The following is a 72,089-nucleotide window of genomic DNA, read 5'->3' on the forward strand; positions in this document are numbered from 1 at the left end:
TAATTTTATGTTTGATTCTTTTTTTCCATTTATCATTTTTTATTAATCAAATAATTGTGTAATATATATTACTTGCTTATATTTGCAGATTTTGAAATTAATTTAATCATAAAATGTAAAGAAAATATGGAAATAATTTAATGCTATGTTTGAATACACATAAATTTGGATTTAGATTTGGATTTGAGCCAAATTCATTATTTGGATAATTAAAAATGTATGGATTTGGATCCAAATACAAGTTCTTCCTTAATCTCTTTGTAATTAGAAATCCTTTCTAAACCCTTATTATTTTAAATCCTAACTCAAGCTCTTTTGTAATTATACCCAAATGCATGAAGGCTTGATCGACCTACCAACAGTAATTGAATTAAATCGCTAAAGGAAAACAAGCTGCCACTGATGACCAGGATGAGATGACCGACTTCTACCGGGATCAAACCGACGATGACAATTGGGACCAGACAGCCGACTTCCACCAGTACCAGATCAATGGTGATAAAAGGGACCAGATAATTAACTTTCACTGGGACTAGAACTGACGGTGATAACCAAGACTAGACATTCGACATCCACCAGCACTAGATCAATAATGACAAGGACTAGACAACCAACTTTCACCAAGACCGGATCGATAGTGATGACCAGGATTGGGCGATCAACTTCAATCATTACCAAACTGATGGTAATGACTGGCATCAAATTGCAGACTTCTACAGTTACTGGATCAACTACAATGACGGGGATCGGATGACCAACTTCCATAGGTATCAAACCAATAGTGACAACCGAGAATGCACAGTCAACTTTTACTGGCACCAAACTGACGACGACGATAATAGGGACTGGACGGCCGACTTTCATTGGGATCAGGCTGATAGTGACCATTGGGACAAGATGGCCAACTTCTATTGGGATCGAATTAATAGTGATGACTAGGACTAGACGGTCAACTTCCATCGAGATTGAACTAAGCGTGATGACTAAGACCAGATTGATGGCGATGACTGGGACTAGATCATAGACTTCTGCCACCACTAGATCTATGACAATGACAGGGATTGAACAGCTAACTTCTATGGGGACCAGATCGACAGCAACTAAGACTGGACATTCGACTTCCACAAGCACCACACGGACGATAATAGGGACCAAACGACCGACTTTCACTAAGATCAAACTGACAGTGATGGTTGAACAAGATGGCTAACTTCTACTGGGACCAAATCAACGGCGATATAAGGATCAAAAGTCCAACTTCCACCAAGCAATGACTGAACGGCCGCCATCCATCACCATCACCTTCATTTTGGTCATTGTCACTATCGCCATCAGTATAGTCCAGTGCTGGAAGAAGTTGATCATCCAATCCCCATCATTGTAGTCAATCTAGTCTAAGTGGAATTTGATCATTCGGTCCTTACTGTTGGTGTCGGTCCATTGCTTGTGGAAGTCAGCCATGTAGTTCCTATCATCGTCGACCAATCCTAGTAGAAGTTAGCTGTCCGATCCTCATTGTAGTCAACAATCCAGTCCCAATAGAAGTCGATCTTCTAGTCCCCATCATTGTTGTCGGTCTAGTCTTAATGGTAGTAAACCATCCCATCCCAATTGTAGCTGTCGATTTGGTCCCTATAGAAGTCAGTCGTCTGGTCTCCATCATCGTCATCGATCCAGTGCCATTGGAAGTTGGCCGTCCCATCCCTTTTATCGCGACGATCTAATCCTGATGGAAGTTGGAGGTCTCATCCCAGTCATCCTCGGTGCCATAGTCCCAATCGACTTTATTTGTCTGATTCCATTAGAAGTTGGCTATTCGAATCATCGAGTTTGAACAATCTTTTAGGTTTCTTTTAAATTTAAATATAAAATTTAAAATTTAAAATTTTACTTTAGATCCAAACAAAATATTTTAATATTGTAATTTAAAATTTTTTATATCATCCAAACAAAGAATTTAAAATCTATGAATTTCAAATGTGGGATTTCAAATGTGGAATTTTAAATATAAATTTTCAACTTAAATCCACCTATCCAAACACAGCCTAAGTTTATTTTATGAAAATTGCAATTCAATTTAAATTTTTTGGAAAAATATTTAAAAAGCATGGTGGCAGTTTGGCCTACCAACTTACCTATGATGGGTTGCGTTGGCATTCAGAGGTGAACCAGTTCTAGCTCATCTTGCCATAATGTGACTTATTGTGTTGTGTTGACCTATATTATCAACTTTACATTCATACAAAAACCTCATTTTTTTAAGCATGAACATGAAAAAAATAATTAAATAAGTAGACCAAGGAACCTTACCCCATGTTAGAAGGACTTAGAGTTGGGTAGTAAGATTATATATGTGTGTGGGTATGTGATTATTTTATTTTATATTACATTACAAATTAGTAAATATGAATATAATATGTAAAGTAAATAAGGTTGAAGTTGCAATTTTTTGAACGATAAATACATTACAGTACACATGACTTGAAAATTCAACAATTTAAATAAAAAAATTATATTTATCATGTAATTAAAGAATTAAAAGAAAACATAATTGCATGAAAATCAATTAATTTTAATTGTCAAAGAAATATCAAACTTCATCATCAACTTGCACCATTAATTTTAATGTTCTTTTCTTAAAAAAATAAATTAACATTTAAAAAAGATAAAGACATTAGCTAGCTTGATCTCTTATAGGTCTAGTCTATTAGACCTTAGGCTAATTTTTGACCTTATAACCTAGTTCATTTTCTCATCTCTAATTTTATTCCATGCTTTGCGCTAATGCTAATTTTTCACGCTTTATATTTATACCACTCTTTTACTTCCTTATTCCGCATGGTTGTCACATTTAACCTTTGCACGTTATTTTAAGGACAATGCTCCTGGAGGCCGTTAAGGAAGCTCTAGGAGATGAAACAGAAATTATTTATGAGCAAAGTCCATCAAAAGATATTCTAGAATGCAATGACATATCTTTTGCCATTGTAGTTATTGGTGAAAAAGCCCATACTGAGTTTTTTGATGACAATTTTGAGCTCACAATCCCATTTAACAGCCCAAATATTATAAGCTCAATTGTAAACAAGTTCCCAACATTGGTTATTCTGATATATGGAAGACTCTTAGTGTTAGAGCCATGGCTGTTAGAAAAGATTGATGCTCTTGTTATTGCCTAGTTACCTGGCACTAAAGCTCAAGGAATCACAGATGTTATCTTTCAAGATCTTGACTTTAATGGTCAGCTTCTTGTGACTTGGTTTAGAAGAGTTGAGGATCTTGATCCACCAAACTATAGGGTTAAAATGCATGACCTTTATTCCCACTTGGCTTTAGGTTGACACATTCTAAGAATTAAGGTCCCATTTGGTTGCTAAAAAAGAATAGAATGGAATGAATTTAAAAAAAATAAAGACAAAAATGAACTAGATCACCTTTCTCCTCATCGTAAGCATAATCAAACTTATTAATATATATTACAAATGTGAGAATCATCGCATCCTTTAAAACTCTCATGAATTATGATTCACAATCTCATAAACTAAATTACCTCTTTTCGTTATGAATGTCTCATCTATTTCTTTTGATTATCTTAATTTTACTTTTTTTTTTCAATCTATTCCATTCTAGTAAACAAACGAGACCTAAAGCCTCATTTTGGTCAGACTGAATGTGTATTTGATTTTTAGTTTACATATGAAAAAAGTCCATTTAGGGGATCCAACTATTTATTAGATTTGACAAAAGCACATGCCAAATATGGCTTGAATGTGCTTTTAAAAGTTACCCAACCAGGCGTTGAATCTTTTGCAACTATATAGTCATGTATTCATTAGGAAATATATAAACAAACAAGACTATCTATGGAATGTAGTTTCCTTCTTTACACTCGTTCTCACACCTTTGCATCACTTTGTGATATTTACATTAATTTATTTGTGTGATTGCAAAAGTTGCAAAATACAGTAAGGGTGTGCATAGGATGGGTCTAGGACAACTTTATCACATATCCTCTCCAGAAAATAAGTTGGGTTAGATTTTAATCTTGTGTCTTGTCTAATCCTTAAGATGGTCCTGTCTCATTTGAGATTAAAACGGGATGAGACAAGACTGAAAAATCCTAATCAAAGAAAGAGGATGGAAATTGAAAAGATGAAAATACAAGAACTAATCAACTAATCTCTTTGATGATATTCATATCTTCAAATTATAAATCATCAATCGTGCTTTTTTTATTTTTCTCCAATACAAATCCATTTGTTTTAAAGTATTATTGTTCATTAATCTCCTTAAGATATTGAATAATGAGATTTCTTATAGATTTAACTTAAAGTGTATAATTTTGTAAACTCAAATATCAATATATTACCTTTAATTACAAGTTTAAAATACATTTGATAGAGAACGAATGGCAAACAAATGACTTCAGCCATTAGTTAAACTACACAAGTTGTTAGGTTAATTCAATTGAACATAAGCTTTTAAGCCTAGAACATGCCAAACACAAGCTACTTTCTTTTCTCTTCTTACAAGATTTGAAAGGGCTACCAAAGAGCTTTCAAAATATATTTTTATTAAAAAGGCTAAAATGTATAAAAAAATTTTAACTTTAAAACAGTTGCACATAACCTCCGGCAAATTTAAACATTTAAAATTAATCTCTTTAATTTTTAATTTTATTTTTCAAAACCTCCTATATTAATTAACTATTATTTTCTTAATATAGTTATTGCGTTTTTAATGTAATGCAATATACGTAATACATGGTATAAAAAAATTATTATTTTTTAACATAGTTTAAGAAGTGATAAAATTATAAGTTTTACTTTTAATGCACATGACAATACTCTCATATTTTTAGATCAAGCCACATTGTTCTTCTTGTTAATAGGTAACATAATTTAAGAGAAAAATTATTATTTTATTATTTTTTATCAAATAAGAAAGCCTTTTATATTAAACAAAAAATTAAAAGTTGGCATTGATAAGAATTAAAAAATTAATATTTTAGTCCTCCAACTTCTAAGTCACTTGTAACTCAGTCTCTTAACTATGACTTGTTGTGACTCAGTCCTTCAACTATGACTCGCTTATAACTCAATCCCTCAACTTTTGAATCACTTACAAATTAGTCCCTTGACTTTTGTTATTTTTTTTTTCATGTTAGTTTATATCTCACATCAATGAGTAAGAGGAGGGTATTTTAAAATGATATATGAGTATTTTTTTTATCCCTCTTTTTGATAAGAAATTTTTAAAAAAAAATTAAAAAAAAGAACCGAGTTATAAGTGAACCAAAAGTTGTGGTGCTGAGTTGCAATGAGTCATAATTGAGGGATTGAGTCGCAGCGAATCATAGTTGAGGTATTGAATTATAAGTGAGTTAAAAGTTGAAGGATTAAAAGATTAATTAAAGAAGAAGAAGAAGAAGAAGAAGAAGAGAAGTCTGACACGTATTTGGGCGGAGGATTGAAGTGAGTGTCCACGCTGGAGACTTTAGGAAACTGGAAACCTGAGAATATTCACTGATAAACATTGCACCACTGAGGGTGTGCTTCGCCAGGCCCCTGCCATAGTTGTCTGATGTAATAGTTGTCTTCTTTTACTGTGTCTTTACTCTTGTTTCCCCTTTGTACAGTTTCGAAACTCTTTGATTATCCGAGTCAATGACATTCCCTTTTACTCAAAAAAAAAAAAAAAAAAGACAGAGATGTTAAGACAAAAATGCGGTCGTGTGCTGTGTCGGTCGTCATTAACGTGTCCATTGGGGCCATGCGTCATGGTTAACGTAGACAAGCAATTTCTCTTCCCGCTGTATAATAGACATTGGAGATCAGTGATCACGCTGCGCTCTTCACAATACGTTTAGCTTCTTGTTCGTACTCTGCCTTTTGAAGCCGATGAGTTGGATGAACAGATTGGAGGGCATGGATTGCTTGTACAAGAATCCCAATGAACCAATTGAAGCTCGCGTTCAGGACCTTCTTTCCCGAATGACTCTGAAAGAGAAGATTGGTCAGATGACCCAAATCGAGCGTCGCGTCGCAACTCCTTCCGCCATCAGGGACTTGTCTATTGGTACTATTTTATCTCTTACCTTTTTTCTCCTTCAGGATTTGAAGATTGACATGTTTGATATTCTGGTTCTGATATTTGAAGGGAGCATGCTTAGTTGTGGAGGGGGTGGCCCTTTTGAAAATGCCATGGTGTCGGATTGGGCTGACATGGTGGATGGATTTCAAAAGTTGGCTCTCGAGTCCAGATTAGGCATACCGCTCATGTATGGGATCGATGCAGTTCATGGTAATAATAGCATATACGGTGCTACTATATATCCTCAATGTTGGCCTCGGAGCTACTAGGCAGGTGCTTTCCCTTGAACTTGATTAGAGCACCAATTCTCCATTGGTAGTAATTTCTAAGTTCTCATGCTGTTTGATGTTCGTCAATTATACAAGTGGGGTCAAGAATCGATCCCGTAACAACTTGTTTGTCACTACAGCATTTGTACGAATATATAATTGCTGCTGTTCTTGACATTTCGTAGTTTTCATTTTTTGCTGGTGACTGCTTGTAGAGATGCAGATTTAGCAGAAAGAATTGGGGCTTCAACAGCACTTGAAGTTAGAGCAAGTGGGATTCACTATGTTTTTGCTCCTTGTGTTGCAGTAAGGCATCATAATTAACCCGTATTTTATTCTAATTGGAAATCATGCTAGATAAAACCATCCCCTTGTAATCGCGTCTCTGTATAAATGATAGATAAAATCATGTCTCACTTGAATGAACTAATGGACAGGTCTGCAGAGATCCCAGGTGGGGAAGATGCTATGAGAGTTACAGTGAAGATACTGAGATAGTCAGAAAGATGAGCTCCATAGTTTCAGGCTTGCAAGGTCATCCTCCACAAGGACATCAACATGGTCATCCGTTTGTCGGTGGAAGGTAGATGGAAACTTTCATGCAAGTCTTAGGGAAATATGTTTTCTATGGAAATAATAATCAAATAATTATGCTGACGGTTCACAACGGGATGACTCCATTTGAAAAAATTATATCTAGGTTTCACATAAAGAAATGTATTATCAAGAGGTCCTATAAATTTTATAAAATACTCTCAAATCTTAAATTATGTGCATTTACAACTTGACTAAAGGCATTGACAACCGGACAACGGTCATTTACAACTTGCTATTATAGGTTATTATTTTCTTTTATAAGTTATAAATAGCTGCTGCCTAATTGTCAATACTCTTAATCAAATTATAAATATACAGGATCTAAAATTTAAAAGTATTTTATAAATTTTATGAGATTTTTTAAGAATAAATGTCCTTATGTGAAATGTAATTTTTCCACTCCATTTTTGTGCATTTTATTTTTTAAATTTTGTAGTCTATTCATATGACTTTTCCAAAGATTGACTCACCCGAGAAAAGAAACTTTTCCATAGAAAAAATGTTCTCTACGAAAATAGGAGGGATAGACTGACTCATTAGCCGATGGGAGCAATTGCCCCCACAAGACTAGAAAATAATATACAAAATAACTCAGAAAAATTTCAATTACCCACTTTGAAAAAAAAAAAATTCACTTATCTCTCTAAAAATTTATTTAACTCATACCTAATCTATATGTTATAATCTCAAATAATGATAGTTTTAGAATGGAGAGAATAATAATTCAAAAAATAAAATTCTCTATTTTTTTAAATAAAAAAATTATTACAGAAAATTTATCTACTAAAGATAAACAAATTTTATTCAATACAAAATAAAAAATAACTCCAATAACTATAAAAAAAATTTTATATTCGGTGTACATTATAATTTCATGTAATATGTCTTATTCTTTAGCAATAAATTTTAACAAATTTTTAATTTGAATGTAATTTAATAAATATTTAAAATGATATGTTTAAAAAAATCATATTTATCTTGGGCAAAAATTTCCCCCCATCATTCAATTTTTCTTGGTACGTCAAATAGTGATACTTATAAAAATATCACAAACCATCCCAATTACAATTTATACTAACCCTTGATAGCATATGACTTCATTCTTTTCTGCTTTTTTTCTTTTTTAATTTGTAGTCTATTCATATGATTTTTTCAAGATTGACACATGCCCTGGAGAAGAAGTATTCCATTTCAGTCTTCTTTTAGTTACTTCAGTGATGAAAATTTTCATGTTTCTGAAGTTTCCATGCTAATCTTTATGTTTTAATGTTCCCCATTTAAACACTTGGCTACTTTGTCTTACAGATCCTCTCATAGCTGGAAAATTCTTCAAACTAGGGGTCATACATTGGTCTCTGTCAAAATTGTTTACTTATATGCTATCAATATTTCAGGAACAAGGTTATTGCCTGTGCAAAGCACTTTGTTGGAGATGGAGGTACTGAGAAAGGCAAAGATAGGGGAAATACAGTATTAGCATATCAAGAGTTAGAAAGGATCCACATGACCCCTTATTTGGACTGAATTTCACAGGGTGTTTCAACCATTATGGTTTCTTATTCAAGTTGGAATGGAAGCAAACTCCATTCTCACCATTTCCTTATTACTGAAATTTTGAAAGAAAAACTAGGTTTTAAGGTAAGACAACCATGATGATAGGAATTAGTGTTGAAGATATTGTTGGCTTTGTTGTTCTGTCTCTTCTCCAAAGAGGATAACACTCCTTCCTGTTTCATTATTTGAATAAAACACTACCATAACTGAAATTCTTTTCCTTTTTCATCTGTTTTACACCATTTGAATTAATGGTTTTGTTTAAGTTACACCATTATTGGCTCTGCTATAGGGTATTGTAACTTCTGATTGGATGGGAATTGATAAACTTGGTACACCAGGTGAGTTAGATTACTGAAACTGCATCTTGTCAGCTGTTAATGCTGGAATTGACATGGTAAGAATCTTCAATTCTAGAAACCTCTATCATGGTTTGCTTATCTTTTCTTTTCTTTTCGTGTTTTTTTGCCCTTGTTTTCCTTCATCTATTCAAGAAAATTTTTAAGTGATTGTGCCTTATGAATTTAAAAAGTTTGTTGAAGAGTTGACCTCCCTTATAGAATCAGAGGGAGTACCAATTGCCAGAATTGATGATGCTGTTAAACGAATATTGAGAGTGAAATTTGCTTCTAGTCTTTTTGAATCCCCTTTATCTGATAGATCTTTGCTAAATATAGTTCGTTGCAAGGTAAGGAATAATTCAGAATATTTTCAAATACTCTTTCACATGTTAAGTCTGACTTCTTGCCATATTTCGAGACTTGATCAAGTTGAATCTATTTCACATATTCTTTTATTCCCCCTAATCCTCTTTGTGGGCCACTTCCATCTTGTTTTATCAAAATCAAGTAAAACTTTAAATATTATTAACTTTATTTTAAAATTTAATAAGTTTTCACATCTATTATCTAATAAGGATAAATATAATTATTTTTATTAATTTTTCATATCATTTAACAAAGGCAAAAAGGTAAAAATGAATATAAAAAATGGGGAAGTGCCTTATAAATAAAACAAAAATCAAACTTGACTCTCTGTCATATAAATAGGATTGGAGAAATAGTATTTATTTACACTTAATTTAGAGATTTGTATGTTGTCCATCTCATTGCATTTTGAAATAATTCTCAAGTTGTGTAATGTTAAAACTGGTTTGAGGTTTTGTCACATATAAATATCTTTTGCAAGTTTCCAGCAGTTCTTTCCTTAAATTTCCTTAATCAAGGATTTCCATTTTCCTCATTTGTGAACATTTAAATGTATAATAATGATTAATAGATTTTAATCAGTGCCACTTACATCTTCCTATACATTTCTTAAAAACTTGCTTATCAACCACCATTTTTGCAGAAACATAAAGACCTTGCACGTGAAGCAGTTCAAAAGTCCTTGGTTCTATTGAAAAATGGAAAGCTTCATAGCAAACCTTTTCTTCCTTTAAACAAAAAAGCCAATAGGATTCTTGTAGCTGGAACTCATGCACATGATCTAGGGTTTCAATGTGGAGGTTGGACCAAAAATTGGCAAGGTGAAAGTGGTCTAATTACAATTGATATGCCTTTGCTTTCAGTACTTTTGTGGGTGTTTTGATTCTAATAGGGAAAATTGAAATTAAAGATCTACGATAATCAATCATTAGGACCGCGAAATATTGAAATTGAATTTAAGAATTTTGGTCTTTTTTTTGTAGTTTTAAAAAATAATATTTTGACTAAAACACCCATATGTAATTATTACTTATTTTGGCATGTATTTTTTTGCAACGTTTTAAAAGCTGGACCGGTCATTGAATCGGACGAGGCACTGGCTCACGGTTCATTGGTCGAATCAAGGTCGAACCGGTTGATATTAAATTAATATATTTTTAATTTATGTATCATAATTAAATAAAAAATACATTTAAATATGCATTTTTTTCAAAAATATATTATAGATGCTTGATAATATAATTTTTTATTGATAAATACATAATTAATATTAATTATAACTAAAGCTTTTCATTTAAATCTCAAGAAAGATGTAATTTAATTTTAATTTTAATTTATTTTTTTTATTTTTTTAATTTTTTTCGGTTTTTTCATGAGAACCGGTTCGGTTTTGTCCGGTTTAACCGATTGTTGACCGGTTCTCTACTAACCAATTTTTAGGGGTCAATCAAACCGGACCAGGAGCCGGTTCCCAGTTCAACCGGTTGAACCGGCCGGTTCAGTCTGATTTTTAAAACCCTGCTTTTTTGTGATTTTCCCATTATCTTAAATCACAGATGAATCGTTTAATATGGTTTGATCCCTCAAATAAACTGACATCCTTAATTATTCACAATCAATTGCACTTGCACACTTTTGATAATCTTTTGATTGAGCTAGTTGGTAAGAAAATAGATGATATTTTTTTTTTTTGGAAACTAAGATTCTCCTCTTAAACTCCCAGCATGTGAGACTAATCAAGAAAATCTTGGTAATTGATATAAATTTTATTCTTTAACAAAATATAATCATAATTATTTGTTAAATTAAAATGAAAATAAAATTTATTAGAATTAAATTCTAAAGAAACAATATAAAAATTATATTATTAGTGATAGTGACAAGGAAAAAAATTCTCTTAATATAAGAAATATTTATAATAAAAGTGATAGAATCAGTGTATATTAGAATCATGGTTTTTTTATTTTTTAACAAATGAAAAAAATGTAACTATTTTTTGAATGGGAGAGAAATTCTTTTTGATAAAATGTTCACCGTAACCAATCAAAGAATGTTATTTTCTATTTTATTATAAATTTTTATTTAAATAATATTTTTTTAGTATGGTCAAAAAAGTCAAAAATTAATTTTAGCTTATAAAAATGTAAAAGTTAAAGAGAGAATTACAATATTACAAGCATGTCCCAAACAAAAAATTAATTGCACCCAAGTCCTACCTACATATATACAAATTTTGACATATATGGTACTAAAAATAATTAATTTCTTTCTTTGGAATCTATTTATAATTCTCCCAAAATTAATACTTAAATAATAGCCTCTATTCAAAATTATAAGGTACTTTTAACTAATTTACATCTTTGACTAGTTTAATTAATGACATTTAAATTAAACAATTGTTTTATACTTACCCTTATTTAATAGCACATTTCAATAAAAAAAAGTATTAATTATACCCTTAATTAAATATATCTTGAAAAAAATTGTTAATAACACCTTTAAATATTCAAAACATATTTTTTTTATGATACTTAAAAAAACTTACAATATTAAACAGACGGAGTAAACCATTATTGCTTTTGGTAGAATAAGCACCATAATGTTATTTGATAAGCATAAGTGTGTGTGTGTGTATAAAGTTTGAGACATCGAAATGTCATATAGGGAAAATAAATTTTTTTTTTATTGGTACAAATGAACATTTATTCTAGAGATGGGGGACGAGAAGTAAATTTTCAATTTCATCTTTCGTTTAGATAGAGAGAAAAATAGGGAGGAGGAAAAACTCCTAAAATTAATAAAAATATTATTATTTTTGGTACTTTCTCTTCGTAGTTTTCTCTCTTTCTTATTTTCTTTCAATCCAAATATATCTAAACATCACTATTTCATCTATGAAAAAAAAAACTCTATTATGAAACTTTTTAGCTTTATATCTTTCTGATGTAAAACACTAAAACTTGAAAAACAATCAAAACAATTAGGGAGGAATACTCTTAAATCTCACACAATATTCCAAATTATTCCAGCTCCATTGATAACTTGACCATAACAAATTGACCACTCATATAGTTGTCAATATAATTTATGATATTCAAGGTACTGTATGAGACATAGAAGTAATTCTTTTAAAGAACTGCCTCCCACCCCTAACCTAAACTTATACATATTTATGAGTGCGTAGAAAGAAAGAGAAAGGGGTTGTATTTTTGTTAATTACAAAAGAGGCCTAAGCTTAAGAAAATCTGTACTTTATCTGGAAATAATAAATACATTGGCCAAGCCCTAATGGGCTAAGCCTTATGGGTAAATTTGCACAAAAGATATTAATCTTGAGAGGATGATATAGAGGTCTAAAAGGATCATTTAATTCAATCTATATCCCGAGTACTAAACTTTAAAAATTTACAAATTTGGCTTTCAATTTTGTAATTCATTATAATTAATTTACAACTTATGTTCAAGATTTCAACATGGTTAGAAAATAAATAAATTTATTTTTACTATTAAAATTTGAAACACAAGTTGTAAATTCATTACAATAAAGTTGGAAAATTGAGAACCGGACTTATAAATTCATGGAGTTTGGCACTTAGGACTTAAGTTAAATTAATTGATCCTTTTGGAATCTTTTTATCATTCTCCCATTAATCTTTTGTAAAAACACTTATTTAAAGTCCAAATTTGATCAAAAGATATAAATCTTCTTTAATCATTCCCATTATCACTCAGAAATAAAACATTTGACCCTTTAGAAATATGCCCATTTTAATTAAAAGAAAACTTAATGACATTGACTGAACAACATAGAACTTACACATTATACTCTCAGCTAGACAAGAGCCAGATATATGCATATACAAAATGATAGATATAAATTTGAAACCTATGGTGTACTTGTGTGACTTTCTCATGATGATACTACTTTTGTTACTAGATTATGGTAGTTAATATTAAATCATAATATACATTTATGTAAGTTGGATTATCAAATAAGCAGGAAAGATGGTCATTAAAAACAAATTCCTAAAGGAAAACAAAGAAATGTTACAAATTGTATTGGAGATAGCTATTTGGATTGTTCACTAAAAACTTCCATCGCAAGGTCTCCCTCTCTCTCAGTGCTTCACATTTTTTTTTTTGAAAAATATATATAGTCTTAAACAAGTAGCCTGAGCTCAATTCAACCCATTTACATTATGTTTGGTTGGAGGTGAGGGAAGAAATTTTAATAGAGAGCAATAGGGTGAAGGGACGGGGAGAAATCCTCTAATTTTTTTAAGGGGGAGGTTTTGGAGGGGAAGGAACCCTCCCTTCCAACCAAATAAGAGGTTAAAGGGGATCATTTGCCCTACCTTGCCTAACTCACAATCTACCATGTTGGCTTGCTTATAGAATTTTTTTTAATAATCTTTGTTTATAATTTTAATTTAATTAAGAAAATTATTTGTTATTATTTATTTTAAGTATAACTTTATTTGATTCATATTAGAAACATAATTTTATGCTTGATTTTGTTATTTATCATTTTTATATTGATAAAATAATTATGTATAATGTATTACTCCTCCAATTTTGAATATTTGTCACTTTCTAGAAGCATAATTTGGTCCACTTTATAATTCATTAGTTGATACGATTTGGTTTGTTTCAAATTAAAATTTCATAACAACCCTTATGAGAGAGAGAGAGAGAGAGAGAGAGAAATAATATTATATGATTGGTTTACTTTTTGCTTTTTACTTGAGGGTAATGTTTGAGATTTTACTTACTTTTATTCCTTATATTTTTATTTTATTGGTATTGATGAGATTAGTAGAAATAATTTATAAATAGGACCGGAGGGAGTACTTGCTTATATTTGCATATTGGCATATAAAGGTGAGTTGATTGTAGCTCATCTTGTAAACACGTGACTTGTTGTGGTGTGTTGATCCATATTACTACCTCTACTTTCATACTCAAATGCCTCTTTTTTTTTTTAAAGCTCAAATATGGAAAAAAAAATTAAATAAGTAGGCAGAGGAACCTTTACAAGATTGCTCTTACTACTCACAATTAACTCCAAAATACAAGGTAACTATAGGAATAACCTGAGAGAATTATCAATTTTGTAAAATTTACAAGAATGGAATCCTAAGTTTTTGAAATTCAAAACAAATGAACATACATTTATAATTCAAAAATTAGAGTAAAAGATGTTCAGAAAGCATGAGATACCTATTTGTAACAAAGCATTTGCATTTGGTTTGGGAAAAATCACATTTTAACACAACATACAATGATGTACTATAGCTTGCTTTAGATGTGATGTGGCTCATTTGCCTATGTGTATTCATTGTGGCACATTGCGCAAAATTTGACAGCAAACTTGTTGTTATAAGACAACACTTGAGGCAAACTTCAAATGTGCCCGGATTCTCCATTCATCATTTAATTGAGGTAATATAGGTGTCTATAGAAAGATTTTTTAGAGCTTTAGATAATAGCATTGGTCTCACAATCAAATTAATTTTCAATCAAAAGTTAAATATCCATTTTCAAACTTACTCCTTTTTTAACAATAACACACATAAAACAACTTAGGTGTCCCATATTTAATCCAAGTGCCAAAAGCTCATTCCAAACCTTAGAACACACTCAATTGACTATAATAGACACGTGCAACATACCGTGACAACCAAACACCACATATATCACATTTTCACTGCTCAACCCTTTAATCATAAAAATAAAAGGGGGAGCCAATTTATTATGGATAATGATAATTCTTTACAAACATCCACCACATAAATATATCATACTTGCACTAGTATTTTGATCTTATCAAAATATTAAACTTTCTTATACTATTACCTTATGGCCTAAAATACACCAATCAATCTCAAAACATTAAATAGTGCAAGTAGTAAAAAATAATGCACTCTTAGTTGGCAATATATCCAACAAAATATGCATAATAAATTTACATGAGGTTTACAATTAAGATAACAGGATCCTATGCCTTAGATCATTTCCTTTGATCCTATTCTGATAAGCTAGTCTCTATAATATCGAAGAAAGAGGAATGAATATAGCCACTCATTAACCAAGGTCAATCTACCTTATGCAAATGCATGTTAATTAATTATATATGCAAATGACAATTTCAGTTCTTTCACAAATTTATTTGTTTTTCAAAATGTTGACACAACTATCAAACTAGCAACTATGTAGACAAGCATAATCACATATTGAAACTCACATCAATTATAAACATCAAAACACATATAGAGTCATAATACTAACAACCAAGTACTTTTGTCAATTATGTCAAACCACAATACTAACAACCATTTGGCTGGAATATGAAATGCATGATCAATACTGTTTTTATACCCTCTTAATATCTTCAACATGAAACTGGTGGCTATCTAGTTGCTATATCTGTGAACTCGAACTAACTAAGCCTTCCACTTGTGATAAGCTACTTAACCAAGGCTATTACACTTACTTATGAGTCACGATTTTCCCTAATACTAACAACCATGAGGTATTGTACCCTTAATCTAACTTCGTCATGAATCAGTAGAGATTAGTTAGGTTCGAGTCTATTGAAAGACAAATGGGACAGTCCCTTAATAACCATGGGATAATGGCTACCTCTCAATTCCAATGATCGGCAATCTAACTAACTTCTACTTTCAACAATAAGCCGCTATTACCACATGAATTTATGATAACTACTCTCCTTATAGGTGAACTCCTATCATAAATGATCATGACTTGCACATAGCATTAACATGTAACATGCAATTTTATTGACATCAATATCATCATATCATACTCATCACTTTCATCACAATCATACTCACATATACCTTAATTCACAATTTTTTCTTTTTGATTAATTTTATATATGTATGCACCTTATTGTCATCAATTCAAAAATATACTTGCACATCACATAAAATCATGGTTTCCAACCAAATTCTTTCAACATAGAGTCAATTAACAAACAAATATATAAATTAACTTTTCCCTCATTTCCTTCAACTTTTGAAAGATCAAAAGTTTACCTTTCAAAATGCACACTTCCAAAGCTCTTCAAGCTTAAAGAGTGCCAATTATGGTTAGTCTACAATTTAATCACAAGGATAATAATTAATATCCTTATTAGAATAAACTTCAACACTCTAACTCAATTCTCCCAACTAACAATATCACAACTTCTTACTTTGAAATATACCCATTGGGTTTATTAGTTTCCCTTGACTCACGTTGTCATTAATGGATCATTAAATCACCATTAATGATTATCAAACACCTCCAACAACCTCATTTATGGCTATTTTTGGATAATTAATGCTCCCACCAACCAAAAACTTGTGAAACCATTGATATCATACTTAAATAGTCTAAGCAACTCTCATTAATTTTATTTTAGTCAATAAATTTGGATTCATAGCCTATATGGATCGAAAATCATTATCCAACACAAACCCTAGCTTAACTCTTTAAAAAAATAGAAGAGAAAGGGAGAAGGAAGCTTCATACACTTACTTTAGATATTTTCTAGCTCTAATTTTATAAGCCTTAGGAGATCTCAATGTTTCTCTTCATTTACGCTTTGTTTCTTCTCTTATAACTGTAGATTTTTGACTATATACCATGGTGTATGCACCACGTGCTGTGGTGCATGGCATAGAAAGGTCTTTTCTTTATTGATGGTCATATGTGTGTCACGATGAATGTGTTGCCCACCAGGGCATATAGCACATAACCATTTTCTTCTTATTTTCTCCATTTTTAATGTCCAGGTAACTTGACTTTACTTTAAACTCAAATTTAAGGTTGAAATTACAACCAAAAACACCTATTAAACCTCTCTAGTCACACATCACACTAATTCGCAACTTCACTTCATTAAATTTAACTCAATCCTGGTTAATTTTTGAAAGATATTACAACCTTGCCCCATGTTATAAGGACTTAGAGTTGAGTAGTAAGATTGTATATATGTGTAGGTGTGTGATTATTTTATTTTATATTACATTACAAAATTAGCAAATATAAATATAATATATAAAGTATATAACCTAAGGTTGAAGTTGCAATTTTTTGAATGATAATTTAAATACATTACAGTACAAATGACTTGAAAATTCAACAATTTACATAAAAAATTCTATCTATTATGTAATTAAAGAATTAAAAGAAAGCACAATTACATGAAAATGAATTAATTTTGATTTTTCAAGAAATATCAAACTTCATCATCAACTTGCACCATTAATTTTAATGTTCTTTTTTTAAAAAAATAAACATTTGAAAAAGGTAAAGACATAGGCTGGCCTGATCTCTTATTGGTCTAGTCTATTAGATCTTGGGCTAACTTTTAATCTTATAACCCAATTTATTTTCTCATCTCCAATTTTCTTCTATGCTTTGTGCTAATGCTAATTTTTCATGCTTTATATTTATACCACTCTTTTACTTCCTTATTCCATATGATTGCTACATTTAAGCCTTGCGCACTACTTTAGGAACAACGCTCTTGGATGCCATTAAGGAAGCTGTGGGAAATGAAATAGACATTATTTATGAGGAGAGTCCATCAAAAGACTCTAGAACATAATGACATATCTTTTGCCATTGTAGCTGTTGGTGAAAAACCCTATGCTGAATTTTTCGGTGACAATTCTGAGCTCGTAATTCCTTTAAATGGCCCTAACATTATAAGCTCAATTGTAGACAAATTCCCAACATTGGTTATTTTGATATCTGGAAGACCCTTAGTGTTAGAGCTGTGGTTGTTAGAAAAGATTGATGTTGTTGTTGTTGCTTGGTTACCTGGCACTGAAGCTTAGGGAATCATAGATGTTATCTTTGGAGATGTTGACTTCAAGGGTCAGCTTCCTATGACTTGGTTTAGAAGAGTCAAGGATCTTGATCAACCTAACTATGGGGTTAAAATGCATGATCCTTTATTCCCACTTGGATTTAGGTTGACATGTTCTAAGAACTAAGGTCCCGTTTGTTACTAGAAAGGAATAGGGTGAAATGAATTGAAAAAATAAAGATAAAAATGAACTAAATTTTTCTTCCCTCCATTGTAAGTATGATGAAACTCATTAATATATATTATAAATGTGAGAATCATCACACTCTCTAAAAATCTCATAAAGCATAATTCTCAGCCCTATGAACTAAATTACCTCTCCCTCTTATGAATGTGCTCACATATCATCTTTAGTCATCTTATCTTTACCTTTATTTTTACAATTGATTTCATTCCAGACATTTCTAGTAAGCAAACAGGACCTAAAACCTCATTTTGGTTTGATTGAGTGTGTATTTGATTTTCAGTTTACATTTGGCAAAATTCCATTTAGGGGATCCAACTATTTATTGGATTTAACAAAAACACATTTCAGATATAGTTTGAATGTATTTTTGAGGGGTTACCTAAATAGGCTTTGAATCTTTTGCAGCTATGTAAATATATATATTTATTAGGGGAGATATAAACAAACAAGACTCTGTATGGAATGTAGTTTCCTTCTTTACACTCTTTCTCATTCCTTTGCATCACTTTGTGATATTTACATTAATTTATTTATGTAATTGCAGAAGTTGTAAACTACATTTTTATTTAAGGGTGTACATGGTACGAGTTCAGGACAAGTTTATCCCATGTCCTCTCTCAAAAATAAGTTGGGTTGAATTTTTGTTCCGTGTCTCATCTAATCTCAAAGGTGGCCCTATCTCATTTAGGATCGAAACAAGGTGAGACAAGACTAGAAAATCTAATTAAAGAAAAACAATGGAAATAGAAAAGATAAAAATGCAAAAACTAATAAACTAATCTCTTTGATTATATTCATGCCTTCAAATTATAAGTAATCAAGCATGCTTTTTTTCTCCAGTAAAAATCCATTTGTTTCAAAGTATTATTCATTAATCTCCTTTAGATTTCAAATAATGAGAATTCTTGTAGATTTAACCTAAAATGTATTATTTTGTAAACTCAAATGTCAATATATTACCTTAAATTACAAGTTTAAAATACACTTGATGGAGAACTAATAGCATACATGTATCTTATAAAGGCAGCAATAAAACTAGCATAAACAACAAAACTTAAATTCAAGACAATATTTCTCAAATTACATAACTTTCTTAAATTCACAACAATACAAATAAACAGCTACAAATCGCAAGTAATAAAATATTAGATAATTTACTGTTTGTTTGCATTAGAAGTATAATCGATTTTTTGGGCCAATTAATTAATTTGACTGAAAATTACCCAAACAGCCAAAAGTCTCACAATCAATTGTTTTAACCCAAATCACGTTTTGACTAAAGCTTATGGGAGTAGCTTCAAAATTACAATTCTACTGTTCTATGCATTTATCACTTTTCAAATATTTCACTTTCCAAATATATCCCTTAATTAATGCATATATTTTAGTGTTCTTCTTTCACCTTCCATCCAATACTACTCCCATCTTAAAGCAAGAGACCCGTATGATTCCCCTGATTTTGGCTTGTCCCAGTGTTGGAGCGAGATGGATAACCTAATTCTTGTTTGATGGTCTCATTTTTGGTATGTACGTTAAATTATTAATATTAATATAATTTAAATTTCTATAATTAACTAGGTATATAAGTTAAATAATATATTTTACTTATTAGATAAAAGGGAAGACATAGTTTTCGGTCCATGCACTTTACTTGCATTTTACTTTTGGTTCTTGCACTTTTTTTTTTAGTGTTTTATATCCCTACGCTTTGTTTTTCATTATTTTAGATTCCTCCAAGGTCCCTACACTTTATTCATGGAGGGACCTAAAATAATGAAAAACAAAATTGTAGAGACCTAAAATACTGAAAAAAGTAGAAGAACCAAAAGCAAAACACAATATCCTAAAAAAATTTAACTCAAGGCTAATTGGGTAATTAAGGACAAATTAGACAATTGAGAGTTAACTTGAATTAAAAAATAATGTATGGATGTCTAATGGGTTTATCAGATCCGAATTAGATATTAGAATTGAACCCTAGGTGGTATTGGGCTATATTTGGACATAATTAAATGGACCATGTTCGGAACATTAATTTTTTGTCTTTGGCTATTGCCAAAAGTCCCTTGGCCTTAGCCAAAACTCAATCTTTAAACCTCCAAATTCGCATTCAACTCAAAAAATTAAAGAGTTAAGTAGGAGTCTAAAGGTGAGCGAGGAGAGCTCTGCTAGGTTGTGGATAAGTCTATATGAATCTCCTAATCACTTGGATTGACCATTATTGGTGCTATTGAGCTTATCGAAGGCTCCATTTGATATTCACAAGTACTCTTGGTTGGTAAACCAAGAGTTGATGTAACCAATAATTTAATTATAATATATCATTGTGTCTATATTTACACTTTAAACACTATTTTGGATGGCTTGAAATAAGCAAAATGAGCTTATGAATGAATATATTGATTTTGAACTATTACCCAATTATAAAACATGACTAATTGTGATAAAATGCTTGGTGACTATGTTTACATAGATGTTATGTGGTGTTTGAAATGTGAATTGTAAACTCAGACTAGCTATGATTTGATTATATATATGATAAGCTATTGTAAACTACAATATGATGTGAACTATGATAAGCATGTAAGTTTTGAAAATTATGAGGATGATGAATTATTATGATATGCATGAGCTTTAATTTGCATATGTTGATTGAACTTACATGATCATAATGCATAAGAGTTCACCCTAGCATAGTAGAGGAATTATGATAGAAAATTCACTTGGTGTAGCCTCCATTGAATTTGCACATAGTGGTTGGCATACTTTATTACTATATATGTTTAGTATTGTCAACAACTTATAGGTGTAGCATAGGTCGGGCACAATGCTCAATACCACTGGTCCTGGATTGGATGGTGTGAGTCAGGCACTTGTGACACTTCAAAATTCAAGTAGGGAGAATTCATGGTCTGAGATTAAGTGTAGAAGCTTTTGGCCGGGTGACCCTTCACAATTGGAGAGCGGGGCTAATTTAATCTCATAAGCTAGACCTATATAAGATAATAGCCTATGAATTTGGGTCAGACGATATAAGAAGTAGTATAAGATGGTTGCATTTGATCATGCAAAGTACATTCTAAAGACGAATTGTGAATAATGTTGATTTGCCTTATGTGATATTAAACGCTTAATTATTGTGATTGCCATACTTTAATATGCTTAATTAAATTGCATGATTACTAAGATGTTTATCTCATTCCCGTAATTTAATGTTTATAGGCAAAGATCAAACTAAGAGCAAAAGGGAGGCCTCAAAAGCTAGAGACTGAGTAATTAATTGTAGTGTCTTTAGTTTTATTTTCTATGTGTAATTTAAATACATATTTTCTAACTAGGGGTCTTTCATATTGACTTATGTTTATTTAAAGTCTACTTGTATTTATAACCTTAAACATTGAATTTAGTCTTTTTGGATTGTCTTGGTCATAGAAAGGTACAAACCCTTAATCTAACAATGGTAGTTTGCTAAGATATTTTGAATAAGTATATCTTGACAAGTTAGATGAGTTTAACATGTTTTAGGTGATTATTTAGCTTGAATGTAAATAATTACATTTTCATCATATTATTATGTGTCTTATAGTGGTTGGATGGTCAATTCTTGTATTAAGAGCTATTTGATATTTGTGACTATTTAGACAATTGTATAAGGACTTACTGAGTGTGATTCAAGCCCTTATGTCGGTTAATGGCTTATGGTGTGATATTTAGATACTTGGTCAATGGTTTTATGGGCAAAATGTGAAATTGTGGTCTTGAGTATTCAAATTTGTTGTTTAATGTCAAATTGACATGAGAATAAAACCATTAGCTAGATTATAAAATTGTTGATGTGTGGACATTTGATTCACCTCAATTGGAGATGTGAGCTAAAAGTTATGCGCGTTAGAAGTTCTTGATTAGTAGTTGTCATGACATCTTTGGCTACGACTTATAGATTTTTAGCTACAACTAAAGGAGTTCCTAAGACCATTTTGCCATTGTCAAAAGAGTATTGACCGTAGCCAAATCTTCTTTGGAAGTGTCGACTGCTTCTTAATTTGCTCTAGCTGCATCTAATTGCCTTTGTTAATTAAAAAAAATAGCCCTTTTGACCTTATCTTGACTTGTTTTCAATTCTAAATGTTTTTCATGCTTCTCAAATACTTTTTACTTTGATTTATAATGGTTAAATGACTTTCTAAATTTAGTTTTGAGATTAAATAATTTATACAATTTTATCTTTGTAAGGTTTTTTTACTTAACCTTATGAGTTTTCAAATATCCAAGGTTGATCATTTTATTTCATGATATCTTTTATTGTTAATTAAATTGATTGAAATTACTATGGTAGTTCTACTTTAAGATTAAATGTGGGCTAATTATGTGTTTAAATGGAGGTTTTACACAAAACACGAGCAAAGAGTAAGGATTAAAAGTTATATTGTCCTTAAATAAAATTAAACAAATTTAATAATATATATACGAATTTATGAATATTCTAATTTTAAAAAACAATGTTCTTTATGATAATTTATACATGTAATATTGATTCTCATTTAATCATCTAAACATTAACATAATTTTACCATTGTATAGGTAAAATGTTAATAATAATATAATTTAAATTTTTATAATTATTCATATATATAAGTTAAATAATATATTTTACTTCTTAAATAAAGTTTAACAAATTTAATAATATTATATAAAACTTTACCAATAATTTTATTTTAAAAAGTAATATCTTTTATGATAATTTGCATAGCTAAAATTAATTTTGACTAAATTATCAAAACATTTTTAATTATGTTAAAATTAATTTTAAAAAAATAATATCCAAGTAAATTGTATTATAACATAATCAATTATAATTAAAATCAATCATATTAATTAATTATTTTTATAATCAATTACATCCAATTAAAATTAGATGAACTTTTAACTTTTAAAAAATAAAATAAATTTATTTTATATAAAACAAAATAATAAAATAAAATTAATATATATATATATATATATATATTCGGGAGACGAGACGTTCGATGATCAACTTGTGTCTTGTCCATCCTGACACCATTATTGTCCAGGTCTCATTATAATTGCAATACTTTTTGCTTCTCGTTCGTACTCTGCTTTTTGAAGCCGATGAGTTGGTTGAACAGATTGGAGGACATGGATTGGTTGTACAAGAATCCCAATGAACCAATTGAAGCTTGCATTCAAGACCTTCTTTCCAGAATGACTCTGAAAGAGAAGATTGGTCAGATGACCCAAATCGAGCGTCGCGTTGCAACTCTTTCCGCCATCAGGGAATTGTCCGTTGGTACTATTTTATCTCTTACCTTTTTTCTCCTTCATGATTTGAAGATTGAGATGTTTGGTATTCTGGTTCTAGTTTTGGTTCCGATATTTGAAGGGAGCATGCTTAGTTGTGGAGGTAATGGCCCTTTTGAAAATGCCATCGTGCCGGATTGGACTGACAGGGATTTCAAAAGTCAGCTCTCGAGTACAAACTAGGCATCGCGCTCATATATGGGATCGATGCAGTTGAGTGTCCTGAATTAAGATTTATTCATCAATCTAACTATAATAAATCAAGAACTAATTTAAAGGGATTATCTTATAAAAGATTAACCTAAATAAATTTTTAACATATATTTTCACAAACGATTCAATATAAAGGGATTCCAAATCTTTAAAATATTCTTAAAACTCATATCATTCAATTAGACATATGCGAAAGCATGATAAAGGAAATACATCAACATGGGAGACTTGACCACTCAAACCCTTCCATAACTGACAGCGGGGGGTCAAGCTCTCAATCACATTTATCACAATGACTATTACCTAATCATCATACTCTATATATCATCTATTCATCAATAGCCCATCATATTCATGAATTTCTCTTTTCATTCACATATAATTAATATCAACTGCTCACCCTTGGACATCAAAAACATAAGGGGAGACCATAACAACATTCAAGTTCTCAAATTAAGCAGATAATAACTATTTTCACTTGCACAAATATTTTGGCCTATTAATATAGCACAAGCATAAAACCACATTCCTCAGAGCCCAAAATACATTTCCCCCAACACAAAACCTATAATGCAAGCAGATCAAGAATATATTATCCTAGTTAGTAATATCATAAGCTAAATACACATATCAAAATAAAAAAAGAAAGGCCTACAGAAGTGATTACTATCACTTGGCCTATTGCTCCTTTCCTTTGTTCTTTTGAAATGAGCTAGCTCCTGTAATATGTTAAAAGAGAGGGGTGAGTATAACCACTCAGTAACCAAGGTACATTTAAGTTATACAAATGCATGATAATTAATTACAAATGCAAGTGGCTAATAAATTTATCAAGGTGACCATGTAAACAATCACATTAATAACATGTCAATCACATTACCATTTAACTCATGTGAATAATTTCAAGAATAAAGTCAAGTATAAAGTTTGCACAAATGGCCACATATACATTATTCGCATAATTACTACATGTTCTCATTTCCACCATTATAATCATATCCTTAACATAGCCATCAATCACTGAAATGGCATGATAATAATAATATGCATGATCAATCTCTTCCTTATATCCCCCCTTATTTTCTCTGACATGAAATTCATGGGCCAAACTGGAAGGAATTGTCCATGTGGTGAGACTACCCAAGGCCTTAATCATATCATGAGGGGCTACCGGGTCAGGGTTACCTTACTCATTTATGAACACAGTTTCTCTCAAACACACACTATGGGGTGTCATACTCAAAACTAGCTCTACCCAAAACTCCAGGCAAGCCAGTAGGGTCAAGTCCCTTAATAGAAACAATGCTATAGTACCTTACAAGGTAAGTAGCTGCTATAACCCCTAGGATTATTGGTTAATAGCCAAGTACCATATGAATTTTGCATAACCACTAACTCCTTCATTAAGGCGAACTCCCGCCATATGATCATGCTCATGAGAAAATGCATTTCAAAAACTCATATATACAATTCACAATTATCCCACATGCTCGTCAACTTTCTTGCTTAACAAACATCAAGAATCATCGTATTTCAATCATGCCTCTTAGCATCAATTTTTATATTATCATATAAAGCCACATTAGCATCATATAACAGTCAACATGCTCATATGCAAGTCATCACTATGCATAATCCACAATTTATAATCAAAGATGTATATATCGTCATCGACCATCAATTTCATTACTCACACCAAGTCACAATTAACTTGGTTATAAATCATAGAGTCTTAACCAAGCCACATGCATTAGAAATAACCATTTCAAAATTTACATATATATATATATATATATATTCTTTTGTTTCACCAACATAATTAATTAATTAATATACAAATGTATAAAATAGATTTTTTCCGATTACCTCAACCTTTGAGAGGTCAAAGGTTACCCCTCAAATTACAACACTTCCAAAACTTTCCAAAGCTTGAATGGTGTCAAAAGAAAATTAATCTACAATTGATCATATCTCAATGTGTCAATAACATTATTAATACAATTTTCACTCATACTCTAACACCTAAGTATTTATTTTATTTTATTTCATTTTTTAAGACCTTAGGCTTAGCCTCTTGAGTTTTAAAATTTAATTTCATGTATTTGAATCTATCTACTTGGTTCAATAGTCTCCTTCACAATAATTTCATTCAAATAATTTTTTAATATCAAAATTTCCCTTTTTATTCCAAAAATTCGCATATAAAAATACTCAAAAATTGCAAACTTGATTTTAAGCTTAAAATCATTATTCTATAGCCATAATAATTTATTTCTCATCTCAAATAATCATTTAAATATCAACAAATTAATTTATATTTTTAGATTTAACCAAAAATCTACCAATAGGAATTTAGGAATAAACTCAAATGTCTCAAATTCTAATTCTATTAACAAAATAATACTCTAGAATATTTATTACACTACCAGCAACCTCAACAATCAGATTTACTCATCAAAAATTTATCCCTCTTTCAAACCCTTGGTTTTTCAAAATCTTAAAATCTGCAGCTCAAAGGGAAAAATGACTAAGGAAAAATGTTTAAAAGAATACTTACTTAGTCTTAGAATACTTAAAATCTCATCTGAAGCATCCTATTATGAAGCTTTACTTTCTAAATCAGCTCTTCCAACCACAGCGTCGCTCACTCTCTTGCTTGCTCTTTGTGTGCGGAAGCAAAAACGAAAAGGACGAAGAAAATGAAAAGCCAAAAGGCTTTGTTGGCCTTTTTAAAAATAACATGAGTCCCACGGTCTTTACTCCTCACCTTTTCTTTTGTCTTTTGTTAATCCATCATGCACGCATACACGGTTTTCGCCCTCACCTTTTCTCTCTTTTTTTTTTTTACATTATTTACACCTCAATACCTACACTAGAGCAAAAATTACTTCCTCCCCCCTCTTCAATTTTTTTTTAATTTTCCTTTTCCTTCTTCTTTCTTTCTTTTTCTTTTTAATAATATTATCATTACTATTTCTATTTACTATAAAATCATAACTTAAGATTTTAATCTAAATTAAATTCAATAATAATCTTCTAACTAAAATTATTTATATCTAAATATTCCTCTAAAATTACTCATTAGCTCTAAATTAACTTAATTAATCTTAGGTTAATTTTTGGGATGTTACAATGGTAATAATAGCATATATGGTGCCACTATATATCCTCACAATGTTGGCCTTGGACCTACTAGGCAGGTGCTTTCCCTTGAACTTGATTAAAGTATCAATTTTCCATTAATTTGTAAGTTCTCATGCTGTTTGATATTTGTCAATTATACAAGTGGGTCAAGAATTGATCCCGTAACAGTCGAATATATAATTTTCATTGTTATTAACATTTTATAGTTTTCATTTCTTACTGGTGGCCGGTTGTAGAGATGCGGATTTAGCAGAAATAATTGGGGCTGCAACAGTACTTGAAGTTAGAGCAAGTGGGATTCACTATGTTTTTGCTCCTTGTGTTGCAGTAAGGCATCATAATTAACCCGTATTCTATTCTAAATGGAAATCATGCTAGGTAGAACCATCCCCTTGTAATTACGTCTCTGTATAAATGATAGACAAAATCATGTCTTACTTGAATGAACTAATGGACAGGTTTCCAAAGATCTCAGGCGGGGAAGATGCTATGAGAGTTACAGTGAAGATACTGAGATAGTCAGAAAGATGAGCTCCATATTTTCAGGCTTGCAGGGTCATCCTCCATAAGGATATCAACATGGTTATTCGTTTGTGGGTGGAAGGTAGAGAGAAAATTTCATATAAGTCATGGAGGAATATGTTTTCTATATAGAAATAATAATTAAATAATTATGCTGATGGTTGACGACGGGATGGCTCCATTTTTTCTGCTGTCTGTTTTTTAATTTTTTAATTATAGTCTATTGACATGACTTCTCCAACAGATCTTAAAAATTGTACTGGATCAGCCGGTTCAATCGATTGAATTTAAGAACCAGCCCTTGGTCTAATTTGATTAACACTCTAAAACCGGACAAAGAAAAACTGGTCAAAGACCAATAAAACTAGTTAAAAAGTGGATTGATTTTTTGAAAAGCAAGCTGATTTTTTGAAAACCGAACTGAATTAAAAAATAAAAACTATCCAAAAATTATTAAGAATTATGGACCTTGGGTTGCAATTTTAAGCTTTATAACTGGTTAGACACACTCCCAATGCTCTTCTATAGATAAGAACAATACCTCTCCCTTTTAAAATGAGCCATGTGAGACTTATTGAGCCTTCTTCACAACTATTATGTATGCACAATGCACAACTCAATGCATTATTCTTTACTTTTCTTTTTTTCCCCCTTTAGTTTTGGTGTTTTTATTAATTATATTTGGAAGATAGTTAATATAAACACATGTTTTTAATCTTTATACTTTTCATTATTTATCTAGATTTTTTTTTAAATTTGATCTTTTTAATTTAACTTAAATATTCTTTCCAAAAATATCTAGCACTTTATCATTTTAATTTCTAAATGAAAGGCTTCATTTATTATTAATATTAATCATATTGTCAATAATAGATTATATTATTAAGAATTTATAATATTTTCTTGAAAAAATACATATTAACATTTATTTCTTATTTGATTGTGATATGTAACTTAAAAATATATTAATTTAATTTCAATTGGTTCAACCACGATTTGACTAATGAACCATAAATTAGTAGGCCAATTTTAGCTTACCTTGCCAATAGTGACTTTTTGTGTTGCATTGATTCATATTATCAACTCTACGTTTAGACAAAAACCTCTCATTTTTTAAAGTACAAAAATTAAAAAATAATTAAATAAGTATAACAAGGAACCTTACCCCCACGAGGACTTAGAGTTGGGTAGTAAGATTGTATATATAAGTGGGTGTGTGATTATTTCATTTTATATTACATTGCAAAATTAGTAAATATAAATATAATGTATAACGTATATAACATAGGAGGTTAAAGTTGCAATTTTTTGAACGATAACTTAAATACATTATAGTACAATTGACTTGAAAATTCAAAAATTTAAATAAAAAATTCTATTTATCATGTAATTAAAGAATTAAAAGAAAACATAACTACATGAAAATGAATTAATTTTAATTTTCAAAGAAATATCAAACTTCATCATCAACTTGCACCATTAGTTTTAATGTTCTATTTTTTAAAAAAATAAATTAACATTTAAAAAAGATAAAGATATATGCTAGCTTGATCTCTTATGGATCTAGTCTTTTAGACCTTAGGCTAATTTTTAACCTTATAATCGAATTCATTTTTTCATCAATAATTTTCTATGCTTTGTGCTAATGCTAATTTTTCATGCTTTATATTTATACCACTCTTTTACTTCCTTATTCCACATGGTTACTACATTTAAGCTTTGCATACTATTTTAGGGGCAACGCTCTTAGAGGCCATTAAGAAAGCTATAGGAAATGAAACAGATAATATTTATGAGCAGAGTCCATCAAAAGCTACTCTAGAATGCAATGACATATCTTTTGCCATTATAGTTGTTGGTGAAAAACCCTATGCTGAGTTGTTCGGTGACAATTCTGAGCTTCTAATCCCATTAGAGCCGGTAATTCGAGCGAGTCGGACTTATTTGAGTTGGGCTCAATTCGGGCCGAGCTTATTCAGATCGGACTTAAAAAATCCTACTCTTTCTAAAAAGCCCATATAGCCAAGCCGGAACCTAACACTGTCGGGCTTCGAGCTTATTCGGGCTGGCCCGAATACCCGAAACTTTTTTAAAAATATTTTTTATTTTTTAATCAATTTTAATATTTAAATAATTTTATTAAGCATAAAATATTTTTTTAACTTAAAAGGAATAAAAAAATAATAACTTATTAACTCTATAGTTAAGTATTTAAGTAGCTCCGTTACTATTTTATTGTATTATGTACAATTTATTCATGAATGTTTCTTTTACTTGTAAATTGATGTCTTATTTATTTAAATATTTCCTTATCATGGTTATATAAAAATATTTATATATTTTAATTGAATCATATTATTTTAATTATGATTAAGTTAATCTCAATTCAATTACGGTTAGACCACTAATTTAAAATTATTGTCCTAATTAGTTTAAAGTTTTTAACAACTATTAGATAAACTGTACTTTTATTTTTAAGAATATGAGAAAATAGCCATTATTATATTATATAAAACAAAATCATTTAATTATGGGTAAAATACTATTTTTTAAAATTTTTTCTTTAACCTTTTATATTGTTTAAGTCCTATATACAAAAGGTATTTACTTTATTTCATTCTTAATTTTTAACTAAGTCTGACGTGGATGATAATCAAATAATTATCTAAAAATATTAGTTTATTTATTATGTTTGTTTAGTAGTAGAGCCAGAATTTGTTCATGCCCAAATTTTATTTTTAAAATTATTTTTAATTTAAAATTAATTATTTTATAAAAAATATAAAAATAATTTTTTGGACAAGAAAATGGTGTATATGACTCAATTTTTCTAAAAAAAGATTGAGTCTTAAAGTATAAAAGTTAATATTAAAATATATTTTAATTATTATTTTGAGATATTTTATTTGATTAAAAATTATAAAAATAGGAAAATATAATATTTTTATTTTTTTAAAAATAACTATAGTAATACACTCAAATATATGGTATTTTAAAATAAAATGATATAAAACTTAAAAAATAATTAATATTTATTATATTATATATATTTTTAAAAATATTTTTTTTCTATTCGAGTATTCAAGCCAAGTCCGAACCCAATCGGGCTTGGCCCAAATTTTCTCGAGCCTATTTAGGCCACCTGAATAGGCCCGAACAATAAAAAATTATTATTTTATTCAGGCTCAGACCTAAATTTTTTCGATAAGTTCGGGTTGGTCCGTCAGGCTTGGTCCAAATTACCAGCTCTATATTTAATGGCCTTGACATTATAAGCTCAATTGCAGACAAATTCCCAATATTGGTTATTCTGATATCTAGAAGACTCTTAGTGTTAGAGCCATGACTGTTAGAAAAGATTGATGTTTCTGCTGCTGCTTGGTTACTTGGCACTGAAGCTCAAGGAGTCACATATACGACTTCAAGGATTAGCTTCTTGTGACTTGGTTTAGAAGAGTTGAGGATTTTGATCAACTGAACAATGGGGTTAAAATGCACGATCCTTTATTCCCACTTGGCTTTTGACATATTCTAAAAACTAAGGTTTCGTTTGGTTGCTAGAAAGGAATGGGATGAAGTAAATTGAAAAAATAAAGGCAAAAAAAGAACTAAATCATCCTTTCCCCCATGGTAAGTATAATAAAACTTACTAATATATACTATAAATGTGGAAATTATACCCTCCAAAAATCTCATGAAACATGATTCACAATCCTATAAACTAAATTTACCCTTTTCTCTTATGAATGTGCTCACCTATCCATTTAATCATCTTATATTTTATTTATTTTTTCAATTGATTTCAATCCATTCCTTTTTGATAAGCAAATGTGACCTAAAACCTCATTTTGGTTAGACTTAGTGTTTATTTGTTTTTCGATTTATATTTTGCAAAAGTCCATTTTGGAGATCCAACTATTTATTGAATTTAGCAAAAACATATCCTAAATGTGTGTTTGAATGTGCTTTTGAGAGTTACCTAAATAGACTTTCAATCTTTTACAATGATGTAGATATGTATTCATTAGGAGATATCTAAACAAACAAAACTCTCTACGGAATGTAGTTTCCCTCTTTACACTCTTTCTCATTCTTTTGCATCACTTTGTGATATTTACATCAATTTATTTGTGTGATTGCAGAAGTTGTAAACTACATTTTTATCTAAGTTGTAAACACACCCAAGAGGGGGGTGAATTGGGTGTTTATGGAATTTTTGATTCTTTTGAAACTTTTTTGGCAAAACTATATTTAAAAGAGAGTCTAGAAAAATTTGAGTTTTAAACTTTGTTTGTAAGAATGTTACAGTAATCTTCACAAGCTCAATATGTGTAAAAATAATTTCTACATGGAAGTTTAAGTAAGAACATGTAGATATATCAAATTTAATTTTATATACTAAAACATAGCATAAATTAATATTGCTGAAAATATAAAGAGTTAAAGGAAGAGAGATTGAGAACTATAATTTATCCTAGTTCGGCTTCACCACTTAAGCCTACATCTAGTCTCCAAGAAATCATTTGAGATTTCTCTACTATGACACAAGCTTAAGTGGGTGCTTGCCATCATAGTATAACCACAAGTTTAGTTTAGGCACTTATGAGCCTTTATGGCAACTCACTTTAATAGTGAGCTTCTTTTCTCGAGAGAACAACCTCTCTTGATTACAAAAAAAATCTCTCCCTCACCTTTATACTGATTTCAAGTATGTAAATCACTCAGTTGAATTCTCTCTAAGAGAAATGATGAGTATAATGAAGCTCTAATACTTAAATAATGAAGATACAAATGATATTGGCTCAAGAACAAAGATTTTTTGTATAATAGGACTAATATAATCATGGATTTCACAGCTTGATGATTTTTGAGGTTAATCCCTTATTAATATAAGTCTCAAGTGTTATATTTATTGCTTATGGAGTGAAATAAGTGTTAGAGACATCATATGACCATTTACAGTTGTTGCACGATGATTATAGTCGTTGGTCACAAATCTTGTATGGAATTAAGGCTTATCCACATGTGTTTTGAAGTTTTCACAAGCAAAGGTGATAAATCTCTCTTAGGAATTTGACAAATCACGCTTGAAACATCATGTGGTATTGCCTAGATGACAAATCATGCATGGATTGGAAGTGCTTGACACATGTTGTGGACCACAGAGGATATTGAATGAAAACAAGGCTCTGGAGGGCATTTCACACGTGTGTACAAGGTGTTTCACACATGTTTTCAACCATAGAGGCTATTCAGTGAGAAACAAGGCTTTTGGGTGATGTTTCACGTGTGTGTACAAGGTGTTTCACTTGTGATTTGGACACTGAGGCTATTTCAAGATGAATCACGCGTGTGACTTAGTAGTGACCACGCTTGTGTTTGAGGATTCCATTGCACATAATTTTATAAGATTCTAACTCACTCAATACAACTCTAAAGTTGGCAAATTATATATTGTTGGAAATATCTTGAAGTCTAGTTTTCAATGAAAGAAGTTTCACATTCAAATTTAACGTAAATTTTGAGATATGATCAAAAGAGTGAATGAAGGTTAAGTTTGAATGTTATGCAAAATCAATATCTCAACACTTAACTTCTAAAATTCATATATTTTTTAATAGAATTTCATTTTGAATAACTCAATTATTGCTGAAAAGCTATTGAAGTTTATTTTCAAATGAGATATGTTTCGCATTAAAATGATCTATGTAGTGAGAGATATGATGAGAAACATAAGCAAAGGTTAAAACTAATTTTCTACACAATTGCCATTTAAAAGCTTAAACTTTAAGTGTTCATGGCTTTTTCAATTTAACTTCATTTTGAGTAAATAGAGAAACTTTGAAAACTTTATAGAGTTATAATTAAAACATTTCAAACTTTGTGAGATATATGTAATCAAAGATGAAAAAAAACATGATTATAAAAAGTTATATCTCACTATTTCTCATAAGATCTAAAATATATGTTTTGATTTAAAATATCATGAGCTAATATTGCATATCTAAATTGATGAGTTTATCATAAAGACTTCTAGTATAATGATATTATAATTATCAAATCCAAGGCTTCCAAGATACATCCAAGCTTGTATAAATATTTTTATTCTTCTTAAGCTCTTCTTGGATCATTTTTCTCTTTATCTTTATGTTCTCCTATTTTGAGTGTGGCATGCATTCTAATGATGACTTTGATTTCTTCCTTTTCATTCTCATCTTTACTTTGAACAACCTTAAATGATATATTATTATCAAAGTGGTTAGTCCAAATATCAATATGCATATATCCAAATTATGAAAAATAATACTTTGAATGCTCTTGAAAATAGAATCAATTTAAGATAAGGAAAAATATAATAGTATAAAATAATTTTGACACACATAAATTATTTTTTCAAATCTCGTATAATATGGAATAACATAAGTAAAAAATACTTTAAAGTGCTTGTTCCATAATCATGGTTAACTATGCTATATGTATGAAAACAATTAGGTATAAGTATAATTAACTTATTTATATTAGTCATCATCAAAACTTAAATTAAACATAATGTTACAAACCATTATGTTCAACAATAAGTTCAAAACAAGTTTATCCCATGTGCTCTCTTGAAAATAAGTTAGGTTGGAATTTAGTCTTGTATCTGGTCCAATCTCAGAGGTGGTCCTGTCTCATTTGGGATCTAAATAGAACGAGACAAGATTAAAAAATCCTAATCAAAGAAAGGATGGAAATAGAAGAGACAAAAATGCAAGACCTAATTAATTAATCTCTTTGATGATATTCATATCTTCAAATTATAAGTAATCAAGCGCAATTTTTTTTTCTCCAATAAAAATCATTTGTTTTAAAGTATTATTATTCATTAATCTCCTTAATATTTCAAATAATGAGAATTCTTGTAGATTTAACCTAAAATGTATTATCTTGTAAACTCAAATATTAATATATTACCTTAAATTACAAGTTTAAAATACATTTGATAGATAACTAATAGCATACATGAATCTTATAAAGGGAGCAATAAAACTAGCATAAACAAAAAAACTTGACTTAAATTCAACACAATATTTATCAAATTACATAACCTCCTTAAATCTAAAACAATGCAAATAAATAACTATAAATCACAAGTAATAAAATATTAGAAAATTTAACTTTAAAAAAATAAAACAAGTTTATATAGAAAAAATGACAATAAAATTTCTTTGAAATATATAAATGATAATTTGGTCTCTCAAAATACCATAATTTCTCAGAAGTCCCTATAAACTTTTCTGTCTTTAATGAATTTATATAAATTACTAAATTGCCCTTGTTGACAATAAATAATTTATAAGTTTTGTTTAAATATTCATAACTTTTCTTCTTATATTCGCAACAATACAACAGTAAATAAAGAATTTAACATGTGAAATTGTAATTTATTGTGATATTGTTGCGAATATGAAAAGAAAGGTTGTGAATATTTAAACAAAACTGGTGAATTATTTATGTTCAATAAAGGTAATTTAATAATTTATATAAATTTATTAATAACAATAAAGTTTTTAAAGAGCTCTTAAAAATTATAAGATTTTAAATGGTTAAATTATTATTTATATATTTTAAAAGAATTTTATTTTTATTTTTTTTCTTTTATTATATATAAAACAATATAATAAAATAAAATTAATATATATATATATATATATATTCGGGAGACGACATGTTCCAGATCGTCTACTCGTCTCGTCCCCTCCTGACACCATTATTGTCCAGGTCTCATTATAATAGAATACGTTTTGCTTCTCGTTCGTACTCTGCTTTTTGAAGCCGATGAGTTGGATGAACAGATTGGAGGACATGGATTGCTTGTACAAGAATCCCAATGAACCAATTGAAGCTCGCGTTCAGGACCTTCTTTCCCGAATGACTCTGAAAGAGAAGATTGGTCAGATGACCCAAATCGAGGTTCGCGTTGCAGATCCTTCTGACATAAGGGACTTTTCTATTAGTACTATTTTATCTCTTACCATGTTTTCTCCTTCAGGCTTTGTAGATTGAGATCGTGGGCATTCTGGTTCTGAATTCTGATATTTGCCTCCATCCCTCCCTCCCTCTGTTTTAAATCTTTGAAGGGAGCGTGCTTAGTTCTGAAGGTAGTAGCCCTATCGAAAATTCCTTGTCGTCGGATTGGGCTAACATGGTGGATGGATTTCAAAAGTCGGCTCTCGAGTCCAGATTAGGCATACCGCTCATACATGGGATCGATGCAGTTCATGGTAATAATAGCATATACGGTGCCACTATATACCCTCACAATGTTGGCCTCGGAGCTACTATTTAGGTGCTTTCCCTTGAACTTGATTAGAGCACCAGTTCTCCGTTGATAGTAATTTCTAAGTTCTCATGCTGTTTGATGTTTGCCAATTATACCAGTGGGGTCATGAATTGATTCCGTAACAGCTAGTTTGTGGCTACAGCATTTGTATGAGTATGTAATTGCCGTTCTTGTTGTCATTTTATGGTTTTCATTTCTTACTGGTGGCTGCTTGTAGAGATGCGGATTTAGCAGAAAGAATTGGGGCTGCAACAGCACTTGAAGTTAGAGCAAGTGGGATTCACCATGTTTTTGCTCCTTGTGTTGCAGTAAGGCATCATAATTAACCCGTGTTCTATTCTAATTAGAAATCATGCTAGATAAAATCACTCCCATGAAATTACGTCTCTGCATAAATGATGGATAAAATCATGTCTCACTTGAATGAACTAATGGACAGGTCTGCAGAGATCCCAGGTGGGGAAGATGCTATGAGAGTTACAGTGAAGATACTGAGATAGTCAGAAAGATGAGCTCCATAGTTTCAGGCTTGCAGGGTCACCCTCCACAAGGACATCAACATGGTTATCCGTTTGTGGGTGGAAGGTAGAGAGAAACTCTCATATAAGTCCTGGAGAAATATGTTCTATGGAAATAATAATTAAATAATTGTGTTGACGCTTGACATCGGGTTAATTTTGTCTAGTTTTATATAAAAAAATTAATCATCAACAGATCTCATAAATTTCACAAAGTACTTTCAAGTCTTAATTCTATGTATTTACATTTTGATTAAGGACATTAACAATTAGACAATGATTATTTACAATTTATTATTATAAGTTGTTATTTTCTTTTATAAATTGTAAATGACTGTTGTTCAATTTTCAATATTTTTAATCAAGTTATAAATGTGCATGATTTAAAAATTGAGAGTATTTTATAAATTTTATGGGATTTTTTTATAATATTTTTTTATATAGGGCTTAGATGTAATTTTTTTACTCCATTTTTTCTGCATTTTGTTTTTTACAATTTGTAGTCTATTCATATGTCTTTTCCAACCCTAGAAAAGAAACTTTCTATGGAAAAAAAAAAACGTTCTTTATGAAAATAATAGGGATGGACCGACTCCTTAGCTTATAGTGGCAACTGCCCCTACAAGATTAAAAAAATTATACAAAATAACCCAAAAGAATTTCAATCGCCCCTTTTCAAGAGACAAATTTTACTTATCCCTTAAAAATTTATTTAACTCAAACCTAATCTATATGTTATAGTCTCAAATAATGATAGTTTTACAATGGAGAGAATAATAATTCAAAAAATAGAATTCTCTACTTTTTTTAAATAAAAAATTTATTACAAAATATTTATCTACTAAAGATAAACAAATTTTATTCAATAAAAAATAAAAAATAACTTCAATAACCATAAAAATTTTATTTATATTTTTCGAGTACATCATTATAATTTTATGTAATATGCCTTATTCTCTAGCAATTCATTTTAACAGATTTTTAATTTGAATATAATTTAACAAATATTTAAAATGATATGTTTAAAAAAATCATATTTATCCTGAGCAAAAAATTTTCCCCACCATTCAATTTTTCTAGGTACTGGAAATAATGATACTTATAAAAATATCACGTGCCATCCCAATTACAATTTATATTGACCCTTGACAGCTGATGGCTTCAATTTTTTTTTCTTAAAAAAAATTGTAGTCTATTCATATGAGTTTTCCAAGATTGACACATGCCCTAGAAAAGAAATATTCCATTTCAGTCTTCCTTTAGTTAATTCAATGATGAAAATTTTTATGTTTCTGAAGTTTCCGTGCTAATCTTTATGTTTTCATGTTCCCCATTGAAACACTTGCTACTATACAGATCCTCTCATGGCTAGAAAATTCACCAAACTAGGGGACATACATCGGTCTCTGTCAAAATTGTTTACTTATATGTTATCAATATTTCAGGAACAAGGTTATTGCCTGTGCAAAGCACTTTGTTGGAGATGGAGGTATTGAGAAAGGCAAAAATAGAGGAAATACAGTATTACCATATCAAGAGTTAGAAAGGATCCACATGACCCCTTATTTGGACTGCATTTAACAGGGGGTTTCAACCATTATGATTTCTTATTCAAGTTGGAATGGAAGCAAACTCCATTCTCACCATTTCCTTATTACTGAAATTTTGAAAGAAAAGCTAGGTTTTAAGGTAAGACAACCATGATGATAGGAATTAGTGCTGAAGATATTGTTGTCTTTGTTGTTTTGTCTCTTATCCAAAGAGGATAAGACTCCTTCCTATTTTATTATTTGAATAAAACAATACCATAACTGAAGTTCTTCTCCTTTTCATCTGGTTCACACCATTATTGTCTCTTCTATAGGGTATTGCAACTTCTGATTGGATGGGAATTGATAAGCTTGGTACACCAAGTGGGTCAGATTATCGAAAGTGCAACTTGTCAGCTGTTAATGCTGGAATTGACATGGTAAAAATCTTCAATTCTATGAATCTTTTTTGTGGTTTGCTTATCTTTTCTTTTTGTGTTTTTGTGCCCTTCTTTTCCTTCATCTATTTGAGAAAATTTTCAGGTGATGGTGCCTTATAGATTTCAACTGTTCATTGAAGAACTGACCTCCCTTGTAGAATCAGGGGAAGTGCCAATTGCTAGAATTGATGATGCTATTGAACGAATATTGAGAGTGAAATTTACTTCTGGTGTTTTTGAATTCCCTTTATTTGATAGGTCTTTGCTAGATATAGTTGGTTGCAAGGTAAAGAATAATGCAAAATATTCTCAAATTCTCCTTCATATGTTAAATTTGACTTCTCACCATATTTTGAAATTTAATTAAGCTGAATATGTTTAACTAAATCTATTATTCTCTCCACTCCTATTTATAAATCACTTCCAACATGTTTTATTTGAATAAAGTAAAATCTTAAATATTATTAACTTTGTTTTAAAATTTAATAAGTTTTCACCTCTATCATCTTATAAGGACAAAAATAATTATTTTTATAAATTTTTCATAGCATTTAATAAGGGCAAAAAGGTAAAAACAAATATAGAAAATAGGAATGGAGGAGTAGTATTTCTTTACTTTTAATTTAGAGATCTGTATGATGTCCATCTCATTGCATTTTGACATGATTCTCAAGTTGTGTATTGTTAAAACTAATTTGAGGTCTTGTCATATTAATATAAATACCTTTTGCAAGTTTCCAATTGTTCGATCCTTAAATTTCCTTAATTAAGGATTTTTATTTTTCTTGTTTGTGAACATTTTAATGCACAACAAAGACTGATAGATTTTAATTAGTGCCACTCATATCTTCCCATATAGTTCTTAAAAACTTGTTCATCGTCCACCATTTATGCAGAAACATAGAGATCTTGCACGTGAAGCAGTTCAAAAGTCATTGGTTCTGTTGAAAAATGGGAAGCTTCATGGCAAACCTTTTCTTCCTTTAAATAGAAAAGCCAAGAGGATTCTTGTAGCTGGAACTCATGTAGATGATCTAAGATTTCAATGCGGAGGCTGGACAAAAAATTGGCAAGGTCAAAGTGGGCAAATTACAATTGGTATGTTTTTGCTTTTCAAAACTTTTATGGTGTGTTTAGGTAGGAGTTTTGGAGGGGAGGGGAGGAGAGGGTTCCCTTCCTTTATTTGGTTGAAAATTTTTAGAAGGAAAGGGAGCCAAGATTGCCCCTAGCCTCCTCCTATATTGCTCCTCCTTTAATTTGATTGAAAAATAAATTAATTTATTTTTTTAAAATTTGAAATATAAGTTATAAATTCATCACAATTAAATTGTAAAATTGAGAATTAAATTGAAAAATTCATAGAATTTGAAATTTAGGAGTTAAGTTGAATTAATCAATCATTTTGGGACCTCTCTATCATTTTCCCATTAATTATTTGTACAAGCACTTATTTAGAGTCTAAATTTGATCAAAAGATGTAAATCTTTAATCCTTCCTATCATCACTTAGAAATAAAACATTTGACCCTTTAGATATATGTCCATTTTAATTAAAAGAAAACCAAATCACATTGACTAAACAACATACACATTATATTATCAGCTAGATAAGAGTCAGATATATGCATATACAAAATGATAGATATAAATTTGAAACCTATGAATTGCTTACTTGTGTTACTTTTTCATGATGACAAGGCTTTTGTTGCAAGAGTATGGTAGTTAATATTAAACCATAATATACATTTATGTAAGTTGGATTATCAGATATCTAGGAAAGGTGGTCATTAAAAACAAATTCCTAAAGAAAAAGGAAGAAATGTTACAAATTGTATTGGAGATAGCTTGTTGAATTGTTCTTTGAAAACGTCTATCACTAGGTCCCCCTCTCTCTTAGCATTTCACATTTTATTTTAAAAAATAAATAGTCTTAAATTGGTAGCTAGAGCTCAGTTCCTTTTTTCCGAGTATAAGCTAGATTCAAAAGAGCTTTCACAAAGAGTAGAGAATATAGATTAAATTCAGCGAGTCAATCAACCAAAAAGTGATAGGTTGAGTTGAAAAATTTTCAACTTATTTAAAGGTAGGTTCAATTGGCCCACCTTGCTTAACTCGCAACCCAATATGTTGGCTCACTTTTTATTATTATTTTAATAATTTTTCCTTATAATTGTAAATTTATTAAAAAAAAATTTATTTTTTATTATTTATTTTAAATATAACTTTATTTGATTCATTTTAGGATCATAATTTTATGTTTGATTTTTTTATTTATCATTTTTATATTTATCGAATAATCATGCAAATGTATTACTTGCTTATATTTGCTGACTCTGGAATTAATTTAATCATAAAATATAATGAAAATATGGCAATAATTTAAGTTTATTTTATAAAAATTGTAATTCAATTTAAAATTTTTGAAAAAAATATTTAAATATATATTTGAAAAGCATGTTGGTGGTTTAACCCACCAACTCACCAATGGTGGGTTGGGTTGGCATTTAGAGGCAAGTTAATTCTAACTCACCTTGCCAACATCTGACCTGTTGTAGCGTGTTGACTCGCATTGCCACATCTACTTTCATATAAAAACATTTTTGTTTTTCATTTTAACTATGAATATAAAAAAATAATTAAATAATGGACCGAGCAACCTTACCCCATGTTATGAGGACTTTGAGAGTTGTGTAGTAAGATTGCATATATTGTGGGTTTGTGATCATTTTATTTTATATTACATTACAGAATTAGTAAACACAAATATAATATATAAAGTATATAACATATAAGGTTGAAGTTGAAATTTTTTGAATGGTAAATACATTACAGTTTAAATGACTTGAAAATTTGACAATTTAAATAAAAAATTCTATTTATCATGTAATGAATTTTAACTATCTTCTTTTAAACCAATAAATTAACATTTAAAAAAGATAAATTCATAGGCTGGCTTGATCTCTTATGGGTGTAGTCTTTTAGACCTTGGGTTTATTTTTAACCTTATAACCCAATTCATTATCTCATCTCTAATTTTAATCTAAGGTTTGTGCTAATGTTAATATTTCATGTTTGATCCATAGTTGCTCCATTTAAAGTTTGCACACTATGTTAGGAACAACACTCTTAGAGGCCATTAAGGAAGCTATAAGAGATGAAACTAAGATTATTTATGAGCAGAGTCCATCAAAAGATACTCTAGAACGCAATGACATATCTTTTGCCATTATAGCTGTTGGTGAAAAACCCTATGCTGAGTTCTTCGATGACAATTCTAAGCTTCTAATCCCATTTAATGGCCCTGACATTATAAGCTTAATTGCAGACAAATTCCCAACATTGGTTATTCTGATAACTAGAAGACCCTTAGTGTTAGAGCCATCTCTATTAGAAAAGATTGATGCTCTTGTTGCTGCTTGGTTACCTAGTACTGAAGCTCAGGGAATCATAGATGTTATCTTCAGGATCTTGACTTCAAGGGTCAGCTTCCTATGACTTGGTTTAAAAGAGTCAAGGATCTTGATCAACCAAACTATGGGGTTAAAATGCATGATCCTTTATTCCCATTTGGCTTTAGGTTGACATATTTTAAGAACTAAGGTCCCGTTTAGTTACTAGAAAGAAATTGATTGAAAAAATCAAGACAAAAATGAACTAAATCACCCTTCCCCTTATGGCATGATAAAAACTCATTAATATATACTACAAATGTGGAAATCATTACACCCTTCTAAATTCTCATGAATCATGATTCCCAACCCCATGAACTAAATTATACCTCCTCCTTATGAATGTGTTCACCTATCCTCTTTGATCATATTATTTTTACCTTTGTTTTTTGAATCCATTTCATTACATTCCTTTCTATTAAACAAACGGGGACCTAAAACTGCATTTTGGTTATATTGAGTGTGTGTATTTGGTTTTTAGTTTACATATGGTAGTCCATTTGGGTAATCCAACTATATGTTGAATTTGACAAAAGCACATCCCAAATGTGGTTTGAATATGCTTTTAAGGGTTACCCAAACAGGCTTTAAATCTTTTGCAACTATGTAGTTATGTATTCATTAGGAGAGATATAAACAAACAAGGCTCTCTATGGAATGTAGTTTCCTTCTTTACACTCTTTCTCATTCCTTTGCATCCCTTTGTGATACTTACATTAATTTATTTGTGTGATTGCAGAAGTTGTAAACTTCAGTTTTATCTGTGTGCGCATGAGATGGGTCCAGGACAACTTTATCCCATGTCCTCTCCCAAAAATAAGTTGGGTTGGATTTTAGTCTAGTGTCACATCCAATCCCATCCTATCTCGTTCTGGATCAAAACAGGATGAGACAAGACTAGAAAATTCTAATAGAAGAAAGAGGATGGAAATAGAAAAGATGAAAATGCAAGAACTAATAAACTAATCTCTTTGATAATATTCATTCTTCAAATTATAAGTAATCAAGCATGCTTTTTTTTATTTTTCTCCAATAAAAATCCCTTTTTTTAAAGTATTATTATTCATTAATCTCCTTAAGATATCAAATAATGACAATGCTTGTACATTTAACCCAAATGTATTATTTTCTAAACTCAAATATCAATATATTACCTTAAATTATAGGTTTAAAGGACACTTGATAGAGCACTAGTAGCATACATGAATCTTATAAAGGAAGCAATAAAACTAGCATAAACTAAAAACATAACTTAAATTCATCACAATATTTATCAAATTAAATAACTCCTTTAAATCCAAAACAACATAAATAAACAACTATAAATCACAAGTAACAAAATAATAGAAAATTTAACTTTAGAAAATAAAATAAAACAAAATTAATACACACACGCACACACGCACGCACACACACACACTCTTGGGATAGGACAAGATGTTTTGATCCTTAACTCGTGTCTTGTCCCATTCTAACATGATTATTGTCTTGATCCTGTTATGTCTTATCTTGAATAATTTTAGGTTGGAAACGATTCGTCACAACATGATCAAGATAGAGATGGGCTAATAATTGAGAAACATCATTCTTGAAAATCATTCCTTCACACAAGTATAAATTGACTCTTTGAATGGCACTTGTATTGTTACAGTAGTTTGAAGTTTGATCTTACTAGTTACAATAACCTCATTGAATATTTGGTGTTGAAAAATTGTTGAATACCATTGTAGTGAAAAAAGAATATGGTTGGATGAAAATTATACTGTTGGCAACAAGATGATAAAAAATAATAGTAAAGGGGCCACTTGATATTGAAATAATCTTTTCAAATGTGCACCCCTAAAAGCTTCTTCTAATTCAAGTATGAGTCATTGTTACTACCACCTCCTTCTCCTTGCTATTGTGTAACACTTGCCTTGAGTGTTAACAAAAGCACACTACAACTTAAGAAAACTAAGTGTGGCTAAAGAGTTAATCTTAAAATTAACTAAGGAAACAAATTATTTAAATTACCAAAAAATATATAAAATAGCAAGACAAACATTTAAAACCTCGTAGAAAATTTTTAATGATTACTATATCGTGCATGGAAGGAAATTGGACAAACAGGGGTAATTAATTGTTGTCATAATAGCATTGATATGTTATCATGACAACCCTCTTGGAGAAACTTCTAGGAGGTGCCAATTCACCGTCTGACCTCCTATTGAAGTGATTTCAAACCTCACATGTTACTTTTAATGAGTAGTAACAGTGTTCCAAATTTCACAAAGATCCAATGGTTAGATTAAAATTTGAACACATTAAAAGTTTGGCATTTTTGCTGTCATGACAGCACCTTCAAACCAATTTTTGCAGTGCACCATTTCATCATCCGAGCTATGATCAAAGCAATTTCAAAACCCACACGTCACATTTAAAGAGTACTACAAGTTTAACAAATTTGAAAAGATCCAACAGTCGGATCAAAATTCATGTCCGTCCTAACCTCAGCAATTGCTATTGTTATGACAGCATTAAATTACTGTCAAGATAGCACCTTTAGACCAACTTTCAAAGTGCGTCATTTTTTTCATTCGATGTCCAATCAAGGTGATTCCAAAGAACACACAAATATTATAAAATTTTTTACTTGTGTCCTAAATTTTAGAAAAATCCAATGGTCGGATTGAGATTTTGATACCCTGATGCAAAAACATAGCTTTTTAGTAAAAATCATTTTTCAAATTATCAAAATTTCATCCTAAAGGTCATAAACATATAGGAACTTTTAGACACGTCAAATAGGACTAGGAATACCTAATAGAAGATTCAAATGACAGAAAAACCTCTTATATCAAAATTTGACTATCTGAGTGTCATTTTCCAAAATGGACTCTAAGCCCCCAAAATTTATAAATAATACAAGAGTGGCCAAAAATCAATCTAAACACCATATACTTGTATAAATATACATGCTAAACATTTTCACTTGGCTCAGAGATTCCCGTGGAGCCCACATACCCACTCTCTCTATCCAAGGTGTATGTTTGCCCATAGTATACAATTTCACAATGCAACCACTTTGCATTTGCTTGTAAAATCACATATATTCATATACATATCAATATATATATATATATATATTTTTTTTTTTTCTTATAGTGAAAACTTGGTCTACTAAATAAATCCATCAAAACCAAACACCATAACCAAGTTTCTTAGTCACAACTTTACAAGCAGATAAAAATTCATACACAAGCACCTAATCAACATATATTCACATATATGTATAATCACATCCTACTGGCACCCTAACATAAATACATTACACTGTACTTGCTCAAAAGAAAGGGGTTGTAATTCTTTACAAATCACAAGCAAACCCCTAACTTTGCTCCTTTCCCTGTCCACCACTGGATTGTTTGCTTGGACCTGTAAATATTGTAAAAAAAGGGTGAGACAACCATAGTTTCAGTAATAGAGAAATCGATATTCCTCATTACAAGGAAAGCCATAGTTAAGAAAATAAATAATAGATTCAAAATAACATATAATTAACTAATTAAAATGCTTGAATGCATGACATAGGCCTATATGGTCTTTCCTAATCAACAAAATTCCCCTAGCATTCTTTAGCTCGTAGGTAAATCTTACACCTGCTTATACCTCTACAGGCACAAAATATAAACCAAGGCATGATCTAATCCACCAAGCCGCATGTGCCCCTTCGATGTGAATCTTGAGCAGTTGAAACTAACTCCTTCTTAGAGCCAGCCCGACTTGCTCTCCATATGAAGGCTACCTTAGCCTACGCACTCAACCTCATACTTCATATGCCAGATTCCCTTCCCCTACTAAGAGGCGTTGAACACTCAATCCACTAACCACTTTAGCGTACTGAGCCTACAATACGAAAGGCAATATTGAGTATTGACAATGAGCCGTACAGTATCACATGACCACATCTCTCCATTAGTGAACTTTCATCGAGATCATGCCTCCTACCCTTTTCTACCTTTCTTGAGTATTGACCACTTCAACACTCTGAGGTAGTATAACACTCATAATTCATCTCTTAAGCGGTTCCTTAGCCTATCTAAGGTACCAAACCTAGTTGCACTCCCTAAGTGCAACTCCTCATTTTTATGACCGCAATGCATGCTAATAATCTTATTTCCATAAACAACATCATTATTAAATAGATAGTAAACATAGATGCATTATTATTAAAGTAATACCCCATAAAGCCTTCTAAAATATATTTTATTTTCATTTAATTGTTTAAAACATGTAATGTATGATAGATAATATTATCTACTCAAAAATAGCTCAACAAAGTAACAAGAAATATAAATTCCCTTATTACCTCAATCCTTTTGTACGAAAAGGATTTTCTCTTATACATAAATAAGACTTAGCTTGTCCCTTAACTTCCAAAAAAATTCTAATCAATAATCTCTACAACATATAAGTGATCCACATCACTTTTCATGACAAATAGCATAAACGAAGATGATAACTTATGCCATACAACTTGGATCAATGAGTCATAATCAATTCCAATGGTCCAAATATTAAACCAATAATTCACATAACACTACTTAACCACCAAAACCATTTATTATCCACCACTTTCCAAACTATACAATTTTTAATCAATCAAAAACCTTCACTTAATGTTATCAACTTTTACAATTAACCCTTATAATGTTAAGGCTTAATTTAAATGTTATTGGCTTCAAATAGCATGATTATAACCCAATCGATAGGTTTAAATCATTGAAGAGAAAAACTCAATCCCTTGGGGTTTGATTTTTTTCCTAAAACTTTCTTTTTTATCCAATTGCTTACTCAAAATATTATAGCACCATATAAAAACTTAAAACAACCTCCCTAAGATTCAAGAAAACTAAATTTTATAAGAACAAGGCCTTTGGGATCAAAATTCAAAAATTACCTCCTCTAAAAGATCAAGAAAACCAAGAGAAAAGGAAGTGAATTGAAGTAGGGAGTTTACCTATTATATAGCCAAGCTCGCAATATTCGTAAAGCCTCTTAGATCTCCTCTCTTCCTCTCTCTCTCTCTCTCTCTCTCTCTCTCTCTCTCTCATGCTCTTGTTCATTGTTTCTTTTCTTTCGTTTCATTGTTTTTTTCCTACATTTTTGCATGTTGTTTCCTATTAAAATACTAAGCATAATGCTTTGGAGAAAATTATAAAGAAGGGCCCAATATTTTTTATTATAGCCCAAAAGCCTGAGTCAACTTCAGTAATTTTTTCTATAGTTAAAAATAAAATAAAACCAAAATTTTGCTTAGTAAAATTTGAACTATGGATTTCTATCAACTTATTCTTAATTTTAATTTAATTATAGATATTTTATTTTAAAATAAGTTTGAGTCTTAAAAATTTTGAGATGTTACATTCTCCCCTCCTTTAAAAAAGATTTTGTCCCTAAAATCCAAACCAACTCAAGAATCAAAGAGAGAAACATACCTAGGGAAACAACTATGGATACACCTTCCTTATTTGATCCTCGGTCTCCTAGGTTGCATCTCCTGGAGTCATTCCTTTCCAAATCACTTTTATTAACTGGATTGTCTTATTTCTAAGCTGCTTATCCTCAACATCCATAATATGACCTGGTTTAATTTGGTAGGTTAAATTCTCCTGAATTTCAACCTCTTTAAGTTCTATCACATGTGACGGATCTAGTTGATACTTCTTCAACTGTAATACATGAAACACATTGTGTAGACCTACTAATTGAGGCGGCAAAGCCAATCGATAAGCCACTGACGCAACCTTCTTCAAAGCCTCATAAGGACCTACATATTGAGTATATAACTTTTTAGCCCAAATCGAGCGTCCAATGCCCATCAACGGGGAAACCTTGATAAACACATGATCCCTAACCTTAAAAGATAGGTCCTTATGATGATTATCTGCATAACTTTTCTAAATACTTTATGCCGTAAGAAGCTTTTGTTGGATTAATTTGATTTTCTCTTTAGTCTCATCTACCACATTTAGCCCCATCAGTGTCTTCTCACTCAACTCATGCCAACAGAGAGGTGATTTGCATCGTCTACCATACAATGCCTTATATGGAGCCATTTGAATGTTTGTGTGACAACTATTATTGTAAGAAAATTCTGCTAAAGGCAAATGCCTATCCCAACTTCCCTGAAGCTTTAAGACACATGATCTCAATATATTCTCTAATGTCTAGATCGTCTGCTCAGTCTAGCCATTTGACTATGAATGATAAGACATGCTGAACTTTAGATCTATGCCCCTAGCCCTTTTCATAGCCTACCACAAATTTGATGTAAATCGAGGATCACAATTTGAAATAATATCCCTCGGTACCCTTTATAGTCACACAATCTCGTTGATGTAGATCTCAGCATATTTTTCAACCGTATAGGTGGTCTTGACCAGTAAGAAATGTGTTGACTTAGTCAAACGATCTATAATCACCCAACTAGAGTCAAAACTAGCCTGTGTTCTCGATAGACCAAATACAAAATTCATTGAAATATTGTCCCATTTTCATTTAGGAATCTCTAAAAGTTGTAACAACCTCGATGTATTTTGGTTCTCTATCTTGATCTTCTAACATGTCAAACACTTACTAACATAATCTGTAACATCCTTTTTCACACCTGGCCACCACTAATAATGCTGCAAGTCATGATACATCTTGGTAGTACTAGAATGAAAGGTGTAGCTACTTTGATGCATCTCATTCAATAATTTTTTTTTTTGAATAGACTCATTGTTAAGAACACACACCCTATCCTTGAAAACCACATACCCATCATCATTAAACTAATAGTCCATTATCTTGCCATTTCTAATGTCTTGACTTATCTTTGACAAAATTGAATCTTAAAGCTAGCATCCCATATCTCTTTTCAAAATTCAATAAAAATAATTGTAGTCTTAAGACCATTCAAGGAGAACTCAGTCAGACCTAGAGAAGTCTCAACTAAATACTCCATCAATTTATGCTCCCAAACCATCAAATAGGCTACATGCAAAGTCTTGTAACTAAGAGTACCCGCTACTACATTTGCTTTTCTTGGATGATACTTAAATTTAAAATTATAATCTTTAAAAAACTTCATCCAATGTCTCTATCTCATGTTTAGCTCTTTTTAATCCACCAGGTACTTGAGACTTCTATGGTCGCTTAAGACTCTAAACTCTATTTCATAAAGATAATGATGCTAAATCTTCAAAGCAACCACAGCCAACTCAAGATCATGCATTGGATAATTCTCCTCATGCGGTCTAAGTTATTGAGACGCATACACTACTGCTTTCTCATCTTGCATTAGAACACAGCCAAGACCCTTATGAGAGGCATCAATAAACACATCATAAGGCTTTTGAGGATCTAGAATCCTAACACTGGAGCTATTGTTAACCTTTCTTTCAATTGAAGGAAAGCTGTTTTACACCTATCATCCTAGATAAATGGCCTATCCTTCCTTGTGAGCCTAGTCAAAGGGATCAAAATTTGGGAGAAACCCTTAAAATGTTGGCAGTAACCTGTTAACCCCAGGAAACTAAGGATCTCTGTAATCAATTTCGATCTCTCCCATTATAAGACTGCTTCAACCTTATGCGGATCAATTGCAATACCATTTGCTGACACAATATGTCTTAAGAATCTAACCTTTCTCATCCAAAACTTGCATTTATTGAACTTGGCATAAAGCTTATGATCTCATAGAAACTTTAGGATAGTCCTTAAGTGTCTAGCATACTACTCCTCATCTTTAGGGTAGATTAGCATATTATCAATAAAAGCTACCATAAATAGATCCAAGAAAGGCTAAAAGATGTGGTTCATATAGTCCATGAAAACCACAGGCGCATTAGTCAACCTAAATGGCATAACTAGGAACTCATAATGGCCATATCGAGTCCTAAAAGTCATCTTTGCCACATCCTTCTGACTAACTCTCAACTAATGGTACCCTGAACATAGATCAATCTTAAAGAAAATTGTGACACCAACCAACTGATCTAAGAGATCATCGATCTGAGGCAATGGGTACTTATTCTTTACTATAACCTTATTCAACTGCCTGTAATCGATACACAATCTTAAACCACCATCCTTCTTCTTCACAAATAAAACATGGGATCCCCAAGGAGAAAAACTGAGTCTAATAAATCCCTTGTCTAATAGCTCCTCAAGCTGCTTCTTCAATTCAACCAACTCTAAAGGAGCCATTCTATAAGGAGCCTTTGAAATTGGCAGTGTCCCCATAACCAGGTCAATCAAGAATTTAACCTTGTGCTTTGAAGGTAATCCTAACACATCTTCTGAAAACACTTTCAAGAACTCTCTAACAACCTTAATTTTATCCACTTTACCTACCTCAGACCTTTTGGTAGCGAGCACTACCACATAAGCCTCACAACCCTACCCAATTAACTTCTTAGCTTGCAAAAAAGAAAGAAAACAAGAATATCCAAGGTATTCCTTGATCACCTTTAGCACTTCTATTAAAGTCATGGTCTTAGCCATACAATCTAAGACAATGCCAAAAGCTATCAACCAATCCATACTAATGATGAATCAATTCCTTATATAGGAAATTTTATCACATTTACCTAAGTTGATTGCCTATTAAAAGCCATCTTAGTCCTACATACCATACTAGATTGACCCACACTATAAGTAAAAGAAGACCTAGCTCTAAAGGAGCCATCTGAAGAAGAACTAAGGCTAAAACCCACTCCTTGGCTGCACCACCAATAGGAGCCAACCTGAAAGAAAATCGATTTCATGTATCCTTACTTTGGCAAATCTCTATGTCTCAGCCTTGGTGAGTGGCAGTCCTTAAACGATTTCACATCTCATCATATGTCGCCTTGCCTAGCAAAGATAGCTGTTGGCAGTACCCTAGTCTCATCTTTAATAATTACCTCTTCATTTTTCACTTGTTATCATTTGAAGTATTTGGATATGTTGAGAACTTAGACAACTAATTGAATTTTCTTATAAAGGTCTCCTTGTCTAAGGCCCTTGCTGAAAGGCATGAAACTTTGCCTCTTTCTCATCTCTAAAAGCTAGTGTAAAGTGAAAATCATAAAACCTTTCCTTGAATTCAGCCAAGCCATAAATCTATTATTTGTGGGCTTAACAGAATCCTACCAATTCTTGGCTTCACCAATAAGTTACATCATAGCCAAGACAACCCTATGCTTAAATGTACATCTCACCATAATAAATAGCTGCTCTATCCAATCCAACTGTTCCTCAGCTTTCCCATCAAGCATACTACTATCCTATGTGTTGGATTAAAGTGAGAGAATTCCTTCTAAGATTTGGATATGTCATCCTCCCAATTATTAGCAACCGGTTTATGAGCTCTCATAGCACTAGAAGCTCCTTACCTAGCACTATGGTCAACATGCCGATTTAGAACAGCACGATCTTTGAGATTTTGCTGTATAACCACCATCACTTCAAGCAACCTAGCTATGACTGTATCCGTCCTCTATAGTGGTGGTAGACTTAGAGGAGGTAGAGGTGGTGGCCATTCCTCATTCCTCAGTCTACCTCTTACACTTCGAGCTAATTGTAATTGAAAGGTGCACAGTCACACGTCTATAGACCTTTCTCCCCTCCTAAAGGAATAAGCTAGAAAATGAAAAACAATGTTAGGCAAGTTTGTGGCATTAGGGAAAAAGCACAAGAGTAATATATTTAGGGTGCCAACTGGGAAAGAGGAATCATAAACCTAAAATTGATACTAAATGTAACACTAGCCTCGAGTATTAACAAAAGCATACCACAACTCAAGAAAACTAGGTATGGTTAAGGAGTTAATCCTAAAACCAACTTAAAAAAACCATTTAAATTACGAAACAATCTATACAATAGCAAGACAAACATTTAAAACCTCTTAAAAAAGTTTTAATTATTACTATATAGTGCACGAAAGCAAATTAGGCAAACAAAGGAAATTAATTATTGTCATGATAGCATTAATATGCCGTTATAATAGCCCTCCTAGAAAAACTTTCGAGAGATGCCAAGTTATCATATGACCTCCGATTGAAGTTATTTTAAAGCTTACATGTCACTTTTAATGAGTACAAGTAGTGTTTCAAATTTCACAAATATCCAATGGTTAGATTAAAATTTGAACACATTAAAAATTTGGCATTTTTGTTATTATGACAACACCTTCAGATCAAATTTTAGAGTGCACCATTTCATCATCCATCCTTCGATCAGAGCGATTTCAGAGCCCATTCATCACATTCAAAGAGTACTACAAGTGTACCAAATTTTAAAAAGATTCAACAGTTGGATCAAAATTCATGCACATCCCAACGTTAGCAATTGTTGTTGTCATGACAACATTAAATTACTGTTATGACAACACCTCTAGACTAACTTTTGAAGTGCACCATTTTTTTGCTCAATATCCGATCAAGGTGATTCCAAATCCCACACAAATATTATAAAATGTTTTACTTATAACCTAAATTTTAGAGAAATCTAACGGTTGGATTGAAATTTGGATACCCGAATGTAAAAGTGTAATTTTTTAGTAAAAACCATTTTTCAAATTGTCCAAATCTCATTCTAAAGGTCACAAACTTATAGGAACACTTTGGACAGATTAAATAGGACTAGGAATACCTAATAGAAGATTTAAATGATAGAAAAATCTCTTATATCAAAAATCAATCACTTAGTTGCCATTTTTCAAGATGGACCTTAAGCCTATGAATTCACAAATCACACAAGTGTGGCAAAAAACAAACCAAACACCATATACTCATATAATATACAAGCTAAACATTTTCACTTAGCTTAGAGATTCCTGTGGGGCCCATGCACCTACTTTTTCTATCCAAGGTGTATGTTTACCCATAGCACATAATTCATAATGCAACCACTTTGCATTTTCTTGTAAAATCACATATATTCATATACATATCAATATATATATATATATTTACTTGTAGTGGAGACTTGGTCTACTAAATGAATCCATCAAAACCACACACTATAACCAAGTTTTCTAGTTATAAGTCTACAAGCAAATGCAAATTCATACACAAGCACCTAATCTACACATATTCATATATATGTATAATCACATTCTACTGGTACCTTAACATAAATACATTACATTCTCAAAAGAAAAGGGTTGCAATTCTTTACAAATCACAAGCAAACCCTTAGCTTTGCTTCTTTCTCCATCCACTACTGGATCCTTCGCCTGGACTTGTAAATATTATAAAGAAAGGGGTGAGACAATAATAATCTCAATAACAGATAAATTGATATTCCTTATTACAAGGAAAGCTATAGTTAAATAAATAAATAATAGATTCAAAATAATATATAATTAATTAATTAAAAAACTTGAATGCATGAGCTAGGCCAATATAGCCTTTATTGACTAACATAATGTTCCTTGGCACTCTTTAGCTTGCAAGTAAATCTTATACCTACTTGTACCACCACAGGCACAAAATATAAACTAAAGTATGATCTAATCCACCGAGCTGCCTGTGCTCCTTTAATATGAATCCTGAATAGTTAAAACTAACTCTCTCCTAGAGCCAGCTTGACTTACTCTCCATGTGAGAGCTATTTTGGCCTAAATAGTCAACCTCACACTTTATATGCTAGATTCCTACCCCCCATTAAAAGGTGTCGAACACTCAATCCACTAACCACTTTAGCGTACTGAGCCCACAATACGAAAGGCAATATTGAGTATTGACAATGAGCCATACAGTATCACATGACCACATCTCTCCATTAGTAAACTTTCATCGAGATCATGCCTCCTACCCTTTTCTACCTTTCTTGAGTATTGACCACTTCAACACTCTAAGGTAGTATAACACTCATAATTCATCTCTTATGCAGTTCCTTAGCCTATCTAAGGTACCAAACCTAGTTGCACTCCCTAAGTGCAACTCCTTATTTTTGTGACCACAATGCATGCTAATAATCTTATTTCCATAAACAACATCATTATTAAATAGATAGTAAATATGGATGCATTATTATTAAAGTAATACCCCATAAAGCCTTCTAAAACACATTTTATTTGCATTTAATTGTTTAAAACATGTAATGTATGATAGATAATATTATCTACTCAAAAATAGCTCAACAAAGTAACAAGAAATATAAATTCCCTTATTACCTCAATCCTTTTGTACGAAAAGGATTTTCTCTCGTACAAAAATAAGATTTAGCTTTTCCTTTAACTTTTAAACAAATTTCACCAATAATTCTCATAACATATAAGTGATCTACATCACTTCTCATGACAAATAACATAAATGAAGATTATAACTCATACCATATAACATGGGTCAATGAGTCATAATCAATCTCAATGGTCCAAATATTAAACCAATCATTCACATAGCACTACTTAACCACCAAAACCATTTATTATCCACCACTAGGCCAATTTCCAAACTATATAATTTTTAATCAACCAAAAACCTTCACTTAGTATTTCCAATTTTTACAAATAACCCTTATAATAAAAATTAAAGCTTAATTTAAATCTTATTAGTTTCAAATAGCATAATTATAACCCAATTGATAGATTTAAATCATTGATGAGAAAAATTCAACCCCTTGAGGTTTGATTTTTTTTTCCTAAAACTCCCTTTTTTATCCAATTGCCTACTCGAAATATTATAGCACTATATAGAAACTTAAAACAACCTCCCTAAGATCTAAAAATACTAAAACTTACAAGAACAAAGCCTTTGGGATCAAAATTCAAAAGTTACCTCTTCTAAAAACTCAATAAAACATGGAGGGAAGGAAGTGGATTGAAGTAGGGAGTTTACCTTTCATGTAGCTGAGCTTGCAACAACCATAAGGCCTCCCAGATCCCCTCTCTTCCTCTCTCTCTTCTCTCATGCTCTTATTCGTTGTTCCTTGGTTTTCATTTCATTGTTTTTTTCCTTGCATTTCTACATGTTGTTTCCTCTTAAAAAACTAATCATAAAACTTTGGAGAAAATTACAAAGGAAGGTCTAACATTTTTTATTACATCACAAAAGCCCGGGTCGACTTTGATAATTTTTTTCATACTTAAAAATAAAATAAAACTAAAGTTTTGCTTAATAAAATTTAAACTCTAGATCTCTATCAAATTATTCTTAATTTTAATTTAATTATAGATATTTTATTTTAAAATAAGTATGAATCTTAAAAATTTTGGGATGTTACATATTGCTACTTCAATAGCTAAGTAATTATGTCATTTAATTAAAACCATAACTATAATTACATTTTTTCTCTAGAATTTCATAAAATTAATAAGTTGATAGCAGCAAGCAAAAAGTAAGCTGCAAATAAGGACTTTGACCATTAGTTAAACAGCTTTCATTAGCCGTTAAGATTAATACAATCGAACATAAGCTTTGAAGCCTAAAGTATGCCAAACACAAGCTACTTTCTTTTCACTTCTTATGAGATTTTTGAAAGAGCTACATAAAAGCTTCCAAAATATACCTTATATTAAGAACTAGATAAAATGCATTGTCATCAATTCAAACAACACACCTACATAATGATAAGGACATACATGTCCCTAAAAATTCAAATGTCAATAAATTGGAAGACCTAAAACGGCCAGCACACAATCTGAGAGGAGCATTTGAAATTATTTGGAGGGGTAAGTGTTGGAAATTATGCCCGAGGGCCAATCATTGTACTATGCACATTATTATTTAATGAATTTCTCTTTTATTATCATAACAATTGCATGTTTAATATGATAACTGTATCCTTGGACAAACTACAGTGATTGTCTTAAATGTCCTTGGTCGGCCATCTATGAGGGGTCATAGATGAAACAAGACTAATATAATTTTAATTAATTATAGAGATACAAATCAAACTCATAGGCACTTGGAAGAGTACAATGTGTTGGACCGACCCGTTATAAGAAAGCTGCATGATACAAGTCATAAGCTTATCTCACATATAACTATATCACTAAGCCTTTTGACCTATGATCATCATGGATTCCTACATGATGATCATTGAACTTTGACCTAGTCAAAAGTCACCTTTGACTAGGTGATCATAAAGGCTATGATTGAATTTAGTGATCTTCATGCAGAGGAATATGAGGGGTCAAGATGAAATTTGTCCCTCACATTAAGTGAGAGATATTACTGGGCCCCTTGATGAGTGAGACTAAGAAAATGTATGGCCATACTACAATGGAAAGGGTTTTTCCATCACTACTGTCCGTCCACTTAGAGATTAAGAAAGTAATGGTCAGGTAAAGGAGAATGACAATTTCATGTCTCATACTTGACTAAAATATCGTGTGACAAAAGGGATGTGATACGGTTGCATGATGGGTTACATTAGCTCATCGATCCCTATGTGAATTAGGTAGTTGCAATGTCTTGCTAGGGACCACTTGTGACTTGTGGGCTAATAGCGTAATTAGCATACTGCCAATTTCATCTAGGCCTATAAGGTCGCACACAAGAATAGCCCAACTCGAGCTATAATGTCCAAGTTCATTGAATATGGAATATGTCTAAATTCAATATATGTAATATAGGGTGAGTGAATATATATATATATATATATGAATATTTATTTGATAAATATATATATATATATATATATGAAATATAAAATATAAAATATAATTATATATATACATATTTTTGAAATATATATATATATTCATATGTGTGTGTGTGTGTATATATATATCAGAGATATATATATATATATATATATGATATATAAAATTAAATATATATAATATGTATGTGATATATATTATATTATATTATGTTCTATTAGTTTTAAATTTAATTTTATATGATATATTAAATTTAATAACTAATATGATATGAGAGAATATCATGTCAGTTTTATAATTTAAATTTATAAGATAAATTTAAATTAGATATAATATCATGGATTAAATTTATGAGATAAATTTAATTAAATTTTCGTGAGCTTTTAAGTGAAAGACGAAAACCCTGATTCATATAATACATATAAATAGGGACATCCTTTATGAAGAAGGAGAAAGTTAGAAAAGTTTTGATGACAAAACATTTTGAGAGCCATGAAACACCCTATAGAAAAAAAAATTAACGTTCAAAGAATAACGGATGCTAGGAACGCTAGCACGCTGTTCGAGTTAGAGAACTATTTGTGTGGATACTGATAGAGGGAGCGAATCTACGTTATTAGCTCCTGAGATCCAAACTCTTGAAGAGAACATGTGCTAAGTTTAAAAAATTAAAATGTAACTCTTTTATTCATCTTGACTAAAATGAGTTCGTTCGGTTCATATCAAGATAGGGACTTTAAAATTTTTTATCTTCTGCAGTGCACCCCTATCCAACAGTAGGGACCAAGTCTGAGTATACAAGCAGAATCTAACTTGCAACTTTCCACTTACAAGCCACTAGGTAACAAAATTGTTCGCGCACGTCATCAAATTGATAAATCTAAAATAGCCAGCTGAGAGGGACATATGAAATTATCTTAATGGTAATACTAGCTAATTCAAGTTCTAAGTAATTGTCATCCTAGTTAAAAGACTAACGTTTTAAGTGATGAGATATGATCGTGATTGTTGGATTGAAATAAATTTTGACCATTCATTAGTTCCCCATTTCCACACTTTCACTTCTCAAAACTTCTCATCATTTGGATTTTGGACTAGGCAACGAGAGCTAGAGGACAAATGAAAGCAGTCCAATTAAATTCGAGCATTGTTTTAATTGTGTGATCACTTGCATTCCTAAGTAACGCCTTAAGGTGATTTTCATTATCATTAAAAAGTAAAAAAAGATGATTTTTCCTCTTTTTTGTTTTTTCTAGCTTTTTTCGGCTTTTTGGTGAGTGAAACTTCATTAACAAAGTAAGCCGCAAATAGCAGCAACATAGATTATAGGATAATAACTTGCCCTCTCTGGTCCAAAGATATAAGCATCTTTCAATAATAATTTACATATGAATGAAATCTTTACTTTCATGAAAATATATATTATGTTCCCTTTTCACTCTTAGTTCTAATTTATGATGAGGGAGAAGAATGCCATAATTTCATAGATACAAGAATCTAAGTTAAATAATCTCTCAGCACCAATGCAGCTTTGTTTCAGGGAGACATAGCTCGAATAATATTATTGTGAATCAAGAAGTAATCCATTCCATGCGGACCATGACAGGTAAAAAAAGGTTTCATGGCAATGAAAATTAATCTTGAAAAAGAATATGATTGAGTTAATTGGGGGTTTGTTAAATGTTGTCTTTGGGAATTGAAGCTCCCCACTAAAATGCTTGATCTTGTTTATTCTACTATTTCATCTATTAGTATGCAGCTTCTTTAGAATGATTTTAAAGCTGATAAATTCACTCCATCACGAGGGGTGAGACAAGGTGATCCTCTGTCCAGTTATTTATTTGTGATCTGCAAGGAGAAACCGGCACACACTTGATCCAATCTCAAGTTAATTTGGGTATTCCGAGACCTATTCGACTTAATAAAAATAGGCCCCCTTAACTCATCTGTTTTTCGTGTATGATATTATTCTGTTTACTAAGGAAAGTTTACAGCAAGCTGAAGTGATTAAAGATTGTCTTGATTCCTTTTGCGTCGCTTCTGGGTTGAAGGTAAACTCTTCAAAAACTCTTATGTTTTTCTTTGAGAATGTGAATCATAATAGGTGTACAGATATTAGTTCTTGTTTGGCCTTCTCACGTTCAACGGGCTTAGGCAACATCCTTGAGTCCCTTTGTTTCATAAGAGGGTTGAGAAAAATACCTTTCAAGACATTGTTGACAAGTTGAAAACCAAACTGGCGAGATGGCAACCTAGTTCACTATCTCTAGTTAGGAGGAATACCTTAGTGTCTTCTCTGCGATGCCTGGTCATGTGATGCAAACTTGCTTACTCCCTAGCAGTACCTGGGATGCGCTTGATAGGTGTAACAGGGAGTTCTTTTGGGGAAGTACCCGAGAACGAAGAAAGATCCATCTAGTTGCTTGGGATGAGGTTTGTCTACCTAAGAAGAGAGAGGGGTTGGGCCTTCGGCATATGAAACATCAAAATAGTGCTCTACTTATGAAGTGAGATGACTTATGGGTTAAAGCCTTGCATAGCAAATCTCACTCTGGCGATGGGTTGATTCCTATGATCAATATGAAAATACCAGGTTCTAACATATGGTCTGGCATCAAGTCTACTTGGGAGAAGGTTTAGGCTGGCATGGAACACATTCGGAATGGATTGGACTTCCGATGGTGTGGCGGAAAAAATTGTCTATTCTTTGTTAAGTCTGCTTACGAAATGCTTTCCTCACATGAGCGCCCTCTCTATTCTGTTTGGGAGAGGATTTGGAAGGTGAAAGCTCTACAACAGTGTAAATCGTTCCTCTGGTTGGCTTTTAGAAATGCTCTTATTACAAATTCAGCATGTAAATGACGAAGGTTGAGCACAGATGATGCTTGTCCTTTGTGCGAAGCAAGCCCATAAGATGTAATTCATGTTCTTCGGGACTGTACTCAAAGTAAGCAGAGGTAGAGGAACTTGGCGTCAAGTTCTACTTGGAATTGGTTTATTACTGCAGCTTTAGATGAATGGATTGCTCATAATATTTCGAACCGCGGGAACGAGAGCTATGCTGAGTGGAAAGCCTTGTTCACAATCATATGTCGAGGTTTGTGGCACCAAAGAAGTGTTGCTATCTTTGAAAATAAGATTATTAGACTTGATGAAGTCTTGAATCAAGCACGGCTAACTGTGGAGACTACCATGGAAGCGGCTAACTGTGGAGACTAACAAAGATTCAACCTTAGGCCGAAAGATGAGAAATCCAATGGTCATAGGGGGTGGATGCCTCCAGAGATGGGATGGGCTAAAATCAATTGGGGGGGGGGGGCTGATGAGAGATTCCAATGGTAGGTCATTTTGGGGATTCATGAATTGGTTGACAGATGGAGATGGGCTTTCAGCTGAGCTTTGGGCTTGCCTTTTCGGGCTCAAAACGGCATGGGATTCTGTTTTTTTGTCAAGTACTGCTTGAATCAGATTCTTTAAGATGCCTCATCTTTACTTTAAACTGAGCCGAATGTGGAGCATTATGACTATAACCTCCTAATGGAAATTCGGAGGATGCTGGAGTGTCAATGGGAAGTACGTTTGCAACATGTGTACCGTGATCATAATATGGCTATCAACTTCTTGGCAAAACAGGGACTTGATGCACAATTGGGTTATCATGCGGTTCTTCAACCTCTTGGAGAAGTCCTTAGTATTATGAATAAGGATTGGCCTAGGAAGTCTTCTTGTATGCGTGTGTAGCCGGTAGCTTGTCTACCTCTTTATTTTTTTAAAAAAAGGAATATAGGTTAATAAATATAAGGTATAAAATGTGAATTTTCTTTTGTGAGTATTAAATTGCTTATATTTTGAATCAAGACTAGTTAAAAAAATACTTATATTTTAGATTAAATGAGTAATAATTTTGACCCAAAGTTTAATAAATCGTTGCGTTTTAGTGGATTAGAATTCAACAACCAATCTGAATGCCACTCCTAACACAATCTTCTTTTTCATTATTTATGAAATTCAAAACTCATGACATCATACTGAGTCTCTTTATAATAATTTTAGGGTAAAGGTGTAATTTTGCTCATGAAGTAATATTCAAGAAACATCTAGTACCTTAAACTATTGTTTGAAATAATTTTGCTCTTAAAGTAATTAAAATATAGCCTTTTTACCCTTATTGTTAAATTTCCTAGCAATTAACATCAGAGTTCCATTTAACGTTAGAGTTCCATTTAACCTTAGAGTTGCATTTAGCATTTTCTAATGATCAATGATGGAAATTCAATGACAAAGGCAAAAATACTCCATTTTATTTTCTTTAAGGATAATATTGCTCAGAGCTATAGTTTAGGGTGCTGGGCGTTCCTTGGAGAATAATTCAAGAGCAAAAATGCACTTTTACCCATAATTTTATTTACTTTTCAAATAGTAAGAATAAAGTGGACTAACCAATGAAAATGAAGAAAAATCACATTCAAGGACCATTGGATAAAATTAAGAATTAATATGCCATTTGAACCCTGCACTATAAGTCTAAGGGCAATTTGAACCTTAAACTTTTAAAAGGTGCATTATAAATCCTAAACAATTAAAGTTGGGAGAATTTTGCCTCTAACATTAAATTTCAACAAACGTCCGTCAAATTGGAATTTGATGTGAGATTTTTCCAAATTTCACTCTCCTTCCCTCTCTTACTCTCATTTGGTGAAAATGACACATCAGGCCTCAATTTGACAGACATCTGTTGAAATTTAACGATAGGGGTGAAATTGCCTCAATTTTAATTGTTTAGGGTTCATAATATTTTTTTTTCTAAGTTTAGGATTCAAAACACCCCTCTACCTATAGTTTGGAGTTCAAATTGCATGTTAACCCTAAAATTAATTGCTTTGCAAAACTAAATATTTTTTACATTACTTTGCAAGACCAAATGACTTAAATGTAATTAAAATTTATTATTTACTAGACATATTTATTTTACTAATTGCAAGAACAATTCAATTCAATTTTTTAATTTTTAGACATAATTATTATATTTAATTAACTTTCTTAAATGTGGGAGTTCATTATTTTCTTTTATAGTTATAAATGAATGGAGTATGTTTTACCATTTCACACATTAATAATAACTAATTATAGGGGTAAAATTTATTTTTTTCCCTGTACTTTCCTTCAAAGAGTGTTGGATACCCTATACTAATAAATAAGCATTTTTTCTCTAAATTATTTTTTAGAAGAGCAAAATTCCTCTTCATTAATAATTCGTTAACTTTGTCATTTTAACTAATATGGCATGCATGTTTTTTGGTGCTAATTTATTTTTAAACTTTTATTTAGGAGCACCAGGCATCCTGAAATTTCTTTTCTTTGAGGAGGGTTGGGCATCCTATGCTAATAAGTGGGAGATTTTTTTTTTTCCTTAAACTATTTTCTAGAAGAGAAAAAATCTTCCTCTATTAGCGGAAACTTGTTTAAGAAAAAAAATGCCTCACTTCTTAGTACAAAAAACCCAGTGCTTCTAAAAAATAATTAAGTATGAAAAAAAAATATATTTTAACCCTTAATTATGAACGACTTGTATTTAAAAAAATTACTTTCATATATCCCATGCAGGATACTCACTAGTTATGTTTGATATACATACACACTCTCTATCTTTTCATTTTATTTTTTAATAATTTAATAATAATTATTTTTAAACAAAAAAGCATTAATAATTTCAGTTTCCACATAATTAAAGGATTATTGTGAAATAATTAATTGTCTCAATAAAATATTGTTATAGAAAAGAAGTAAGGTCCATTTAATTGTTAGAAAGAATGCGAATGAAATATATCAAAAAATAAAAAATAAAAAGAACTAAATTACATTTCTCTGTTATGATAAGCACAATAAAATTTAATATTATATACTATAACTATAGAAATCATCAAACCCTTCAGAAACCTCATAAATCATTACCCCAATATCATGAACTAACTCACCCTTCCTTCTTATAAATATGATTCATCTATTTCTTTTCACATTTTGATCACTTTTATTTTTTTTTCATTCAATTTCATTTCTTTCCAGCAGCCAAATGAGCCTTAAGTTAGGGAAAAAAAAACAAAATGTAACTAGCATTTGTGGACTCTTCAGCAAATATCTTTAATTTTGACTGTTCTTAATCACAATGTTCACCTCTTAGGTTCTTACTTTGCCTCTGTTTCTTTTTTTTTATTGCTAGATTTAGTTTCTTTCATTCAAGCATAGCTTACATGCCTATATTATTGTAATTTTTTTACCTTTTTAAATATATTTGATCATTTTATAAATAAAAAAAGTAGCATCTCTTTTACATGAAATAGACTGCATGAATACTGCAATTACTCATGAAATATTGTAATAGGTAGAATTCCTTTAAAAAAAATTATGAGGACAAAGAACATTCAAATAATTCGCTAACCCTTTAAGTGCAAATTTTTGTGACGATTCCTAAATGATAGGAATCAAAGAAGTTCTAAAGCTTTGTTGGAATCAAAGTTATAGAAGGACCAACTCTACTGAAGCATTATATAATAACTCCAACTTTTTATACTATGAATCACTTAGCAATCAAAATCACTGATAAGAGGATTAACCATGTGAGATTGTGTGATATTCTATGAGTCCATTAATAGATTAACAAATAAATGTGTTGATTGGCTGGTATAAGAAGCTCATATAACATGGACGATGAAGAGATTATCATCAAAGAAACATCACCACAATATATGGATATTATGAAGATTAATTTGATTAGGCATGTGTTGGCCCCCTTATGAGTTAATCTTTTGTCTCTCCTCCTTAAGGCTTTGCCTTCCTTTTTATACATAAATAAATAAATAAATAAATATATATATATATATATATATTAAAATTACATAAAATATTCCCATAAAGGACTTGTTTTTATAATTTTTGGTGTTATGCGATGTGAAAATTCATACGACACCCGTGGGAAAAAAACTCTTCTAAACTAGTTAAAAATGCTCATCTAAATTGATTCAAGAGTTAAAAATCCAGTTTAGAAAGTGACCTAGAGCAACAAAAAAAAAAAGGAAAATCATCTTCTAAACCATTTATTCATAGATAACCATTTTAGAAAGTTATGATTCTAAACCGGTTAATGTAATAAATGGGTTAGAAAGTCATACTGTCTAACAACAATAACCAGTTTAGAAAAGCATACTTTCTAAACTAGTCATGATATTAACTGATTTAGAAGATGACTTTTTAAAATTGGTTATCTATATGCATAATTGGTTTAGAATGTTGTCCTATAAAAAAAAAATACTATCTTGTTCTCTTTACAAACCCCTATTTTCCAGGGCACATTCTTCATTTAACTTGCAAATAAAAACTACCCAGTTCAATCCAATACAATCTAATATAATCAAATAACTTTTATAAATGACATTATTGAAATAATATCCAATTTAAATATTTAATTCAAATAAACCCTAAGTTATGTACAATTGAACATTGCAATAGACCATTCAAATTAAAAATAGAGCTTTATAACTATGTACTACCCCATACAAAGTTTTATAAAAAAACTCCATTCACCATTACTTAACCTCATTAACATCTCAAGAAATGATTCAGTAAGCTTGAACATCTGAAAGTAGAAAGCCAAAATATTAGTAAATCTTGAAGGAAGAAAAAAATTTCAAAGTAGAAAGCCAAAGTAATACATTTACCTCTTTGGTGAATGAAATCATGCAATGTTTGATAATATTGAAAATGTGTCACATGACATACAAACCATATAATTGAGATTTCTTCGACTGTTTGTGTCGTATGAAAGAACATCAAAATGAGTACTTTTAAAAATTAAGTAGATTCATCTTGAAATATACTCTTACCTTTGGCATGATTCATATAGGGCCTTTGATTTTATAGGTGTGTTCCCCCAAATTGGAACATTGGTATGCCCTCATAACCCTATCATCAAAATTACAAAGGTAACAATCACTAATTAAACATGACAAATGATGTTTTATAGTGAAGGGATACTTAACAAATAGATAAATATAATAATTTCAAAAGACAAATCTTTTTTTTTTTACCAACCTCAAATCCCCTCAATCATGCTCCCACCAAATTTAATTTAATTAAGGGAAAATCAAAAAAATAGAAAAGTCAAATTGTTCAAATATGATTTTAAGATGATTATGACTTGATTTGGAATTTGATTTAATTAAAGGAAGATTCAAAAATATGATTTGAAAAGTCAAAGTAAGATTCTTGATTTGATGGGATTATAATTTGATTAGGCCATTAATAAGCAAAAACCCTAGCTATGTCTATAAAAGAGAGAGAAGGAAGCCACAAGGAGGAGGAATTTTTGGGAGGAGACGACAGAGTATGTTGGTAAAATATTGGGAGTGAGCAATCTTTCTTGTACTACTTTAATAGAGCAATCTTTCTTGTACTACTTTAATATTTCACTTAGTTTAGGTGCATGGTTGGTTCGAAAGTAAAGAAGAGTTTCCTTATGGTAGGGTGATAAACTTGAGTCCGCGAACAGTATTTTGTCCTCGCCAAGTGTTGTAACATACGTCCATGCATGGGATGCTTTGACACATTGTGACCACCAAACATCATTCATGATTCTAGTAGCATTGTTGTGATGTTTGGTGCAACACAATTTTTCCTTTACAATCAATACCCACTTGACTTCTTTTATTTCAATTCCATCTTCCTTATAATTTTTAGAGTTTTAGAGTGATTTTAAATTACCATAAATGTTTTGTTGCATTGTAAGTAATACTAAATCACCGTATTGTCAAATAAACAAAAAAAGCCATTTAAGCATTATTGTAAAATAATGAAAATAACAAAAATTTTAGCATATCTTAAGTTATGCCATGAATTATACTAAATCACCATGAATCCGTAAAAATATCAAATAAAATATTGTGAATAACACTAAGTCATCATGGGCATCAAATTTTGCATTTAAAACTTCATAATTAAATCATTTTATAGAAAATTTACTTTGAAAATTCCTTTAAAGTTTGCCATAATTTATACAAAATCACTATGTACTTAAAGTGTCAAGTAGCCAGGTTCCAATATTGGTTACTTTTCTCTTACCCAAAGGTATTTCCAAGGAAATAATTTAAAATAAAATAAAAAATAAAAATAAATAACGTTCTCTTCATAAAAAAATTAATTAAAAAATTTAAAAAAAAACCTAAATAATAATACCTTGAACTATGTGGATTTTGATCTTCATTACAAGATATATCAACCCTAGGCTTTGATTCTAGATCAAGTTCTCTTATGTAAATAAATAATTTGTCTCCATTAATTTCTTTTTTATCTTTATTTTGCATGTGGATATAAAAGGTAATTAAAGATATTATTAAAAAGCCAATTAGCTTTATATAATCAACTTAGGGTTACCATTCTTGTGAATGAGTGTCATGAGGTGTCTAACACCTTTTTCACACACAAGCGACTCCTAAATCCTTTTCGAAGACTGGTCTTTTCCAATATACATTTTTCCAAGCTTTTCAAAAAAATTTGGTGGCGACTCTCATTTTCCTACATTTATTGACTTTCCCTCTTTGAAAAAGTCTCAACCCTAGCACGACAATGGGTCTGTGAATCAAAGGTATCCTATCTTGAACTAAGGATATCCATAATTTTCTCCTCTACTTGTTTCATCCTAGCATCTAGCTTGGCATCAGATGATGCTTCTGCCTCCACCCTCATAGTGGCCAACATTGCCTCCAGATCCTTTGTAGTGACCACTCTTTGAGCATGTTGTGCAGGTGCTCTAAAGAAGGCCTTTATGCCCCCTACTTCCCAAACACGACTAGGGTGCTCTTATTTCCCTATGGCAATAGTCAAGATGTCATTCATTTCATCTAGCATAAAGAATCCCTTGACTTTCTTATTTTTCATTTCATCCTATAAACTAGACTATAAATATTAGTAATAATTATTTAACTAAATCAAATAAAATAAGGAATAAGAATACTCACAATCTTTTCACTAATTACACGAGTCTTGTTGCTTATGTGGGATTTGATCCTTGTTTGGTGTGCATACTTCTATTTATTTTCATGATGCACCATAGATAGTGGAGAAAGAAGAACAAAAAGGTTAGATTGAGCTTGTTCCTCCAAGCTCTTCCTCTTTTGTTCTCTGAAGTTACGATCAGCTTTGGCATAGTTAGCACGATACATTATGGGGGGCAATTGTTCCTCTTACCATTTTCTTGTCCCTTTACCCATTTTTCTCTTAAAAAAAGCAATATAATAAACGAGCAGAATCAACAAAAAGAAGAATTAATTTTACAATTGAAATTACTTAGAATAATCTAAAATAAATTAACTTACCAAAGCTTTTAGTGTCATTTAAAGCCTATAGAATTGTTCTTAAGTATCTTCATCAAGAAATGGATACTTGAAGCATGGCTTAGGATGTGGCTTGCCATTTTTCAAATCAATGTGCACATATTGGTGAGCTAGGGTAGTATTGAATGACCTCCAATGTATACAACAATTTTTCATTGTTGCCCTCCTTAACCCTTCATGGTTAGGCATATCGTAAGTAAGATGTAATGCCACATTCAAATAGTTAACAAGATATAGTGATAATAGTTAGTGAAATTGTAATAACAGTGACAATATTTGATTACACTCTTTACTTGCTCTGGAATTTCTACTTACTCAAGTATTAAGATGCTGGGTTTGTTGTGTGTGAACAAGTCAATAAGGCTAGTATATTTGATTGTGTTTCACTTAATCAGTCACCAATTCTATTCAAATTCGATTGGTAGCTTGTTCCTACTAGCATGGTTGAGGGATAATCTTCGCAACCTCATGCCACTTCTACTCCTCCTCCTTAAAGACTACCTGCTTTGACTCCCCCTTGCTTGCTCATTTTGAGTCCCAATTGCAGGCTCACTCTGGACACCACTAGAAATCTTGGCTTGATAAATAACATTAGGGTCACTTTGATTAACATTTTGATAATCCATTTCACTATTTAGACAAATAAATCAAATGACATAAAAACAAATAATATAAATAAAATAAATGACATAAAATAATAATATAACTAATTAACTAACTTGTATAATAGTTTTATATTAGAGTATTCTCTAATAACCCTTCATGATAATAATTTCTTGTTCCATATTCATCATCTAGCTCATCTTCTATGTTCAATTTAGGTGAAACCTTTGAAAAAGGTCTTAAGAAGATCTAAATTTAAACCAATTTTGTCATCAATATCAATGACCATTTTTTCTTGGAGAGTAATGGACCAACTTTTGTTTGCTGGATTGGTTATATAAAATATTGTTTTGCTTAGTCTGCCATAATAAAAGGTTTATCCCTAAATTTTAGAGTGTTAAGACAAACTAATATAAATTCTAATAGATCAAATTGAATGTCATTATTAATATTAACCCAATTGCATTTGAAAATGGGAACTTTAATTTTAGTATAGTCAACCTCCCAAATCTCTTTAAAAACTCTATAACAAGGATGGATACCAATTTAGGCCTATAGTCTTTTGCATTAGAGAAATGCATTGATTCTGCGACTAATATAACACCATTGTTCTACATAATACTCTTGTTTTTCATGGACATTGTGTAGACGGATACCTATTGATACTATATATTATCCAACTGATTACATGAAACTCAGGACCTTATGCCAACTACCTAACCATATCAGAAACACACTCCTCTTTTTCAACCTTTTGTTTGAACCAAGCTGCAAAACTCTTATTATGCTCCTTAATCAACTTTTTCTTAGTCATTCTCATTCAACTATTTTCTCTCCTTACAAGATCTTTATAAGCAAATTTGTACTCTTAAATTTCATTAATATTATTCAAGATGTGAAAAATAAACTTGTTGCAGTTGATCACAAACTATACTCTATTCAAGTAATCTTGATACAATTTAGCCTCTTCTTTATAAATATATTTATGATCAATAGATGCTTCAGGGTAGTAGGGATTCTCCACATAACCGTTTAAGACTTTCATTATCCTTTCAATATTATATATCCATCATAAATAAACAAGGCTACATAACTTTATCTCTCTCACTAGATAAATAATTAGGTGTACCATGATGTCAAAAGAGGAAGGAATGAAGAGCCTCTTAAGTTAGCAGAAGATAAGATGTGCCTCATTTTCCAATTCATCCAATTTAGTGTAATCAAGGACTGTACTGCATATGGCATTGAAGAAGAAGCGAAGCCTAGTTATAATGTGCCTCACATCATCTTCTCAAATGCCTTGAATAAATATTGGAAGTAGTTGTTTCATTAGGACATGGAAATCATGACACTTTAAACCTAACAATTTCAAATATTTTATCAACACATGCTTCTGAATATTAGAAAATACTCACAAAAGCTTCTTTTCTCAACTTTGGACAATGTGTGTTTTATTAGTGGATAATAAGTTTGCTTATTGTCTAGCCTTGGATGTAAGTCTTCTCATATCTTCATTTCTTTCAAATTTAATCTTATGTTTACACCATCTTTAGACTTTCCATGTATGTTAAGAAGTGTTCCAACAATGCTATCACACATGTTTTTCTTAACATGAGTGACATCAATGCAATGCCTCACATCAAGATGGCACCAATATGAAAGATAAAAAGATTGACCTCTTCTTTCATACATTCCTCTCACTTGCACTCATCATCTTTCTTTCAAAGATAACGTTAATGTCTTTCACCTTTTCATAAACTTGCCCTCCAGTTAATGGCTCTGGAATATCTTTATGCTCTTGACTGCCATAAAAACCTTTATCCAATCTATGATAATAATGACCATGTTTAAAAAATCTCCTATGGTCAAAGTAGACTATCTTCCTTTCATGTTAAAATTGATGATAATAGTTGCCTTCTTCAAAAATAGGACATAATTTGTGCCCCTTAACACTATAACTTAATAAGTTTCTATATGCAAAGAAGTCATTTATGGTGTAAAAGGTCATGCCTTGTATTTTAAAGACTTCTTTTTGATTGGTGTCAAACACATCCAAACCTAACTCCCACAAATCTTTCAAGTCTTTAACCAAGGCTTTTAGATAAATATCTATGTCATTCCCTAATTGTTTTGGTCTTGAGATTAACATAGAAAGCATGATGTATGTGTGTTTCATGCATAATAGAGGATATAAGTTATACATCACTACAAGAATATGCCATAAACTACGAATGCTTCTAAGTCCTAGCCTGAAATTCCTTGGCTTATTGGTAAACTTAGGAAATAATCGATCAATTTTATTCAATAGCTTAAAATTTTTTGGAGTTAGAGGTTTCCATCATTAATCTTCTCATCTGTATGCTATCTCAAATTTTTTGCATCCCTTTCATTAGCAAAAAGGTGCCAGAGTCTTGGTCAAGCAATCCACACAAGGACAATAAAACTTCTAACTATTGTCTTTGGCATTCTTTTTAGCGAAGTCCACAAACTCTTTTACCCCATTATCATACTTTTTAGCATATCATTTAGAATTTATCCAACTTCAATCCATGGTTAAACTCCTAAAATGAAACAAAGTTGAGTTATTACTATTTCTCATTCCCATAATTTCTAATTTAAGTTGAAAATTTTTAATTATTTGGAGAACATAAGCGTTATTCTTCAAAGTTAACTTTCCTCCTATCTAGTAGGTAGGATGAGGAATCTAACTCTATTCTTTGGCCCTTTCCATATAGAGGAAAGTGCTAAATAATAAGTTTTTTTTAAAATTTTGGCAAAGTCTCCCCTAAAATTTAAATTTTTCAATAATTTTACAATTAAAAATATCACTTTCCAACAACTGTAAGAGACAAAACAAAACCAGTCATGCAATCCTTAAGGGTCGGACCTCCTTTATTAGCACTCCATTGGATTACAGAAAATAAACTAATCATGTGAGCACAATAATTCCATTCAAAAGTCACAAAGAATTCAAAGTTTAACCCAATCATATTCAAGCCAACAATAATCCCTAAGTTAAGCTAAGCTAACAAACTAAGAAAGGAAAAAGCTAACAAATTTAACAATTCAATTAAAAAAGACTAAGTTATACTAATGCAAACGCAAAGTTTATTACTAATTAAGCTAACAATCTCAAACAAATTTAGCTAATACTCAAGATTTAAAAAAAATTGGCAGAGTCTCCTTTAAAAGTTAGACTTTCTAATAATTTTACAACATAAAATATGCTCACAATCAATCAAATTTTAGCTAGTAACAATCCCAGTAAATTTAAAAATCCCATAATATTCAATATGGATATTTGTTATTCCTAATTTGAGCAATATTGAACAAAATACCACCTAACATTTATAAAGGCAAAGAATTACAAATTAACATAGCTAGTGGAAGGAAGAATTCATGAAGAACATGTGTGAGCTTGAAGGATGCAGTGTCTAAAGATGAAGAAGATTAAAAAGAAGAAAAGAAAAAATCATCAATTAAATAAATTTCAATTGGGTTAAAGGTTATTCAGCTGAGAATGATCAAAAAATACAAAAAACATTACATGAAGATGAACATAGAAGATTAAAAAGACCTAAGTATTAGAACCCAAATGACCTAAGCTTTAAAATCTCAAACCTAAGCTTTAAATGAATAATACAAAAGCTTTAAAATTCAAAAGACACAAGCTTTAGATCACACAACCTCGATAAGCTTCAAAACATAAGCTTTAGAATGATTTTGGCCAAAGATGATGAAGAGGAATTCGATGAAGGGTTGAAGATGAACACAAACATGACCACCTATCATGAATTTGATAAAGACAAAGAAGACAAAGACAAACCCAAATTGATTGAAGAGGATAAAGAGGCACAGTGAGTGATTTTGCGAACATTAGAAGATAATTTTTGAATGGGAGGGAGATGAATTTTGTAACATCCTAAAAAATTAACTTTTGATTAGCTACGTTAAATGAAGTAATTAATAGGGTGTGTGGTTATGGTGAGATAATAAATGTTTTAGGTAGTGGTTTTAGGCCTAATATTAAGTCTGCAGTGGAGTTGGAATAATTAAACCTCAAAAATGGAGAAAAATGAGAAAAAGTGTCTCTATACCATATGCCTTGACACATGTTATGTGGCCACAGCACATAAGCCACCAAAACATGAAGTATGCCTATTTGTCCCACATATTGTAGTGCATATGGAAGGCATTACAGTGCATTACTCCGAATTCCATGCAGAGCATGTGAGCATAGTGAGGATTTCCCTTACTGTGCCACGTGTCACGGTGAAAAGTAGATGCGCCGCAGTACATGGTATAGAACTCAAATAAATAAGGTCATGGCAACTCATAAAGAATAAAAGGGAAACAAGGAAAGGAGGTTTCAGATGTGAAGGAGAGTTTAGGCTGTGTTAGGGCAAGTGATTTTGGGAGCAAGGATGACATTTTTGACCTATTACCTATTGGATAAGCCTCATACTACATTAACCTTCAATTCTACCCTATTTTCTCTTAGTTTTAACTAGTGAGATATTGAATTCAAAAGTTTTAAGGAGTTAAATTCTTATCCTATAATAATAGAAAGGTTTTCTAGAATTAAACTAGTACTTTGCAACTGGTTTAAGTCAGAATGATAAAGTTTTAAAGCTATAGGCATGATTTGCCCCAATCTAGAGAGAGTAGTGAGAGAAATTTAGCCAGGTAAAGGTTAAATCTTGTGGTGAGGGGTAATTAGTGGTAATACGCATAATCAAG

General features: G+C 31.1%; 3 pseudogenes; all 3 read left to right on the forward strand.

Annotated features, from left to right (window-relative positions):
- The first annotated feature begins 5,863 nt into the window (after positions 1-5,863).
- Positions 5,864-18,228, forward strand: LOC129302741 (uncharacterized; annotated as a pseudogene).
- Positions 18,229-23,445: 5,217 nt separating this feature from the next.
- Positions 23,446-31,011, forward strand: LOC129302742 (uncharacterized; annotated as a pseudogene).
- Positions 31,012-35,240: 4,229 nt separating this feature from the next.
- Positions 35,241-42,912, forward strand: LOC129303619 (uncharacterized; annotated as a pseudogene).
- The last annotated feature ends 29,177 nt before the right edge of the window (positions 42,913-72,089 follow it).

This window comes from Prosopis cineraria, unplaced genomic scaffold, assembly GCF_029017545.1.
Source record: "Prosopis cineraria cultivar Desert tree isolate PC_DT_omini unplaced genomic scaffold, ASM2901754v1 PC2, whole genome shotgun sequence".
Classification (NCBI taxonomy): Eukaryota; Viridiplantae; Streptophyta; class Magnoliopsida; order Fabales; family Fabaceae; genus Prosopis; species Prosopis cineraria.